Source organism: Astatotilapia calliptera, chromosome 12, assembly GCF_964374335.1.
Source record: "Astatotilapia calliptera chromosome 12, fAstCal68.1, whole genome shotgun sequence".
Taxonomy (NCBI): Eukaryota; Metazoa; Chordata; class Actinopteri; order Cichliformes; family Cichlidae; genus Astatotilapia; species Astatotilapia calliptera.
The window spans coordinates 2,195,136-2,251,299 of NC_137433.1; the positions used below are offsets into that span (position 1 = coordinate 2,195,136).

General features: G+C 41.3%; 3 protein-coding genes across 4 annotated transcripts; 2 read left to right on the top strand and 1 right to left on the bottom strand.

The window, feature by feature from the left end:
* The first annotated feature begins 11,113 nt into the window (after positions 1–11,113).
* LOC113033852 (kelch-like protein 10) lies at positions 11,114–17,478 on the top strand. Of its 2 annotated transcripts, none has more exons than XM_080308900.1 (5): positions 11,114–11,676; positions 13,560–14,046; positions 15,043–15,621; positions 16,747–16,896; positions 17,131–17,478. In XM_080308900.1, the coding sequence occupies exons 2-5, from the start codon at positions 13,630–13,632 to the stop codon at positions 17,428–17,430; spliced, it is 1,446 nt and encodes a 481-aa protein (XP_080165026.1). In that variant the 5' UTR covers positions 11,114–11,676; positions 13,560–13,629; the 3' UTR covers positions 17,431–17,478. The 2 variants fall into 2 exon arrangements, with proteins under 2 accessions (XP_080165026.1, XP_026043790.2); XM_026188005.2 differs by lacking the exon at positions 11,114–11,676 and adding an exon at positions 12,198–12,626.
* Positions 17,479–28,047: 10,569 nt separating this feature from the next.
* On the bottom strand, positions 28,048–42,890 carry LOC113034305 (glutathione hydrolase 5 proenzyme-like). Its single transcript, XM_080309117.1, has 12 exons — positions 42,416–42,890; positions 38,068–38,247; positions 37,886–37,993; positions 36,117–36,294; positions 35,868–36,028; positions 35,496–35,642; positions 35,231–35,361; positions 32,991–33,175; positions 32,795–32,886; positions 31,305–31,411; positions 31,028–31,138; positions 28,048–30,941 (listed from the first exon to the last, which is right to left on the bottom strand). Exons 1-12 carry the CDS (start codon positions 42,735–42,737, stop codon positions 30,804–30,806), a joined length of 1,860 nt encoding a protein of 619 aa, XP_080165243.1. The 5' UTR covers positions 42,738–42,890; the 3' UTR covers positions 28,048–30,803.
* A 7,104-nt stretch (positions 42,891–49,994) lies between these two features.
* Positions 49,995–52,220, top strand: LOC113033669 (ribosomal biogenesis protein LAS1L-like). The gene has a single exon (XM_026187696.2). It carries the CDS (start codon positions 50,304–50,306, stop codon positions 51,924–51,926), a length of 1,623 nt encoding a protein of 540 aa, XP_026043481.2. The 5' UTR covers positions 49,995–50,303; the 3' UTR covers positions 51,927–52,220.
* The last annotated feature ends 3,944 nt before the right edge of the window (positions 52,221–56,164 follow it).

Consider the following 56,164-nt stretch of genomic DNA (forward strand, 5'->3'; position numbering starts at 1 on the left):
TTAAAATGAAACTGATTTACAAGTTTACTCAGCTACCTTAAGGAGCTCAGTTAATTAATAAACTTAAATCAACTTAGCTAACAGATTATGTTAGTTAAGCTAAAATAGATTCCTAAGTTAAAAGAACTACTAAAGTATTTGAATTAACTAAAAAACCCAAGTCAACTGAACTTTGACAAGAGTTTAAACAATAGATTATTTTAATTTATCTGAAAGGGTTTTCCCAAGTAAAAATTACAATTAAAGGAGTTGAACTGACTAACAAATCTCAGTCAACTAAACTAAGACGAAAGTTTAGACAACGTGATTTTTCATTAAGATAACAATTGGTTGTGTTACAAGAACAAACTCTATAATTATTTCTTGACTTAAAATTTTAAGGCAGCCCTTGATATTTTTAAGTTGAAACAACAAGTTATATTTTACAGTGCACTTTTGTCAGGCAGTTAGCAAGCTGCTCTTTGGTAGATGTCCATATGATGTGCTGAATAGTCCCTGTGTGCATAAGTTCTTTGTTGCTACTGATGTTGAGCCACAGCCTCTTCTCAGTTACAGATTTTGTGGACTTGACAGCATCAAGAAGGGAATGGTTGTCTGTTACACAGACGATAGGGAAGATGTTGTGTGTACCATCACCAGTGGTGAGCTCAGAATAGAGTGCAGCCAGAAAAACAGCTGTTAGTTCCCAGTTACCCCTGTACAGGTGGTCTGGACCGGCTCTCCATCCTTCGGGTCAGAGTCCCTTAATCTCTACGGGTACCCTACCTGACAGGTGAAGTTGAGACTAGTTTAAGCCGGCGGCGAGGAGACTTGCCCAGCCTCTAACTGCCTTCGTCTATGGGCTCAAAATGTGGTCATAAATATTTTGTACTTGTAAATCAGTATTTGTATGTGTAAAAAGAATTTGTGTGTGCGTACAAAAGATTAGTGTGTGGACTTAGCCAAAACAAACGTGTGAATCTCTGCAAGTTACAAGTACGAATTTTGACCCTATTTTTCTTCCTTTCATCTGATTGGTCAATGTCATGTGAATCACAAATGTAACAATCCAATCAGAGAACAGATGGGTTTGGCTGTCGGAAGGGAGCTTTTTTGAACTGCAGGTCCTTGAAGGTCCCTCTGACTCTATGATCTCATTGGCAACCTTAATGAAACATATTTGTCAGCCACACTTATTAACCTCTTAAGCCCCAACGCCCCCTGATACGGGGGCAAAAGGCAGGAGATCAGGTAGGCTTGGGGCTTAAGAGGTTACCGGCAGCTCTCTAATGATCTATGGCACTTGCTGAGTAAAATTTAGTGACCTGGACAGTAGGTCCCAAGGATGTGTTATAACGATTTACTAGAATATCCTATTTATCACACTATAAACTCTAACTATTCTGTTGCTAAGTGACTACAACCGTTGTTGAGGTGGGTCTTCTTTTAGGAGGGAAGGAGGATCATCGTGCGCAGTGATAGAATCCAGTTCCCCGCTGTGTTGGCAGAAGTCCAAAGGAAAGATAAAGTGTAGCCCAGTACAAAGCTCCAGGACTTCACCTTCTTGACTCCGATCCTAACTCAGCATACGATGAGTAGGCAGTTCAAAATTCATAATCCAATCAGTCGATCCACGGTGAAGGGTTATGACTTCTCCTCTGTCGTCCCTCGCTCTAAGTCTTTTCACTGCAGATCTTCAGTCTTCTCGCATCCTACTCACTGGCTCAGGACTAGAGTAAAAAAGCCCCTCTCTGCTTCTGCCTCTCATTTTTATACACCTCTACGGACTTATCTAGACATGTCTAGACATCTACCGGTGGAAACAACATCTACGGACATGTCATGTTCCTCTTTAGGCCCACCCTTTTACAGTGGGGCAAAAAAGTATTTAGTCAGCCACCGATTGTGCAAGTTCCCCCACTTAAAATGATGACAGAGGTCAATAATTTGCACCAGAGGTACACTTCAACTGTGAGAGACAGAATGTGAAAAGAAAATCCATGAATTCACATGGTAGGATTTGTAAAGAATTTATCCGTAAATCAGAATCAGAATCAGAAAGGGTTTATTGCCAAATGTTGAGCAGGTTTACAACATTAGGAAATTGCTGCGGTGCTTCAGTGCAAACATACTGTCATAAAAATATAAAATAAGAATAAGAATTAAAAGTGCTAAGTAGATAGATATATACATGAGTGCAGGTGGTGATCAGTGCTAAACATGGAATGATGCAGTGAACACAGCGTAGGGTCATGTGTTAGTGGTGGGAACAGTCGTACGTTTATTGTTCATGTGTCCGACAGCAGAGGGGAAGAAACTGTTCTTATGGCGAGAGGTTCTGGTGCGAATGGACCGGAGCCTCCTGCCTGAGGGGAGCAGGTCAAACAGACTGTGTCCAGGGTGAGAAGGGTCAGCTGAGATCCGAGCTGCACGCCCCAAATCAGGGTGGCAAATAAGTATTTGGTCACCTCAAACATGGAAAATCTCTGGCTCTCACAGACCTGTAACGTCTTCTGTAAGACGCTTTTCTGTCCCCCACTCGTTACCTGTATGAATGGCACCTGTTTGAACTCATCATCTGTATAAAAGACACCTGTCCACAGCCTCAAACAGTCAGACTCCAAACTCCGCCATGGCCAAGACCAAAGAGCTTTCGAAGGACACCAGGAAAAGTATTGTAGACCTGCACCAGACTGGGAAGAGTGAATCTACAATAGGCAAGCAGCTTGGTGTGAAAAAATCAACTGTGGGAGCAATCACCAGAAAATGGAAGACATACAAGACCACTGATAATCTCCCTCGATCTGGGGCTCCACGCAAGATCTCATCCCGTGGGGTCAAAATGATGATGAGAACGGTGAGCAAAGATCCCAGAACCACACGGGGGGACCTGGTGAATGACCTGCAGAGAGCTGGGACCAAAGTAACAAAGGTCACCATCAGTAACACACTAAAACGGCAGGGAATCAAATCCCGCAGTGCCAGACGTGTTCCGCTGCTGAAGCCAGTGCATGTCCAGGCCCGTCTGAAGTTTGCCAGAGAGCACATGGATGATACAGCAGAGGATTGGGAGAATGTCATGTGGTCAGATGAAACCAAAGTAGAACTTTTTGGTATAAACTCAACTCGTCGTGTTTGGAGGACGAAGAATACTGAGTTGCATCCCAAGAACACCATACCTACTGTGAAGCATGGGGGTGGAAACATCATGCTATGGGGCTGTTTTTCTGCCAAGGGGACAGGACGACTGATCCGTGTTAAGGACAGAATGAATGGGGCCATGTATCGTGAGATTTTGAGCCATAACCTCCTTCCATCAGTGAGAACTTTGAAGATGAAACGAGGCTGGGTCTTCCAACATGACAATGATCCAAAACACACCGCCCGAGCAACAAAGGAGTGGCTCCGTAAGAAGCATTTGAAAGTCCTGGAGTGGCCTAGCCAGTCTCCAGACCTCAACCCCATAGAAAATCTGTGGCGGGAGTTGAAAGTCCGTGTTGCTCGGCGACAGCCCCAAAACATCACTGCTCTCGAGAAGATCTGCATGGAGGAATGGGCCAAAATACCAGCTACTGTGTGTGCAAACCTGGTAAAGACCTATAGTAAACGTTTGACCTCTGTTATTGCCAACAAAGGTTATGTTACAAAGTATTGAGTTGTATTTTTGTTATTGACCAAATACTTATTTTCCACCCTGATTTACGAATAAATTCTTTACAAATCCTACCATGTGGATTCATGGATTTTTTTTTCACATTCTGTCTCTCACAGTTGAAGTGTACCTCTGGTGCAAATTACTGACCTCTGTCATCATTTTAGGTGGGGGAACTTGCACAATCGGTGGCTGACTAAATACTTTTTTACCCCACTGTATCTTTAACGCACTGGCATGACTTGCAGTTTTAGTGCATTTCCTTTCTTCCACTCCACCCAACAATGCTGCAGCTCAACTTCCCTAAAAACTCTTAAGTTTCATACAAACAAAAATCACTTCTCCTTTTTCTCATGTCTTAAGGACCGTTTAATTCATGCACACCCATTATGATTTATTATTAATCTTTTATCAATGCAATGCATACATAACTCTTTTTATTTGATTCTGTGCTTTAACAGACACAACAATTCCTTATTTCCATCCCCCCCCTCATTCCATTTGTGACGAACATGCTGGAGATTCTCACACTGTTCTGACATAGCACTGTCGATCCCACCTGCAAGGGCCAAAGTCTCTCCTGCTAGTGTACTCTGTACCACTCTCCTGATCCGTTTCGACTGACAACATATGGGCAAAAACTTTCCACCTTCTCCCATCAACATGATAAAATATCCACCTTGTGTGCCTCCATCTGAGAGGTTTTCCATCAAGAAATGACTAAACACCACTAATTTGACGGATTTGCTTTCACCCAAGAACTGAAACCTGGGATCAATAGGAATAGGCTGTAGGTTCTTTATGTACGTATCTTGTTGTACTTGTATTTCATTCTGAAGAGAATAAACCTCCATCCCGATGTAGTTAAAGGGTTAGGGTTAGGGGTTAGATGTGTCAATTATCCAATGACACATCTGCTTACCTGTATCTTTGGCTCGTTTCTCCTCCTCTTCTTTTCTCATTTTTAAAAATTGAGCACCTAATGGCTTTGAACTTTTCTTGTCCATCTTCCATTGGTTTTAATTTTGCACTCCAGTATGAAAACCCATCCCCCAACTCAGGGATCACCACTACATAACCTAATAGACCTACACCTTAGTTCACAGATTAACTTTGCCTAAGGTGTATTTCTGGGATTTCACACAACCCAGGATTCAAATTATGAATACATAATTTACAACATTATGAATGAAATGTGCTCTATTTGGAAGCAGCCGCCCCCCTCCCCTTTCGACGGCTTGTGTGTGAGACTTTAAATCATCAGACTGTAAATTATAAATTTTCAATTGTTATTGCTCCCTTTACCCCGAGTCCTAAAGCGTATATTTATTTTCTTACTGTTCTTATATTTATTGTTGTTTACTTGCACTGCTGTAACTGGAGCCTCGTCGTCTCGTCGTACTGGACTGTATGTAGCGGAGATGACAATAAAGTTTACTTTGACTTCAGCAGCAAGTAGGCGCACTGAGGGCTCTCGCGCTCACTTTTTGCATATAGAATTTTGAAAAAACATTGGTGCAAATTATAAGTCTGTATTATAATGTCTGGTGTTTTCGTGTTTGTTGTTTTGTTTTTATTTTGCAAGTTGGTTATTAGATGCTGCTCCAGCCAGCCAGAGAATCCCCCGCCGCCCCGCCCTCTCCTCTCTGCGCCGCAAGCAGCAGGCGCACCTCGCAAACAGAGGGCGCCCTTGCTCTCAGCAAATGGGCGATAGAAAACCGATCGGTGCCTGTACCATTCCCAATATGCGCTGGCTGACGTCGGGGCAGCATGACTACGAGCAATTATTATTTTTTTGCCGATGTCCGTGATGCCGCCCCCCACCACGATGCCGCCCCGGGCAACTGCCCGTATCGCCCATATCAAAAACTGCTACTGTACATGACATGCAAGTACCCCGTCACCTTACAAAGATCATCTAGCCAGTAGAAGACAGCTGGATCGACTTTTGACACTGTGCCCCCCAGCTTCTGCACGGTGTATTTCACCTTGGTGTACCAGAATAATGAAGCATCTGCCAGGCCATAAACACATTTATTCAACTTCCATATAGTTCCTTTGCTCTGTGCTTCTTCAGGTGGTCGGATGTACATGTCTCAGGTTAAATCTTTACGTTGTAGAAAAGCTGCTTTAATGTCCATAGAGTTCGGTTTCCATTGATTTTGACATATGACTGCTATGACCATCTTCAGGGACTCGGAAGAACATGTTGGTGAGTCTTTGGAAAGTTCTTGAGTGTTTATTTCTTCAAAGCCTCTTGCAACCAGTCTAGCTTGGGTACAATGCCCCCTGGTGTTTCCTTGAGTGTGCACACACACCTTGTTGATAGAAATTTCTGACTTTTATCTTTCTCCACTTCAAACACATTTTTTCTTTTCCAGTTGTCAGTTGTCAGTTCAGTTTGTTTGGCTTGCGAGAAGATATCTTCCTTTACCACTAATATTTCATCTCTGTTTTTGTCTGTGCATGACTTGGCATCTTCAGACCGTGTCACTTGAAGGTTGTTTACTTGCTCCACATCAATGGAACCCATGGATCCAGCAATTTCCTCTGACCTACTGTATTCCACGTTGTACCACTTTCTGTTTTTCCCAGTGGCTTTTCCTGCTCGACTAATTATTTCCAGTCACTTTCAGTTCAAGCTGCTTAGCATGATCTCACATTTGCCAATTTCTCTATCTCTTTCCCCTCTGTTGTGTGTGTGTGTGTTTGTCCCACATATTGCATACTCTGCTTTTGTCCTCAAATCAGGTAGGAAGTGTCTGTGTGGTTGAGCTGGTCTGGTCTGTCTAGACTTCCACTAGATAGATCAGGCTGCACCCACCTGTGAAACAGGTGGAGGGTCACCAGGACATGCAGAACTCTTGCCTCCTTAGTAGAAAGGGCCACTGCCAGAGGCGGAGGGCAGTGAGGCATCCAACCCCCATCTCATCAATAGGGGGGTATGATCTGAAATAACAATAGATTGATAATTGCAAGTTTCAATAAGTGGAAGAGGACATTTATCAGTGACAAATGAATTTATCCAATAGAACATTTTGTGGACAGGAATATAGTCGGAGCATGCCCTGGATGAGTATCCTTATTAGAGCTTCTTTCTAGGTTAGAGAGCACACAGCTTGTACCTCCGGCTAAAATGAGATTGTGTGTTGTCATATCCAGAATTCACGAGAATTAATAGACAATTAAGGTTTCATCATCCCATTTGGGGGCGTAAATGTTGGCTTAAATCAGTTCATAAAGTTGGCCAACCACAGTAATGACCCATAGGGACCCATAGGATCAGATAAAATGGTTGATACGGGAAATGGGACGTTTTTACCAATAAGGATGGCCACCCCTCTGTCTTAGTGTTAAAGTTGGAATGGACTATTTGGCCAACCGAACCAGTCTTCAATCTATATCGGTCTGCTATACAAAGGTGAGTCCCCTGTGGAAAAGACATATCAGATTTTTTCAGTTGTGTAAGCACCTTTTTGTGCTTAACAGGGTGATTCATAGACTTAATGATCCAACTTACAAAGTTGGCTGCATAACCCGTAAGCTTCGCCTGTATATTGACAGCAGCCATAGAGTTATCTAATCAAAGAGCAACAGTATGAATGTGTGTGTGTGATAGCCACTAACGTCTAATCACATTTATGTGAATTAACTTATATTTCAGCTATTTTACTTTAAATGTAAGTGATATTTTCTTTTGAAAATCCTCTAAATTAACTAGTTTTAACTATAGACCTGGTAACTAGTCTGGGATATTTGTAGCTGATGCTCCATTTTTGTACCAGTAGGTGGCAGTGTGAGACCATGGTTTGGCCTGTTGTTAGTAGTCAGAAGCATGCTCAGCACTGTTTTCTCATAATGTTACATGTACTCCCTGCCTTATCATTTCTTTCCTGCTTGCAGGCTAGTATTGTACCAGAAATAGAAAATAAAAGCAGTCACACCCGATATATTGCATAGATTTAATTGTAATACTTATTACTTGTTATTCTGTTTTCTTTTTATTCTGTTTCTTCGTTACTCTGTTTCTTTCGCTCCGGGACCACGTGCACGTAATTTTCGTTCCACCTCATGTAAACATGTGATGCGAATGACAATAAAGAATCCATGAATTCTTTTGGACCTAATACTGATCTTTGAGGTATGTCACAAGCAAGATCCATCAATTTAGATTCCTACTCATTTATTTGTACATATTGTTGCTTATTCACTACATAGCTTTTTATCAGTCCAAAACCACTCCCCTAAACCCATACTTTCCATTTTTTTTATTAGAATTTCATGATTGACAGTATCGAATAGGGCTGCCACAAACGTTTATTTTGATAGTCGACTAGTCACCCGATTATTTTTGCGATTAGTCCACTAATCAGATCATGCAACACAGAGCTTACTGCACCAGCATGCATCTGCTCTAATATAACTATCATTAGCTTACAGCTTTAAGTGTATGTGCTAACTAAAAAATAAAGACAAGATGATAGTTTATTAAATTTTAATTAAATTTGCAGATTATTTCGGTGAAGTTTAATAAACTCCTTGCTATCTAAAATATAACAGGGCACCGGAGTATATTCTCGAGCATCTCACACTTCTGATGATCAGTTGTCTGCTTGACGTTTATTCAGCTGTGTAAAAACTATAACTTTAATCTCAGCCAAACCGATTTACTCAGGAACAAATAAAATACTGAAAAAACCCAAACAATAACATTTTTAAGTTATCTAAGTGACTTATATATCACGTTTAACCTGAGTAGCGAAAGACGGCGGTGGGTTTGAAAACGATTTGCCAGGAGTCCGGTGTTCTCACGGCTCTAGTGAGCCTTGAACCCCAGCTAGCTATCGAGCTAGTGGGTAACAGACGTCTCCGAAAATGTCGGGGCGCTTTTGAAAATATGTGGTGTCTTGATAAACTGAGCAGATATTTGAAGTTTACACAGCTACATTCTCTCCTGAAATATGTTAAACATTTATTTTGTGACCCAGAAAGAATAATAAGAGTAATATTAAAACTAACTAGCTGCTGCCATTTTTGGAAACTGAGCAGGGCCGCGCTATGAATTCTGGGACACTGCTTCTTCTTCTTCGGGGTTTAACGGCAGCTGGCATCGTTGTACATGCAGTGCTGCCATCTTCTGTTTCAGTCCGTTATTACACTCTCAAATCCTGCTACTTATTCCTGCGTCTTTTGGGATCTTACAAAGCTTCAAACGACGCGTCGACTATTAAATTAGTCTTCGACGATTTTGATAGTTGACGTAATCGTGACTAGTCGACTAATCGTGGCAGCCCTAGTATCGAACAGTTTTTTTAATTTAAAAAAAAACTCCAAGTGTGTACTTCTTATTATGTAGGCCAGGGGTGTCCAAACTTTTTGCAAAGAGGGCCAAATTTTATAAAGTGAAGACGCCTGGGGGCCAATGGTTCCTTTTGACTTTTTTTTTCATAACAAAGTTACATGAAAATACAATGAAGAACAATTTTAATAGTCACAATTACCCGTTATTTTTAAAATAGAAATGTACCTAAATAAAAAGACACTCAGGCAAGCATTTACAACTCTAAAGACACAATTCTGCCTTTCATTTATATCTGGAGAGTCAGACAACATTGAACAAACTGTATAGAATACCCTAAATTTCCATGAGTTTGCAATATCTTTGCCTAATGAACATTTAAACAGGCGTTATAAGTAATGAAAAGTGTTCTGTTATCAATAAAGTTTTTTTTAAAGTGAATTTCGCCCTTTGACTTTTACAAGACCTTTCAGGAAGCCAAAGTTTTTCACATACTGGAAGATTGCACAACTGGAAGTTCACTTGCTGCAAGAAATAAACACATTTGTAAATTTACACAATATGTACACAACACACTCAACTATGAATTAAGAGCATAACATCAACAGTTAAAACCAAATCTAAGATAAGATAAGATAAGATAAGATAGAACTTTATTAATCCCTCGGGTGGGTTCCTCTGGGAAATTCGACTTCCAAAAAAAAAAAAAGCACAGCAACGACCGAAGTTACAGTTACAGAATTGTTATATATATATATATATACACACACACACACACACACACACACACACACACACACACACACACACACACACACACACATATAAATACAGAGACAATATAAATAAAATATACGAAGGGGATAAATAGAATAAATAGGAATAAAAAATAAAAATACAAGTGAATTGCACATTTCAAGTATTGAGTCTATTGCACTGTTGACTATTTACAAAAAGTATTGCACAAGGTATTGTACAGTGAGGTGAAGAGGCACTACAGCTTAGTTGTTCCCCCCTCCTTTGTCCTCCTGTTTCCCCTCCCTCTCCCCTCCAGAGAGGAGTTAAACAGTCTGATGGCGTGTGGGACAAAGGAGTTTTTAAGTCTGTTAGTTCTTGTCTTGGGGAGAAGCAACCTGTCACTGAACAGACTCTTCTGATTGTTTATGGCCGTGTGCAGAGGATGCCCAGCATTGTTCATAATGTCCATCAGTTTCTTTAATGTCCTTTTCTCTGCCACTGTCACCAGAGTGTCCAGCTTCATGCCGACCACAGAGCTAGCCTTCCTGATCAGTTTCTCCAGCCTGGATGAGTCTTAAGAGTTTAACAAAATACGTTTCCTTTTGTGTATTGCATTAGCATGCTTTATGCTTTTTACTGTTCAGAAACACATGAGTAATGCAGGGATGTCACTCCTGGAGGCCTGCTCTTCATTTGATTCAACTGTGCTAAACCAGAAAGAACTAAAACATGCATAGCAGCTCTCCAGTACAGAATTTGGGCATCCCTGGACTAATGAGAGGGGTGATACTGAGATCTAGATTTTAGTAAAGCAATTAGGTCTGCTTTGAGGGCAGTGGTTGAGATGCATAAAATATCACGCAAGTGGGAGTCACTCATCCTTGATCTCAATCGGTTCTTGTTTAAGTTCATGACAGAGAATGTTTGCTCACACAAATATGTGGAACCAAATTGACCCTGTGTACGAGAAAATGCTAAATTCCTGGTTTGAGACCGGATGTGGGGTTGTACATTTCCGGTAGCTTGACTTTGCGGTCAATCGCTACTGCAAAGATATACTCCAAAATCATGTCCAAAACTCAAAAACGGAAAGATCGCGTTAAGTTACAAAGAGCAGAAGGTGGGAACACTCACCGCTGTTGTGTCATAAAAAATCTAATGATCAATTTTTACGTTTAAAGAGTTTAGATCGATCAGTTGTTTACATCACTCAACACAAGCAGAACTGCATTACTGCATGCAGAAGACACATCGTCCACATTCAGAAGCACATCTCTGTATAGTGACTGGTCTCGTGATTTAAACAGGCAGATGTTCAGCATTCAAACTACAGGTGAAGAATAGTCAAACCAGATGTTTCCCCCATTATGTCGAGATCAGCTAGTCAAGTACACACCTACACAGTAGGGCTGCACGATTAATCATTAGAAAATCACAATCTCGATTCATATTTATGTGCGATCTCATTTCCAAATGACAACGATTTAAAAAAAAAAAAAAAGAAAAAAAAAAAGACGACGATTGTACCGCATTTTGATCCGGGACGTAATCTGCATGAAAACAAGCGCTCACTCTTTCTGCTCAACAAATGACAAGGGCGGAGCCTTATACCACGTGATACAGAAGCTGTGCCGTGGGATGCTAAAATTAGCAGGGGAAAAACAACGGAGAGCACGTCAGGGATGACGAGAAAGTGACAGGAGAAAATCCGCCCCGGTCAACCACCCAAACATCAATAACGGGAACCTTATACAGCGCTTCCCTATACACGCTGAACTTCCGCAGGCACAAAGAAATTACGAAGGCTATCACTTATCACCTGACCAAAGATATGGCTCCCATCAACACTGTGCAAAACGAGGGATTTAGGAAAATGATCAACACCCTAGACAAACGCTGTCCCGCAACTATTTTTCTATTGTTGCACTACCTGCTCTATACACGCAGTGTCGAGCAATGGTGGAGACAGAATTTCAAGCAGTACAACATTTTGCGGCAACAACAAAACGTGAGACATTTGTTGTTTTTATGTTTATTTATTGTTTTTATGTTCAGTCTCAACTGTTACGAAGTTGATGTGCAGTTAATAAGTGCAATAAATATTTATACTGGAAAAGAGAATCGTGATCTCAATTCTAAGCCAAAAAATCGTGATTCTCATTTTATGCAAAATCGTGCAGCCCTACTGCAGACGATCTCCTCCGTGACGTCTCTCCTGTACAGTACAGAATCGCTGCATCGATTGCTAGCAGGGTGACTCTGAAGTGCACTACTGGATGTCCACGAAACGTTTTGCAGCGTCAAAAAATAAAATTGGCTACTTGATTTCACCTATCGCTGGTTAGTTTTAGAACATAACACCCGCTGTAAACGAGGGACAGCTGAGAAATATAACATTTGAATCCCTTTTCTCTTTTGCCCTGAGGTGCAGGGAAAAATATTAACAAGTCGATGAACATCATTTACAGATATATTGGGTAAATGCCCAAGACATCTATAGAAATGTAAATCGCTGCTTGATTAATTCATTTGCTTAACTTGTTTTGGACCGTAAACCAGGCGCGAATAGGACACCGGAAACAAAGCTCCCCAAAGGCGTTTCCGCACCGGAAGTAGCATATGCTAACGTGCACACAGTCAATTAACGGAATGATGCACTATGATTTTCAAATATAAACAGAGTAGTGACACTTTCCAGGCAGCATAAGTTAACGTAATCAGTAATTTAGACAAAGTACCTCACAAACTGTAGGCGGCTCTCTAAAGGAAAACACTAAACAGGAGATTTTTTAGAAGTTTAAACATCTTGAGTAACATCTGAATAATGACCAGCGCCCGTAGTACCGTCTTTAGGGAGCTTTTTCTGGATGGACAGGTTTGTGACTCTGTGATCCGAGCTGGAGATGTTGAGTTTAAAATTCACAGGATCATCCTCTGTAACTGCAGTGCATACTTCAGGTGAGCAGGCCTGTGTTGTTTGGCTGTGGTTGGTTCTGCATTTATCCTACTTCAAAGTTTTCATGTAACACAGTGCAGCAGGTATTGGGAGGTTTCAATGTTACACTGTACTTTTTGATCACTAGAAATGTTCTGGAGCAATTTTTAGGGGGGAAAAAAAAATCAGTCCTGTATTTTTATTTAGTTATTTATTTTGGGAGGTTTGTTGGGATACATATATAGTGTAGGTTTGTGTTTGACTCCACAATGAGCCGTTAAGAGGTAGTTTGAAAGATTACAGACGCTATAAACTGGCTTTCTGATTATATTTCATCAGCACGACAACAGCAGCAGCAGTTCTAATAAATTTGTGCACAAACTGGCCTGCACCAAAAGGACCACATCAGTGGTGATATTAGCTGTGCCTTCACCAGTTTAGCTGAAATTGTATGTCTAAATAGGCAGGTAATCAATTTAGGGCCAGACTGAGAGGTGGCCAATGATATGCCATTTCTGTTGCAGTGGGACATGTCCGCTCTTTCCAATTCTGTCTAGTCAGTAAATTTGATAATGTGAAATTCAGTTATTATATTTGCAGCTATTTAATGCCTGCTGTCCCCTGTCGCCCTAACCCTGTTACTGTATAGGAATATTTGCTACAATGCCTAGACAACTCTATATCTTTCTGTCTGTCTAAACATAGCAGCAATGCTGAATGTTTTTCTGCACATGTCTGAATAGATGACCTTAAATAGGAGATTGCCCATTTGAAATCAAGTCATTTTAGATTTTTGTTACTTTAATTTCATATCTCTTTGATCACAGCTTGCTCAAGTAAGCATGCAGCTGAAAAATTATACAAATGCTATTTAACTATGAGCTGCACGACATCAGGTACTTTTTAAGTTCCATGACAGAGAGACAATGTGAAAATGCTGATCTGAATCTGCACAGGGATCTCTTCTGCTACAAACCACTACCATCAAACAAGGTCTACAACTTCCCCACTGTGTCTCCAAAAGCAATGAGCCTCATTTTGGAATATGCCTATACCCAATCTGTTGTGGTGACGGAGGACAATGTACTGGAGCTGTTGGCGGAAGCAGACCACTTTATCGTGACTGGCATCATTCAAGCCTGCTGCGACTTCCTGGAGAGGAAGCTTTGTGTAAATAACTGCGTCAGTATCTACAATCTGGCACACTTACACAACTGTCCTGACCTCAGGGGAAAGGCCTTTCTCTACATCCTCCATCACTTTGAAGAGGTTGGTGCACTCTCCTTGGAGTTCCTTCAGCTCTCTGTGCAGCAACTATCAGATCTTATCGAGAATGATGAGCTCAATGTGAAGCAGGAGAGCACTGTGTTTGAGGCCATTCTCAGATGGATCAACTATTCCCCTGTGGAACGTGGGTGTGACATGCCCGCACTGCTCAAGCAGGTAACTGAAAATGGGATATCAATTTAATTGCTCCTCTAAGTGCATTTATTTTGTTTATTACTCAGTGAGGGGCTGTTGAATGAATGGTACAGTTTGAAAGTATAGAAAGCAACTTCCGCTGTAGCAATTTGAATTGGGAATAAAAAATAAAACATAAGCTTGATGCCTGATGCAAAAAAAAAAGAAGTTTGATTGTACACTATTGTGTTTACAGAGTTGGGTGTCCAGGCCGCCCACCTGCTCGCCCATCAGCCTTTTATGGCTGACGTGTAAAAAGCTAAAATTGCAATGGCAGAATTACTCAAACTTAAGGCTTGGTAATAGAGTTAATGTAGGGGAATCATTCTTCTTCATTCTTAATCACATTGGGGGGTGGTGGGGGGGGGGGGGTGTTTCTAATTCACTTGGGAGTGTGCATCAGAAGGTGCTCATCATTTAGTCCTTAATAAATTGTAAAAGTATTATTTACACTTGCGTCCAGATAAAACTGGCCGTTGATTTGTAGTTTCAGAAGTGCATTATTGATAATGTGTCTGAACTGCACTTTAGCTTTTCTGACAGAAAAGTTGACTATGCCCATCGTGTTCTGCCAGAACTTACTGACTGGACCTTAGGCATTTACAACAGGACAAACCCTCATTGTGGGACTTGTTTCTACAGCAGGAGGTTACTCAGTGCTCAGATAATGGCATTGAAACTTGACTGTGGCACCACTGCTTGTTTGGAGGTAATGCCATGACCTGCCTTTGTTGTTTGGCAGGTGATGCTGTGGCTCTTTACAGGTAATGTTAGGGTCTTTAAGGGCAATGCCACAGCTGATTGGAGGCAATGCCAGGAGCTACCATAGCTATCTGGGTGATTCCATGACATTTTGATTATAGGGATAGTGCTATACTTCACTAATGGGTGGTGGCATGGTGGCTACATCCAACTCTTATATACAGTCTAATGTTGTATTTCTTGCCTTTTCCCCTTATGATTCTTGTTTTCATCCAGGTCCGCCTACTATTAATACCCACTGAGTACTTGGTTGGCACTGTGAGCAGAAATGATGTGGTGAGTAGTAGTCCGGCATGCATGGATATGGTAACCACTGCCATGAAGATGCTAAATGAGTCCATTGTGGAGAGACCTATACCCCAAACACGCCTGCCGTCTGAAGTCTTATTGGCCATTGGTGGTCCTTTACCATTTGACAAGATTGAGATGTACAATGTTCGAGCTGACTACTGGGTGCCGCTGAGCTTGACACCGTGTCTGGGATTCTACGGTTATGCTTACCTCAATGGATGTGTCTATTGCATCGGAGGTTTTGATTTCACAAGCTATTCACGTCATGTGAGAAGGTTCAGCCTCACCAGCCAAACCTGGACAGAGGTGGGGCCGATGCATGAAGAGCGGGGCTTTCTCAGTGTGGCCACACTGAATGGCTGCATATATGCTATGGGCGGGTGCCAAAAGCAAAAGACACTGAAAAATGCAGAACGATATGAGCCTGACACCAACCAGTGGACTATGATTGCATCGATGCACAAGCGCAGGTCAGATGCTGGTGCTGCAACACTACACGGCAAGGTAAGTGGAATTGAGGTAGTGGAAGATCTCTGCCATGTTGGTTTTGTGGAGAAAGTGGTGGACAAAGTTAACTGGTAATGCTAACAACCTTGGTTAACAAGCTGCGTCAATAAAATGTACAGTCAAATAATTCCATTAGAAATGCACCAAAAGATGCCAATGCCTTAATCTGTCAGTAATAATAGATTAATAATAATGGATTGGATTTATATAGCGCTTTTCAAGGCACCCAAAGCACTTTACAATTCCACTATTCATTCACTCTCACATTCACACACTGGTGGAGGCAGCTACAGTTGTAGCCACAGCTGCCCTGGGGCAGACTGACAGAAGCGAGGCTGCCATATCGCGCCATCGGCCCCTCTGGCCATCACCAGTAGGCGGTAGGGTAAAATGTCTTGCCCAAGGACACAACGATCAGGACAGAGAGCCCAGGGATCAAACCAGCGACCTTCCGGTTACAGATACGCTTCCCAACCCCCCTGAGCCAAGGTCGCCCCACAAACGGGGTGACCTTGGCTCAGGGGGGTTGGGAAGTACACTTCCCAAAGCAGTCACAAACCCAAATTTTAGCCAGGACGCTATCCATATGGATTAGGTTTTTTTTGGTCTTTTGTGTCTGGCTGTAAAAATGATTTTTAAGGCTATGTAGTTGGATTTACAACATATGGGGATTTATTATCTTTTGGAGCCAGCCAACCAACGCATTTATGCACTGGAACATGAGCCCACAGTAAAATATTACTTTTCTGTGAGCTTCTGTGCAAAAAACATTTTTTTAATAGTCTTATAAAGCTGGCCAATGGGAGTAATTTTTAAAAAGTGAATATTTTTTTTTAGATTTATGTCTTTCCAAGCTCCTTAGAATACGATGACCTGGATGACTGAGAACCTTCACAGACATTTTTAGTGTTTGTAAGTTTTTTCTGGAAGCTGAAACATTTAATTCTAGTAAGGCAAGGCAAATTTATTTGTATAGCACAATTCAACAACAAGGTGATTCAAAGTGCTTTACAGAGACATTAGAAACAAAAACAGATAAAAGGCATGATTTAAAATTGATTAAAACAAGCAAGCAAACAAACTAACTAGTAATTTTGACTTAAACTTGATTTTAATTTCTAGGTGTACATTTTTGGTGGTGTTACTGAAGATGAACCTCTGTCATGTGCTGAGTCCTACAACCCTGACACCAACCAGTGGACACTGATCACACCCATGGAAACCGGGAGGAATGGGGGAGCCGTGGTCGCCTACAATAACGAAATCTTTGTAGTAAGAAGAGCTTAAAACATAATCTTATTACGGACAGAAATTCAAACATGGAATGTTTACTGTACCTGTATTTGGGAGTCTGTATTATTTTCCAAGTACCATGTACTGGGTTATTGGAATGTGATTTCTATAATTACCCTAGAATCAGATATTTTGGAATCTGGAGACCTATTTACTTTTTTACAACAGAACATTTTTACGTTACAGACTGTAACAAGTCCTTTGTCTGCACAGGTTGGTGGCTTTAACGGTATCACTCAGTTGCGTAGTGTCATCGCATATGACCCAAGAACAAGACGCTGGCGCAACGTTGCTCCCATGTTACACCCTCGTAAAAACTTCGGCATTGCAGTGCTGGAGGACCAGCTGTATGTGGTTGGAGGTTCCGACAATGGCGGCTTATTCTGCAATCTGGAGTGCTATGATGAAAAGACCAACAGGTGGTACATTGTCAGCGACAAAGGGATGACCCAAGGTGTTGTCAGTTGTTGCGTTCTGAAGCGACACCCCGATCTGACTGCTTATCTTCCATAATTATTTCACATAAAGAAATAAAGAAATACATTTTTCATCAATAAAAAACTGGCTGTTTCTCTGCTTAAGATCCTGAGGTCTGACATCCCAGTGAAAAAGTCTCTTTTAGCTGAACAGAGAACTTGAACTTTCTTTTCAACATGATGGGCATTGCAGCTTCCACATTTTATGGCCACAAGGGAGGTTAACAGCTATGATATTAAGATCCCATTGGTAAAAGTCAAATCGTTTCTTCACTAATAGGTGATCCATTCAAGCCGCCATCTTCATCTCTACCACCAGCGTTTAGCCAGCTCAACCATCTTCAATGTAGTTTTCTTGCCTACTTTAATGTCCAATTAAAGTAGATGAAATCCAATTAGAGTCACAAATTAGAGTTACTAAGGCTGACTGTAATCGGATCCACAGTTTATGAAGTGAATGCATCGTGTCACATCAGTAAGACTTGAAACTAGCAATGGGACATAAATTCTTCATAAACTGTTGAATTAGGTTATATATCACTTTACAGAAAGAACTTTTTTCCATGTAAATTTTACACAGATGTCATTTTGAATCTCTGCTGGCCTTAAGATATGAGGAAAGTTAAAGTTACTCCAGCTGTGGCGTCAACTTTCAGACGTCAGGCGTCAATTACCTTTTATCTTTTTTTTTTAAGACACTGTTTGAGAGAAATATTCATCATGTGTTTATTTCGATAGCAGAAACTTTTTTTTTTTTTTTGTAATTACTGGTTGATTCTAAACAACAGGGCAGCTTCCGTATACTCTGTATAATGTGTTTAAATATGATTGAGCTTCTTTTAGTAGTAGAAAGGGATGTCATTCATGCAGAAGTCAGGTTGCAGGCTCTCAAAGGTGCAGTCAGATGTGTCCATGGCACAGCGACCGCAGTGGCAACTCAAAGCCACAGGGTAGGTGACGATCGGGTCTACACCAGGTGGGCAGGCGGGAAGCTCAAATGTTTTATAGTACAGGTCCCGGTATGTGCACACATGCTGGTACACATTGCTGAATGGTATCTTGATGACAGGGTCCTAAAGGGAGGGGAAATGAAAACAGTGTCCTTACAAAAATGTTGTTATAACACTACAGAAGCAACTGTTTTTAAACAAGAAATTCACCTAAAATGTTAAATGAAGTTTCAAAGTCCTGGTTTTAGGCATAAAGTCTTACTGTTAAACTGTTGTGCATCACAGTGAGGGAAAGTTGATGCTTTCAATGAACCATGTGCCAACACAGTGCAGGGGAGCTACCTAAACGCTACTCCCACAGAGGTTGATTATCTTGTTAATAGTGTTACATCTTCAGTGCGTTCAAGTCTGCATACTGTGCTCCTCAAATTTAGAGCTAATGGACTCCCTGGTATAACTCACAAATGTACACCATAAAGTCATCAAATATACTTTTGGTTCTGAGGGATTTTTAAAAGTAGAAAGGGAGGCAGAGCCTTCAGCTTTCGGGGCCCTCTTCTGTGCAACCAGAGTCAGACACACTCTACTGTTAAGGCTTAAACCTTTTGGGGTTTTTTTTCATAAAACATATAGTTGGGCTGGATCAGGTGACTGAATCCTCCCTTAGTTACACTACAATAGGTCTAGCCTGCCGGAGGCTTCCCATGATGTGGTTTTATTGGATTTATTTTCTTATGCTCCACTCTGCTTTTAATCATTATTTATTATTAATCTTTGGCTCTTTTCCACAGTGTGTCTTTTTTCCCGTCTTCCTCCCCTCACCCAAAATGATATGTTCTTGTTTCACTTGAACAATACCACCTATGTTTGCACTTATGTAAGAACAAGTATCACTGCTATGGAGTTTTCATGTTTTGCATGCAGACTCAGGGCTGCTAGTCTCCTCTTGGCATTTTCTTATTTAAACATTGGTGACTTAGAACCTCAAAGTTTAGCAGCACTCTTTAGCAGCACTCTTTTTCCTTTTTCCATCAAACATTTCTTTCAGCCATCTGTTTTTATCAGTTTATATGTGGCTGTAATTAATCTACGGCAGACCCGACCATGTTTCCATGCTTTTCAGCATGCACTTTATTCACGCTTGTCGTTCACACACTGGCTGCAGCTTTCCAGCTTGCAGCCACAAACTCCAACATGAACAAACAGTCAGGACTGAATTCAGACTTTAAGCCAGCGAGGTGTGATTGTCGTCCACATGCGTCCGCCTACCTTGCAGCCGCACCGCAGACCACACCCCACCACAGTGGCTAATATTTATTCAATAACCACAAAGTACAAAAGATAAGATTAGATATTTTATTTTTCAAAGATACATGATTATACATAGAATAAAGAAAGGTTCTATAAAAATTACACATGGTGTAGAAAAACATTATAACATACAAATGAATGTTTTATGAAAATCTGACATGTTTATTCAAAGCATAAGAATAAAAGTTTTATACAGGGAGTGCAGAATTATTAGGCAAGTTGTATTTTTGAGGAATAATTTTATTATTGAACAACAACCATGTTCTCAATGAACCCAAAAAACTCATTAATATCAAAGCTGAATGTTTTTGGAAGTAGTTTTTAGTTTGTTTTTAGTTTTAGCTATTTTAGGGGGATATCTGTGTGTGCAGGTGACTATAACTGTGCATAATTATTAGGCAACTTAACAAAAAACAAATATATACCCATTTCAATTATTTATTTTTACCAGTGACACCAATATAACATCTCCACATTCACAAATATACATTTCTGACATTCAAAAACAAAACAAAAACAAATCAGCGACCAATATAGCCACCTTTCTTTGCAAGGACACTCAAAAGCCTGCCATCCATGGATTCTGTCAGTGTTTGGATCTGTTCACCATCAACATTGCGTGCAGCAGCAACCACAGCCTCCCAGACACTGTTCAGAGAGGTGTACTGTTTTCCCTCCTTGTAAATCTCACATTTGATGATGGACCACAGGTTCTCAATGGGGTTCAGATCAGGTGAACAAGGAGGCCATGTCATTAGTTTTTCTTCTTTTATACCCTTTCAAATTCAAATTTTATTTGTCACGTACACAGTCATACACAGTACGATATGTAGTGAAATGCTTGGACAACTGCTCGTGACCTAAAGAAAACAAAAAAGGAAAAGGCTATGAATAAGACAGGAAATAAATATGAAAAATTAAAAAGGGTAAATTTAACTAGGAAGGAATAAAATATAAATTAAGGTTAAAAATGAAATAACTGTACAACACAAATTAGAATGAAGGGTAAATTTAACTGGGAAAGAATAAGATAAAAAAAAAAAAAAAAATATATATATATATATATATATATATATATATATATATATATATATATATATATATATATATATATATATATATCTCTTGCCAGCCACGCTGTGGAGTACTTGGACGTGTGTGATGGAGCATTGTCCTGCATGAAAATCATGTTTTTCTTGAAGGATGCAGACTTCTTCCTGTACCACTGCTTGAAGAAGGTGTCTTCCAGAAACTGGCAGTAGGACTGGGAGTTGAGCTTGACTCCATCCTCAACCCGAAAAAGCCCCACAAGCTCATCTTTGATGATACCAGCCCAAACCAGTACTCCACCTCCACCTTGCTGGCGTCTGAGTCGGACTGGAGCTCTCTGCCCTTTACCAATCCAGCCACGGGCCCATCCATCTGGCCCATCAAGACTCACTCTCATTTCATCAGTCCATAAAACCTTAGAAAAACCAGTCTTGAGATATTTCTTGGCCCAGTCTTGACGTTTCAGCTTGTGTGTCTTGTTCAGTGGTGGTCGTCTTTCAGCCTTTCTTACCTTGGCCATGTCTCTGAGTATTGCACACCTTGTGCTTTTGGGCACTCCAGTGATGTTGCAGCTCTGAAATATGGCCAAACTGGTGGCAAGTGGCATCTTGGCAGCTGCACGCTTGACTTTTCTCAGTTCATGGGCAGTTATTTTGCACCTTGGTTTTTCCACACGCTTCTTGCGACCCTGTTGACTATTTTGAATGAAACGCTTGATTGTTCGATGATCACGCTTCAGAAGCTTTGCAATTTTGAGACTGCTGCATCCCTCTGCAAGATATCTCACTATTTTTGACTTTTCTGAGCCTGTCAAGTCCTTCTTTTGACCCATTTTGCCAAAGGAAAGGACGTTGCCTAATAATTATGCACACCTGATATAGGGTGTTGATGTCATTAGACCACACCCCTTCTCATTACAGAGATGCACATCACCTAATATGCTTAATTGGTAGTAGGCTTTCGAGCCTATACAGCTTGGAGTAAGACAACATGCATGAAGAGGATGATGTGGACAAAATACTCATTTGCCTAATAATTCTGCACTCCCTGTAAAAATCATGTTCTTTGATGATCATGTCAATAAAATCATGTTTCACATTTTAAAACATACGGTACTTAGAAAAGTGTTCACAAAAATGGTTTTAGAGAACTCACACACATTTTTACTTTTTCCACAGTGCCTGTATGCCTCTTCCAAAACTTTGGGCTTTTCACCCTCACACACAATAATAATATTAAAATAATATTTGTACATAAAAATAAAAATGTTCAAATCTAAATTCTGATTCTAATGAATGAGAATACTTTATCAAATCCTAAGGAAATTATAAGGTTACAGTTGCTCCAAGACAATGAGAACAGTAACAGACTGCATATGTTGTTTTTTAATTTAGTACAAAGTTTACAAAATATAAGAAATAGATGTAATATGTACAAATAGCTCAATTATAAATATCCAGTTTTATGATTATAAGTTTCTGCTGCGCTATATACATATGGACAGTATTTTTTTTTTAAATATCCATGGAGGAGAGAAAAAGAGAACTTATCTCAGACTGAGCTTCTAGTAGGAGATCAGTATGAGAACAGAAAACAAAAAAACCATGTGGTGGGTATGGGGTAAGAGTTTCCCGGTGTAGACAGCAGCATCCAGTCCTGCAGCATCTCTGCGCTGGAGGCAAGTATCTGAGGTGTTTGGAGGGAGGAGGGGGATGAGGGTATGTCTGTGTCTGTATACGTGTGTGTGTGCGCATGTGTATCCTGTGTTCAGCTGAGAGAGTGTCCCTTCACCCGGTTGGGCAGAAGTAAACAGTCCTACAGCCAACCTTTTAGGCTCTCTGCGCCTTGAAGGGTGTAGCGCAGAGAGCCATAACACAGTCTCGTTATAAGGGAGAAGAATTTGTTGTTTTCAGCCACCCTCGGCCTTGAGGTCCTTCTAGCAGTAACTTGGGTAGTTAGATGAGAGAAATGGTGGTTGTTTGGGTTTAGTGCGATCGAGCTGCATCCAATTTTAGAGCAGATCTAAATGTCCGTCAATGATCTGTGTTCAATAAGAACAGTCTGGGTACTCAGAGCCCATCTTTAGGTTTTATAGAACATGACTGAGAGACTCTCTGAGGGTTAAAGTTAGACAAAACTAGACAAGGACATAAGAAACCAAGCAGGAAAGATAAGATGAGGCAACCGCCTCCGTTAGAGCCAAAGAGAAGAAGTCAGTGAACGTGTGAGTTCTGGGTGGTTATAGCTTTTTGGGAAGAAACTATTTTTGAGTCTGTCAGTCTTTGTGCCGATGCACCTGTAGCACTTTCTTGAGGGAAGCAGGTTGAACAGGTCAAAACCAGGGTGGGAGCTGTCCTTGATGTTTGTTGCTCTGTTGAGGCAGCAGAAGGAATAGATGTCCATCAGGGAGGGGAAAGGGCCACAGGTCATCATATGTGTTGCCTTGACTACTCCTCTATCCACCTTAGTGCAACTGTCATAACATGCTGTGATGCAGTATGTCAGCTGGCTCTCAATAGACGAGCAGTAGAAGGTCAGCAGCAGGTTGGAGTCCAGTTTGTGCTTCCTGAGGACCCCTACAATCAATTCTTTGGTCTTTGTCACATTGAGCTGCAAAGGATTCTGCTTGCACCATGTGACAAAGGACTTACTCACAGCCTCACTCTCATCACCCATGTATCCAACCACCACAGAGTCATCAGAAAACTTCTGAAGATGGCAGGTCTCTGTGCAGTGGATGAAGTCTGTGGTGTAGAGGGTAGAGAGCTGGTCCAGATGGGCGTAGACATGATTGAGCAGGTACATGATGGCGTCCTCAGCTCCGAGGCGGGGCTGGTGGGGGAACTGAAGGGGATCCTGTTGTGGCATGACAATAGGCTGGAGCTGGATGAATTTTTCCAGTGTCTTCATGACGTGTAAGTCACAGGCCTGTAATTCTGGGGGCCACTGGGACATGGCGTACCAGTCGGGGGACGAAGGAGGAACTGTATGCATCCTTAACATTAGCATACAGTAGGTCTACAATTCTCTCCCTGTGTGAAAGTTAGCAGTATAGTCAAAGCTGACATGGTTGAAGTCACCCATACATAGCAATGAAGGCACTCGGGTGCTGAGTCTATAACCAGGCTATGGCAGAGTGGATAGAATAGAATAATCCTTTAATTGTCCCACAAGGGGAAATTTGGTGGATAATGTCACAAGCAGCCTCGCCTGTCTAAAGTGTTATGTCCCATGCAGTCCTTGCTATAACTTGTGTCCGTCGTTGGAGCTAACTCTGATAGCTTAGTCAGCTAGCCGCTAACTGGCTTTCTGGGCAGAGATACAATGGCTTGTCCGAGCTGCACTAACCCACCTCTCTTGGATGGACATGGGATGGGTCACAAGTGAGCCCTCAAATATATCTCTGGGTAACATTACTACATTTACTATAATAGCCACACAGGTTTACAGTTGGTTTTGAGCTCGGTCTGCTTTATTTTTTGATCACAGTATGTGAATATACGGTTGTAGTGAGGAAGATATTTTTAATGAGATATTTTTAAGAGTTTGCAGCTCTGTGTGCCACTCTCTCTCTGCTTATACAAGTGCATATATGAGCTCACCCAGCAGTATCTTGCCTTCTCACATCTCTATGCCAGTAATTATTCGAGTAGAATATTTATCTATATAATATTTATTTGATTACACTTTAAATCCAGGTCAGAGAGAGGGTATTGTTTTCTTTTACACATGCACATTTAATAAATTAAAGCGGTACTATCTAAAACAAATCTTTATTACAAATCACTCCGGTTGACAAAAATGTGAATTCTGGCGCCTGGCAGTACCTTGAAGCAGCAGGTACGCCACGTGTTGGAACTGGGGTGAAGTGCACCAAAACTTCAGATTTTGTCACAGTCACATGACCCGTGTGTTTTGAAAGCAATTGTTTTCTATAAGCTTCTGTCTCTTCTGCAGAACATAAAGTTTCTGACTCGTGATTTCCAAAAGGCAGCTTAAATGTAATCCAATAATGAAAACAAGGCAGACATTAAACACTGAAGAAAGGAATTTATTGTACACAAAACTGTCAGTTTGAAAATAAAACATTTTCAGTTCAAGTCCGGGTTATCTATTCCTGTCAATAAAACACATTAAACAGCTATAAAAAGAAAACTGTTGCTTTTCAAACTCCTTTTCTGATTAACTTTAACCCTGAGCACATCAGCAGAATTACCTACACTTTATAACAGCAAAACAATAACAGGATGAACTGTGCAAAAAAATCTTAATATGCAAACTGAAGGAAAAAAAAAACTAATATTGAAAAGCATTTAAATGTGACTTAGAATATTCAGATAAAAAAACTGACATTTCTATTTGGCTCTAACAGTGTGTGAGATCTAGCTTTGTTGATACTGACATGCCAGTAACAGTAACTGCTAGGGATGGGTATCGTTTAGGTTTTATCCGATACCGGTGCCAAATCGGTACTTTTGAAACGGTGCCGGTGCTCAAACGGTGCTCAAACCGGTGCTTAAAGAATGGAGAACACAAAATTGGTCCAAAAACCTCTCATGTTCAGCTGTTTTTTGTAAAAAGATAACAATGTTAGCCTTTTCTGCAGCTATGGGGCATATATGGTATCACTCTTGGCTGGAAGCAGTGCTTAAACAATGGAAAAAACACAAACTTTGTCCAAAAACCTCTCATGTTTAACTGTTTTCCACTTTTTCTTTGGTCATTTTAGCCTTTTTAGCCAGGGTGAAGGGAGCATCTGCCATCAAACAAGAAGACAGCCGCATGTAGCTATGATGATGTTTGCTAGTTTATGGAACGCCAGGACTGCCATAATGAATTAATTAAATACACCATTAAATAATTAATTAAATGTGTCAATAATTAATTAAAATTGGAATTAATTAATTAAATAAATAGTTATGACACATGTAATTAATTAATTATTGACACATTAAATTAATTATTTATGTATTTCACATTTTAATTAATTATTGACACATTTAATTAATTATTGACACATTTAATTAATTATTGACACATTTAATTAATTATTGAATGATATATTTATTTATTTCATTTTGGCAGTCCTGGCGCCTGGCTCTCATCATGAAATAATTTTATCTGTCAGCCTCACCCATCAAACTCAGGGGGCGGGGTTAACGCTGATCGAGTCAAAACCATTGCTTTGGCCTGGTGGCCATTGTTTCTAGCACACAACAACCGGCATGTGGAAGCTAACAGAACTGAGCTTTGAAAAACCCTGTTTGTGTGTCACCAAATACCGTTTTAATATTTTTTAATCTTCATGTGTCTGGTCGGTTTGTCAAGATACAGCCTCTTTGCAAAAGTGCTTCGATGATGTCGGAGATGTCTGCCCAGTCTCACGGCAAAGCGTGGGATAGACCCGCTCGCCTCGCAAGCAATCCCACCGACAAAGCGCAGGCCCCGGTACACAGCTGTAGTAACCCCCGCTGACTTCTTTTACTGAGGTTATATTTATCGGTGGTTTTTTTCCTGAAGTTCTTATGTGTCCTACGTGTTTCAGTCGCCAATTCTGAATTATAACTAACATTAAAAACATGTTTAAGGAGGAGAGAGAGCAAATAAATCTGTTTAACATCTGATCTTTGGGTTTTTGCTCAGTAATCAGCGTGACCTGTGGTGTTTCCGTCATGTAGTAACTGCTGCCTTTAACTGTACAAAGGTTGTTCGACACTATGAAACACATACAGACTTCATGATGTTCGGCTAATATTTTTATTGTGAATATTAATCATGAGGGTAAACGGCCCTGTACACCACGCAGCGAGGTCAGCATATCCACGATATCCTCAGCTCCACAGAGTTTCCCAGCTGACTATCTAACTGCCAACTATTCCAGAGACGTGAAAATATACAGCATAAAGAAAAGTGTAAGAGACTCAGCAGCAGATTAGAATAACAGTTATACATTTAATAAATCACCAAATGAATCCAAGAAACGAGCAAACCTGTTCCGACAATTTGAGTTTGTATTCCCTCAGCTGCAGACTCGCTGCTGTTTAAATGTTTGAAAAGGAAGATTAGATATAAACAAACCTCAAACATAGATTCAGTCTGCCTTCACATTTGATATGAGGCCAGCACGTATAGTGGCTGTGTCCTGTTTTAAGATCATACATGTAAAATTGTCGTCTGACCTCCGTCGATCCAGCCGCTCAGAGTCCGTGGTTACCATGGTTACTGCATAAGCAGCTATAATGTTAACAGCTGGCACTGAGGAAACCTACCGGCAGCATGGGTGTTTATGTTTTTCATTGCAAAAGAACCGTCTGAATGGTTAACTGAAGTTAACTTGGATAAATTATAGTTAAGGAGTATCACAGATAACCCCTATGTGAGCTGTGTGACTGGTCACCACTACACTGAAATCAGCAGGCTATTACTGAAATACACGTGCTATATCATAAACTATGATATAAACAGGGAGGTCCTATTGACATGTTTAGTTTTAAAGGACACCTTCCTGCCTTTAGTCTCATTCATGAGCAGTATTAGTTTTCTTCTAACATCCAGAAGTCTGCACGATGTGTTTCATAGTTTGTAACAAGCCTTTGACAGGTAAACATAACATGACCAAAAAAGAAAAAAAAAAAAAAAAAAGAGAGAGAGAGAGTGTTGACATAAGAAGAGAAAATACTCTCAATTATGGAGACAGACAAATGGTTCATTTATGTTTGATGTGTGTTTATTCCTCCCTAAATATCGTCGGTGAAGTTTGCCATGCACGTCAGATTTTCCTGCGCATTTTTATACCTCTGCCAACAGAGAGAAAAAAAATCACATTCTAACAGACAGCTGGTGCTTAGAATACAGTTGAATAACTATTAAAAAACAGATGATATTTAGATGATAGTTCAGTCTAACACATGTGCCAGTGAACCATTAAACGTCTGTGAAACTATGCAGTTATGAAACGTAACTTTAACCTCAGCCAAACCGATTTGCTCAGTTGTAAATAAAACAGCGAAGTAAACGTGACCCGACAGACAGAACCTGAGTGAATGAAGTCCAGCGTTTAACCACTGAGAGCTAAAACTCAGCTGAGGTTTCAAAGCTGTGTGGCGGTGATTGGACATCAGCCGCTGATGAAGCTGTTCGCCTATAAAGTGCTCTGTATGGAAACAAGCTCCAGCAGCTCTGCGCTCGGGGAAAACACTATATTTACTTATCTTGTGCAGAAAAATGCGCTGACATTGCTTTATATCGAGCACCGGCTGCCCAGTTAAACTGTGACTATCACCAGGTAACGTAGGCGTGTTTCTTGAATTAGCAGCAGGTCTTAAACAGCTGACAGATGAGGAGGAGGATGCATGCAGGTAAACTGAGGGTCTGTTGAGCTGATCGCTGGTTTCGTGAGAAAAATGTCAGCTCGTTCTTTATGTTACAGAAGCACAGAGACACAAGACCAGGCGGAAAGAGACGATCGTTCGGTGAAAATGAGAATCTGCGAATGCAACATGTGGAACACGGAGAGTGGAATATGTAAACAAACCGGTTAACGTAACCCCCTGGGTGCGCTCTGCATGCTAATTGTTAGCAGAGCTAGTGAAATCTCTGAAAACATCTGAGCACTTTTGCAAACATGTTCTATGTTGACAACCTGACCAGACATACGTCGCGACATTCGCGGCTAAAACACTGTTAAAAGTGTAGCTGGTGACAGAAAAACGGGGTATTTTAAAACTACACCACCACCATTGCTGCCTGTGATTTGATCTGCATTCTGGGATACCTGGCTGCCCCAAGTCTACACAAGCAATCGATTATCTAGGATCGACCTGTTTTGACTTACTTTGCACGGCAACCAATCAAATGTTAGAGAAGCTGCATGGGCAGCGTTAACCCCGCCCCCTGAGTTTGATGGGTGAGGCTGACAGATAAAATTATTTCATGATGAGAGCCAGGCGCCAGGACTGCCAAAATGAAATAAATAAATATATCATTAAATAATTAATTAAATGTGTCAATAATTAATTAAAATGTGAAATACATAAATAATTAATTAAATGTGTCAATAATTAATTAATTACATGTGTCATAACAATTTATTTAATTAATTAATTCCAATTTTAATTAATTATTGACAAATTTAATTAATTATTTAATGGTGTATTTAATTATTTCATTATGGCAGTCCTGGCGTTATACTAGTTCACCTTACATGCATTAATGTAATAACGTGGTTAGCCTACTCAACGAAAATTACACACGGACAACATTAAGCTACTCACGCAGAGAAGAACGGCTGCTGCTGCATCATCATCCGTCATCATTTCTGCTACACTGGCAGGGCTAGGGGCCAAGACTCCATTCTTCGGGTTTTTGGGGGATATTGCTCCGGGTCCGATAACAGGCAACCCACCCGCAGTAGATGTGCACGGTGTGAGGTCTCGCAGCAAGCTATCAAATACGGCGCATTTCTCGGCTTTTTAAAAAAACGCTATGCGTCGCCAGGTGTTACCTCCTTTGCACAGTATCACAGTATCAGCTTAAAGCACTTGTTGCAGGCTGCTGAGTTTGCATATTTTGCTGTGAAGTACAGTCAGACTTTTGACCGCTTCGTCTTGGGCATTTTTAATCTGTAGCTCTGCTCTAAAAGAACGTACGTACCTGGCCCCGCCTACCATTCTCGGAAACGTAAAATGATTGGCTAGAATCGAAAAAAAAAAGCACCGAAATAAAGCACCGAAATGTGCGCTGCTTTTCGGTCTGGTTACTACCGTTTATGTCAGACCACCGGACACCGGTACCCATCCCTAGTAACTGCACTTGTGTAGTAGGACTCCTAATGTTTTTGGTTTTGTTTATACTACAAATCAATTGATAGATAACTTAGGGCTGCCATAAAGTGGACCTTACTTTCTCTCACTTCTGGACAATTCAGTGGGCTAAAATTTACAAAGTAAACATAAATTTGATGAGACTTGAAAATATGAATTGTTTACTGGTGGAATGGAACATGAAGTCTGTAGCTCATTTTCCAACAATCTTTTATATAACCAAAGATTTCTGCAGTCAGTCTCTTCCTGCTGGCCTGATGCAGGTTGAAGAAACATCGTCATAGGCTTCACATTTCAACCTGAAAGCTGTGTCCTTGTTTTTTTATATTCTATGATTTATGATGAACAAATATTTAAAACGTCATATTGATCGTATAAAATTGAGGCAGATATATAAATCCCTAACATTTTTCAAAAACATTCTAGTTTACAATGCTGTCTTTGCACTATTTTGCATTAAATTTGGGATTTAAATAATCTGATCATCACATTATGTTTTCAATATTACAAACTTTTTTTTAGACACAAGCAGTGACGTGAATAACGGCGTTAAAAGTACTTTTATCAGTAACTAGTAATCTAATTACTATTCAGTCTTTACAACGCAGTTACCCTTACTAACAAGAAAATGCGGTGCGGACGCGTTACTATTTTTCAACACTCAGACAGTTGAAGCTGTCCTCAGGGCGAAACAATCGCAAAAGTGCTGCTGATTTGCTGAGGAAAAATAGCCACAATAAACCAATCACATGACCAATTTAAGATGCTATAGCAACAACCCAAGACAACCCTGAGTCTTCACTTTTGTGTTAAAAGTGTGTTGATAGGCCATGTAAAACTAGAGTCATGATAAATAAATATATATTTAATGTTTTTTCCTGAATACTATCGTTGTTTATGTTTACTGAGGGAAGAAACAGTAAAAACTTCACCTCTGCTTGTCAGCAAAAATTTAAAAAACAAAAAACAAAACCATCCTTTCCTATTGGTGTTCTGTAAATAGTTTGAAATAGTTATCAGGTCTTTAAGTTTGATGTCATTAACCGTTTCTGGGTCCCACAGTCAAACGATCACTGTGGCATCATTGAGAGTTACAAACTGTCTAAATTTATGAAATTTAACAGAGTTAGAAGTTAGCAGGAAGTTAGCTCGCTAGCTTCCACTTAAACATAATACACCATGTTCTGACTGAGAGATTTCGAAAAAATGAAAACAAACAGCTCTGCTATCATAACCTTAAGACCATACTCTATAACTAACATCACTGATTCTTGGTCTCAGTAACCAGCTGCTTTGCCTTTTTTCCTTTCATCAGACCATGCAGAGATACAGCTGCCCGCCTTTTCCACAGCGTTAACTGTGTTGTAGAATTTTGCTATTTTATGTCCCTTAGCTTCAAGACCATCAACTACATCCTGCAGGGCAAAGAGGAGAGAGACTCAGATGGAACAAGAGAAGTAGAACTTATTAATTTATCATTTAAATACATTGAATAAATTACCTTTTCAAGCTTGGGTTCAGGTTTTACTTCACTTTTAGAGTCTACAAGAACAACCAGAGTATCAATTGCCTCCTTAAGACTCTTTCTAAACCAAAGGTGGTTCATGAGCGCCTTGGAGAGAAAAAATAAATCTATGAGGTGAGAATGTGATGATTACAGGATAAATTAGGTCGAAGAATCTTGTTGCTATGATGCAGCAAAGACGGGCATCAGTCCGTATCAATTTATTTTATTTAATATATAATGGCACCTTTGTGTGTGTACCATGCATACATACCGAGGCCACTGCCGGTGGAATCATTTCAGCACCAGACCCTCCAATCACCAGCGTCTTCGACGGAGACTTCAGCACAGAAGGGGCCATATTGGAGGGAGGCCGCTCCCCTGAGAAATACAACAAAGACCTTGAATAGCAGGACAAAACTACAGTCCAAAATGTCTCCATGAATCTCGGAATGATGAGATCAAGCTAAAGCCATTCTGTTATACCTGTGTGCAAAAAATGCACTGCACCCGAAATATTTCATAGTTCAGCAAAACTGATCAATCTAATAAACATGAACCTACACCATCCTCCCTATTCTGATATGTTAAAAAGTACTTAGCAGCAATTTTAAAGAACCAAACTAATAGGGTTACCAATTCCCAACAAAAAAAAGAAATAAAAATAATAAAAGGGAATCACCCTCCACCTCATGATGCTTAATAGTTACTATATACAATAATGGATTTCTATACATTTTTGCATCAGATGAAAACTTTGGTTGTAAGATTCAGATAATTTTTTTTAAACTAGACATTAGAATAAGAAAGAAAAGTATGTCTTTGTGCCCCCTCTCCCTGTTCATGCCCTACCTGGCCCTGTGGCAAAACTTTGCTCATCCAGACTGCTGATCGGTACTGCACGCTACATCCACTCTATCACGTGACGCATACTGCTCCGATGTGCTACAAGGTTATAAGCTGGGTTACGCTATGTCGCAATTTTTGTGAGGTGCTTTTGTGATATTCAGTGGATTGGATTACATTTTTTATTTCTCTCCGATATCCGATTCAGTAATTTAGGTCAGTATCGGACCGATACGTAATATCAGATCGGCCCATCTCTAAGGTTAACCCACTTCAATGGAGACAAAACCCAACAATAAGATGAGCCCCTATTTGGTGACAGTGGGAAGGAAAAACTCCCTTTTAACAGCAAGAAACCTCCAACAGCAACAGGCTCACAGAGGGGCAGTCATCTGCTGTGACCAGCTGAGGACAGATTTAGAGAGTTTATGTAATTTGTGTTTATAGAAGTTCACTCAGAGCTCAACTGTGCCTGTTCTTAAACATTCAAAACATTTCAGCAGGCTATGACATTAAATGAAAAATGCCATTTTAATTCAAATTTACCTGATGTGCTTTGGTTTGGCAGTTTTGTTGACCATTTTCATGATCAACAAAACATGATGCGCCACAATGAATTATGAAATGACATTTTCTCCGCAAATTTCCTCAGTGGTGCTTTTTTTGGTACTATTAGATTAAAAATTCATGGTGTGCAGTTTCCCCAGGTGTTGTTGTATTTTCTTTCAAATTTCTTATGTTGCGACACGCTAATATGTACAAACATGCATATTTATCAAGTATATGTTATATTAACCACGCTTAACACATTAGTTTAGAAGATGAATTAAAATTGCAAATTAGTACTATCAGAACTCAGAGGTCCAGAATATTTGTTATTAAATATTAAATTTAGAAGGAATCCTGCTGATCCCTTACCATGAAAGATGTTATCAGCTCTACCACAGAAGTCATTTAGGTGGTTGTTGAGGATGATTCCAGTGCTTGAAGAGAGGACATTGGACCCAAATCTGTAAAGAGTAAACATTAAATGAACTAGGTCTAAACCCTGTGACACTGTTGTGGAAAAGTCAGCTGGTTTCTAACAGTGAAACAGAATGATGCAGGTACTGACTCATCGTTGATGCTGCTGGTGACAGACACAGCAGATCCATCTTCAGCCAGCACAGATACATGTGTGGTGCCGATGCTGTCCAGATATGAGTTTTTGCCGTAATACTGGGGATCGTGAGTCTTGTCGCTGCTGATCAAGCTCCGTATGTGGTTGGCAAAGCTATCCTCTGTCAAATTCTTTGCCATCTGTGTGAAATACAGAGCATCGGAATTACACAAAATTAACAATAATCATAATATGAATAATAATACATACTAAAATACTTTGAGACAAATATAAAAGTAATTTAGGTTTATCTGCTTTAAAAACATTTATTTATACTTATAGGTTTTAAAAGTTACATCACTGCTCAGAATTGTGCTGAAATAAAAATGCAGAGTTACTGGGAAAGGCTGAGACACAAAGCATTTTTTCAGAGTACTCTATGCAGTAAAATGCATAGAGTACTCGACCCGCTCCAGTTTGCATACAGAGCTAACAGATCAACTGAAGATGCCATTGCTACAACGCTCCACACCACCATCTCTCACCTGGAAGTGCAGGGCCGTTACGCCAGGCTGCTCTTTGTTGACTTTAGCTCTGCTTTCAATACGATACTCCCGGACAGACTAATAGATAAACTGCTGGAAATTGGACTTCCTTCCACCACCTGCCGCTGGATCAGAGACTTCCTCTCAGACCGTGTACAGAGAGTTAGAGTGGGGCCTCATCTTTCCTCAGCCCTCAGCCTCAACACCGGCTCTCCACAAGGCTGTGTACTGAGTCCCCTACTGTACACTCTGTACACACATGACTGTGTTAGTTCCCACCCAGACAACACAGTCATCAAGTTTGCAGATGATACCACTGTGGTGGGGCTCATCTCAGGGGGAGATGAGACTGCATACAGAGCTGAAGTTCAGAGGCTGTCAGATTGGTGTGCAGACAACAACCTGGACCTCAATACCACCAAAACAAAAGAACTGGTAGTTGACTTCAGAAGGAGGAAGTCCGAGCTGCAGCCTGTCAGCATCAACGGGGAGTGCGTGGAAAGGGTCTCCAGTTTCAAGTTTCTGGGTGTGCACATAGACACAGACCTCCAATGAAGCTCTAACACCTCTGCGGTCTTAAAGAAGGCCCAACAGCGTCTCCACTTTCTGAGAATCCTCAGAAAAATGGACCTGAAGAAGGAGCTGCTGACCGTCTTCTACCGCTGCTCCATTGAAAGTGTGCTGACATATTGCATCGGTGTGTGGTTCTCCAGCTGCACCACAGCACACAGAAAGGCACTCCAGAGGGTCATCAACATGGCCCAAAAAATCATTGGACATCCTCTTCCCTCCCTGAAGGACCTGTACAGCACTCGCTGTCTCAAGAGGGCACGCAGCATCCTACGGGACTGCACACACCCAGGACACCGGGTGTTTAAGCTGCTGCCGTCTGGCAGGAGGTTCAGGCTGCTGAGGTCCCGAACAAATAGACTCAAGGACAGCTTTTACAACAGGGCAATAGCCCTGATCAATGTAAATAGCTGACCTGACTGGATACCTCCCTGGACTTTTTAGGGGGAGGTAACAATGTTTAAAACGATAACAATAATATTTATATTTATAACAAGGTGCAATAATAATTAATGTGCAATAATAACAGTGTGCAATACACATACACTTATTCTTCTTTTTTATACTAAGTTAATATACTGTGTTGTGTTGTTTGTTACGTTGTGATGTGTCATATCGTGTCGTGTTGTGTTATATGTAGTGCCGACGTAGGACAGTTTTTCCAATTTCATTGTACTACTGTACTATGTATAACTGTGCAATGACAATAAAGAGTTATCTTATCTTATCTTATCTTAAAATAATAAGTACATCCTCAGTGCTTCTATAAGAGCTTATAGAAGAGGGTAAGTACCGGTAGTGATATGCAAATGCCCTTGATAAACTGATCATTAACACAAAGTCACAATCTCACTGCAGCAAATTAACCCAAAGTCCGACTGTGCAATGCTCAGAGATATTACAAAAAACAAAACAAAAACAAAAAAACAACACTTCAGACCACAACTCATTATCAGTGTGCATAAACCAACTGTGGTGGGATGTGGTTTGTGGATGAGCTGCAGGCGGGGGTGGAGCAGTGGGTTCAGGCAGAGCAGAGGCTGATGTGGTGTTGCTCCTTTTACCCATTTAGTCACTTAAATATAATCATACTATATGCAATAAAGCAGGTGCAAATCTGTAGGATTTTGAGATACTTACTTTATCTGAGCTGAAGTTTGGATCTCTGATATGTTTCTTTAATCCATTGGCAAATTTTAAAGCTTCAATATAACGGTGATAAAACAAAATCTTTTCATCAGTCGTCTTAGGTTCTGAATTCATTTTGTATCCTGAAAATATAAATAATTGTTATTTATTTCATTTAAAACATCATTTCTTAGTGTATCACATTTGTAAAGATTGTTTCATATAAGAAAATGATCCTTATTAAACACTCTACATGCTAGAAGCAACAATCAGGAACCTTTCATGATGTTGAGGATGAGGCTGAGTATGGCTCCCCCTGCAGGGGGCGGAGGGAAGTACATCCGGTAATCTCCCAGAGAAATATTCCAAGCATCAGTCACATTAGCTTGATACAATGCCAAGTCCTCCAGTGTGAGTTTTCCTCCTGAGCAAAACCAGTGAAACAAATGATTTTGTTGAGCAAAAATGAACACAATGCATTTCATAATCAAGACTTTGAATGGATCCAGACAGATCAGAGTGTAGCACACAGTGATCATGGTAGATTTTTACAGAACGAATCGATTTGTTAATTTGTAATTAGATCATTGTGCCTGGCAAACAGAAAATGTTCAGAAAAGAGAGCAGGATGAATCCCGTCTGATAATACCTGCTTTCTGTATGTCACTGATTAAATTCTTTGCTATTGTTCCGTTGTAAAACACATCTGGTCCCTCGTTTGCGATCGTCTCCAAAGTGTCAGCCAGTTTCTCAAATTTCACAGTATCACCGGTCTTAAGCAGGTTCCCATTTTTATCTAAATATAACTCCCTAAAAGACAAAGACAGTGAAATAAAGCTGAAACATTCATTGTTTGCTCTTTGTATTTTTGAAATCACATTGTGGGTGTTTTTCATACCGTATTGACGTATTATTAATGCGTGGGATGTGTTGACCTTGGTAGTAAGGAATAGGGAATCCTTCTCTGGCTAATTTGATGGTCGGCTGAAAGAGGTCGGCCCACGGCAACTTCCCATAAAGCCGGTGTGCCGCTTCATAACCTCGAATTTCCCCAGGAACCCCAATCCATCTGCTATCTGGTTAGACAGATAATGGATAGTCAGTGCTGGAAAGTCCCACATACATTTGCTCGTGTTTTAAGTAAACTGTAAGGTCCTGACCTTTAAATCTGAGATGATGTCTGTTATAATTTGGTGTAAATAACTAACATATAAACTAACTAACATACATATAAATAACATTTTGCATCCTACACTTACTTTTAGTTTATTTCACTATATTTACACTATTTCTGGCTCAAAGAAGCATTTAGCATATCTTATATTTACTTTTCTTACTGTTTATGCAGCCTGTGTGCAGGAGTGTAGCACAGAACTCTGGGCCCCATAAATAAATGGTGTCTGTAGCCCCCTTTTTTTTCTTGATTCATCTTTCTCACACATATTCTAATGTCTAATTTCTATTTTCTTAATTTTTTTTATGTCTGACACAAGTGAACTGCTCCAACTACTCCCAGTTCTTATTGCTGTCCATCCCATACTCAAATGCTGTCAAAAGACGCTTCTTAACAGAGACTATGCTGATTCTACATATGGATCCACAGCTTCCCTTCAAAGTCAACACACTATAGACAATCAGGGAGTAATGAATGAAGGTCATTTGTACTCTGCTGACAGGAACATATGGGACAGGGACATGTGCATCCACAGCAGCCTGTGTCTCTGGCCCCACTTTAGCATCTCACAACATTTCCAGCTTCACCTCCACAGACAGATAATCTGCCAGGGAACGAGTGGAGATTAGCCAAATTAGAAACAATGACTGATAAAGATGGACTTGTGAGGAGAGTTAAGATTGGTCTTGGGGAGGAATTTACATTAATTGAAGACCAGAAAATGGGAAAGATGGGACAGCATTCTGGCAAGAAAGCTTTAATGTTAGCTTATCACCAGCTGTTGTACTTTAGCTGGTTTGTTGACTGCCTGGAGTTGGAAGCGCTGATTGTCCAGTCTGTTTACAGTAATTAAATAATAATGCTTATGCACTCCTTAGTGTGTTAGAGTCCTGACTTTTGTTCAGTAGATGAGGTTTGAGGTGAGGAGGAGGATGACATTTTAACGAGATACCTGTCATGCTGTCTCTTTCCTTCGCTTCTTTGATGACAAGAACCCTCTCAGGTGATAAAACAAAGGTATGATCCTTCATATCTTGAGTTTGTCTTGCAGACTAAAGTGCTGAATTAAAAAAAAAAAAACCTCTACAGATAACTGACTACAGCTTTAACATTTTTGTGTTACATCTTGTGCATGATTTGGAGAAAGACCTGTTAAGACCTGTTTGGAGAAAGATCTAACTACTCCAATCTCTCTGGCTTTTTCTGAAACTAATTAGCATGTGTTTCATTGTGTTTATGTTCGATTACTCTGACAGATGTCATATAGGAAACTGACTCGCTGTCTTTAATAAATGCCAACGGCCAAACCCTCTGTAGTGGTTTGCTCTCTTTTTTATCATTTCTGTTTTGCTTTCTTGAGGAAAGAGGAATGACTCAGTGTGCATTAGCAGCCACCTGTACAGAATAAATTAACTGTGGCATAAAGGTGAGTCCAAGAGCAGATTAGACTAAAACATTATAAATATTAGCATTATGGCAGAAAAACAGCCCACCTTGTAGCCACTCCGTGGTCTGCTCTGTGGTTTTACGACACAACTTAAGCAGGTCAGAGTTCACATTTCTGGGGACAGTCTCTCTGGAGTTGATGATTTTCACTTTACCTTTGAAAAGATGACATATTATTATGTTATTCCCCAGCAGGGCTGAGCTAAGAGGAGCAAGGGTGTTTTGTTACCAGAGCTGTCCATCACAGTGAATATGACCCCGCCTCCGATCCCTGCGCACTGTGGGTTGATGATGGAGGTGCACAACAGCGCAGCAATGGCAGCATCTACTGCAGAGCCGCCTTTCCGAAGAATGTCCCTGAAACAGTTCATTGTTATCACTTTAGTGTTATTGTTATCATGTGTGCACAATTAAATTTTAATCTTTATTAAAATTATAATGTCCCACAATTAAATTGCCATGACTGAATAACACGACGATGTGTTGTCTTCGTTGATGCATGTGCTAGGGACGCACAGTTCACTGAATTTTAATCTCAATCACGTCCCACAATCAAATTAACCTAATTAACCAACCTATTGCACGCAATGGCAGCGTCATCTTACCCTCCGACCATACATACATTACACAAAACATCAAATGGGAAAGACAGGTCAGAGAGGTATAACAATGGAAAATGCACCACATGAGGAAAGATAAGGAGAAAAAAAATAACTCCCCCCAGACTGAGCTCCAACAGGGAGATCAGTTTGAGAACAGAAAAAAACCACCTCTGCACAAAGATCATGAAACAACCCTTAATACGCCAAAGAAACACATGACAAGCAACAGGAGTGGGTAAAGGGTGAGAGACAGCCGAATTAGACAGTACATCCGAGCCTGCAGCCTGCAGCCTGTGCGCTGGTCTCCTTGATCCCCGTCAGCATCGGAAGGGAATAAGCATCGAAGGCATTTGGAAAGGGAGGGGGGATGAGTGTGTGCATATCAGTGTATATGTATGTGTGTGCGTGTCCAGAGTTCAGCTGAGACAGTGTCCTTCGCCCTGCCAGGCTAAGTAAACAGTCTTCCAGCCAACCCAGGTGGCCTTGCATGGAATGGGAAAGAACAGACTCAAAGGTCGTTATCAGGGTGTTGTTCAGCTCCAGCCTTGAGACCACTGCAGCTGGGGCCAAAGGGGGTATCCGCGTGAAGTGATGGTGGTTTTTACTTTAGTGCAAACAGCTCACATGAATTTCAAAGCAGTTCTACAGTCCAACACTGGTCTCTCAATCTCCCGTTGGAGAGCCGCGAGCTTCACCATACTTGCGTTCTGTGATGTTGCCATTTCTTGTGGTCAAGGAGCCGATTCTGAGAACTCACGGCAGTGAGCCTCCCCGAGATGTCATCCAATTTGCGCCCAGAGATGTTATTCCGAGCTAGCCCTTCCGAGATGTATCCAGTGTGCAGTCAGAGATCTTATTCTGAGTATTCACAGCAGCCGTCAGCCTCTCCAAGATCTTATCCGTGCTGACTCAATGAGCCCATTTTGAGAAACTCACGCCTCTCCCATCGTTCCAATCCCAGCGGGCAGCCTTGTGGGGGTTTGAACAGCCCGTTCCGCTTTCTTAATCCTTCGATAAGTCAGGGCCAAGCCAGCTCCGATCAGCCAGAACCCTGTTATCATGGTTCCGAATAGGTAGATATCTTCAGCACTCAGGCTCACCCGAGCCCAAACATCTTGTTGAGAAAGGGGTGTCAATTGCATTTAGGGACCAGTTGATCAAATCCATAATTCCTCTTTTAGGTTTTAGAGAACAGACTGTGAGAGAGTGTTCCAGGGAAAAGTAATACACGAGACTAGACAAGGACATAAGAGGCTAAGCAGGGAAGCTAAGGGAGAGGAGGAGAGGAGAAAAGTGCGACCGCCTTCGTCAAGAGCAGAAAAAAAAGAAAGTGATGCAAGAATACTACACTGGCCAGCATATGACACAAAATTCACCCCCGCAAAAACTGATAGTAGGTTTAAATATTGGTGAAACTTTGGTATTACCGCATACTGAAAAATATCATCTCAATAAGGTGTCGATACCTTTCAACAAATGTCAGACAGTTACAACCTTCTTTAGATATCTCCAATTAAGACATAATTTTAATACAGATATTGTGTCCAAGGAGAAATAGCCATTAGTGCAAATATTTATAAATGCATGTAAAGGGAAACTGACAAAACAAATCTCTATGACCTACTCAATACTACAGACAGAAAGGAAACTGTCTACCACCTACATTAAACTCAGATGGGAGAAAGAGGCTGGAATAAATCCATCTGAAGAAGATTGGTCTAAAATATGTAAAACCACAGCCACTACTTCAAGCTCCGATCCATGGAGAGAGTTCACCTGGAAACAAAACTCTGAGGTTTTTTTAATCACCCCTAAGATTAAAGAACTCCATAAACTTCAGTAGGCCACTTCCATATTTTTGGAGAATGTCCTAAAATCGCCCCCTACTGGACAGAAGTGGTCTAAAGAACCAAGCAGATAACTGGGTTACATCTTGAGAGGAGTTTCAGTGTCTTTTACTTAGCCAACATCCCAATTGGACTGAAGAAACAAGACAGATACCTGCTACAGGTATTTCAGGTGGTCAGCCAAAAAGCTATAACACACAAGTGGCTGAAAAAGGAACCTCCAACTGTTTCGGACTGGACAGAAATACTACAAGAAATTCACGTTATGGAGCGACTAACCTTCTCCTTGAGACTGTCCTCAGAAAAATGTGAGCAATACTTGAAGAAATGGAAACATTTTCTTTCTGAGAAATTACTCTCTAGTCTTGTGGTATTCCTTTATATTATCTCTGGTAATAATATGTATCCAGGTTGTACATAATTTTCAACTTGTAACCTTGTGTATGTCAAACTTATACCTAAATGGCCTAATCTCCCTGATTTATTTATTTTTGTTTGGTTGGTCCTCCTTTTGTTGTTTATGTTCAAATGTTATTGTCTATAAAAATGGAAGAAAAAAAACACTCGATAAACAAAAAGCTGTTTTTTTTTAATTAACGTGATCATTTCCAGACAAACAGGTGGGTCTTAAATTGTATAAATCCTAAATCCACTTTTTCGGGTGTCTGTGAGGAGCCTAGCATCAGGACTGTGGACAAGCTGGAGACAGGGCAGAGAGGACTGACTGAGACCAGTGTAAAGTCAGTTGCAATCGTCCAAGTGGGAGGAAATAAGAGCATGAATTCCAATTTAACCATCTATCACAGAAAGAAGAGTCCTCATTTCAGTATTTAACCACCAAGTTAAATATGTCAAATATCACACACAAGATTTTTTCCATAGGGTTTGATGCTGGACAGATGAAGCTGACCACAAAGCTCTCTGATGGAACTAAGCACTTTGAGCGCTCAGTTTCAGTAGAAACGCAATTTAAACAGCAGTTTAAAAGTGAAAGGATTTAATCCTGTGTTAGGTTTTGGTAATTGCACTGAACCTGCACTGAATTTAGGTGAATAAGGAGGACCAACTTTATTTTGATCCAAAGACTTATACATTAGTGAGAAAGTTAAAATTTGTATGCAGAAAATGCAGAAAAGACAGTAGCATTGTGTTTGCAGATAAAAAAAAAAGTGGAAGTAAATTATTACATACTGTTTCAAACAAAAAAACTGAGAAAAATATTAAAAGTTGTAGCAAAAAAAGCTTAAATAAGACTGAAGATTACAAGGTTTAAATTAACTGAATTGAACGCTACACGAGAAAAAGCTGAGTAATTAAAAAAAGAAATGACAGAATCAGAAAAATGGTGAATGTAAGCTGATATTCTTTAGGGGACTGGGAAGACTTGATACTAGAATTGTGACCTAAACAAGTTGATACCAAGGGTTATGCTAGTTAGCTGATATGCATTTACATGTAAATGTTTTCGTAATATAGTAAATGGCTTTTCTACTAGCAAAGGGCTTTATACAACTTGTTCATTCACCCAGGTTTTCAGTGCTACCTAACTACCATCCAAACCATTCACACTCCGATGGATGCATGGGAGAGCAACCTGGGGTTAGTATCTCGCCCAAGGATATTTGGCATGCAGACTGGGATCGAACCAACAACCGGTTAAGAGGTGACCCGCTCTACTACCTAAGCTACAGCCACCCCATATGCCACTAATCATTCGAATAAGATACACTCCAGATACATTCCAGTGTTTAACTGACTGAATAGTATGCATTGTTCTTCACAATCTGCAGCAAAAAAATCTTTAAAAATTTCTTTTCATGTTGGCTTGAAATAAAATATCACTGTTGGTACTGCAGCTTACTGCAACACAAGTATGCGTTTAAATTAGGAGAGGCAAAGTGTGATATCCACATGTTGGACCAGCATGTCTACACGCTTTACCCTGATATTGTACTGATATTATTCCCTATATGCCTCTATGTTGTCAGTACAGACGATGTCAGTAACAATACTGATTTTTCAGTTGGGAACAAAACAGGTCTTAGATCCGGGTCTTTGAAGTTAATGATGGGATCTGATCACACACACACACACACACACACACACACACACACACACACACACACACGTAAACAACAGTGGGTGCAATCAGCACTGGGTTCCTTGACACACTCACTTTTACCCTTCAAATAAAGGATAAAAGCTGGTAGACCAACTACTAGAGCACCTACAATTAGACAAACTGCACCTACAACTAATAGGGGGTGAACTTTGGGCGGGCAAGTACAAGTCGTTTTTGCGCTCTCAACATCCTCGTCCTTAACGTCCTCGTTGGGGGGACACATAGGAGTCGTATTTGCCCCCCCAACGTCCTCGTCCTCAGTGTCCTCGTTGAGGGGGGAAATGGGAGACATATTTCCTCCCTCAACGTGCTCGGTTGATTCAGGCATCGCTGCTTTCTTCTCTGCATAAACGTCGGTAATTCACTTCCTCTGACAGTTAACCGCCTGATTTCCCAGAACCACGTATTGCGCACATATATCCGCTGTGTGAGTACTGACAGGTACAACGTGGCAGAGAAGTGTGTTTGTGGTAAGCAGAGGTAGCTGCTACGACGTTTGATTGATTGATTGATTGATTGAATCTTTATTTTGAACATGTTGAAAAAGTACAAACACATAGAATTAAAAAGAGACAAACAAACAAAGCAAAACAAAAGGAAAACGAGCAACCACATCTACAAATAACTGTCATGTTCAAAAAGGAGCAGGAAGAAGCATAAGCTTATTTAATCCCACCCCTTATCTAGTAATCAATAGACTACAGAAATACCTCCTTGCAATTATATTATATGTTATGTGTGTTTGTGTTTTGTTTTATATATATATATATATATATATATATATATATATAGATATATATATATATATATATAGATATATATAGATATAATCCATCAACACTACAATGAGCGGGTGGAGGGAGGTTTGGAGTCTTCTCTCACCCCCATTCTCTGCGACCTGCTGGAGCGGGGGGGGCTAGGAGGAGGAGTTGGCCGTCCGACTGCGGTCTGGGGTGTGGGGCCTCCCTGCTGCTGCGGAGTCGGGGCGGTCTGCCTCCCCCCACCGCAGGGAAAAGGGTAATACCACCTGGGTCTGGGTGCAGTTCCCCCTCCAGGGGCAAGGGTACCTAGACCCGGTTTGTAGGGTACGCTTGGGGAGTGTGATCGTGTGTACAGCGTCTCTTTATGTCTGTCTCCACGTTGGTTGAGTGTGGAGTAAGTGCATATGAGAGCATGAGGGTGGGAATGGATGTTTGTATATGTGTGTGCCTGTATTTCTGTGTCTATATGTCAGGTTGGGTGTCAGGCGCCACCTCTCTGGGGACATCTCAGGCCCTCCAAGGTTTGGAGGCCTATCTCCCCCTACCACCACTCGGTCACTCAGGCACGGCTGGCTGCCGGCGGAGCTCACGGGCGCGTCACTGCAACTCCCCCTGGCTTCTGCTCCGCGGCTGCTGAGTGAGCCCTCATCTGGGACTCTCCTCAGCTCTTTCTGGGACAGTGGCGCGGCTGCCCCTCTGTTGGTCTTCCTTGGTCTCTTGTGTTCTGGGGGCCTCTGGATGTCTGGAGTTTTGATCTCCTCCATACCTGCTTCATGCCCTGGAGGACGGGGCTGTGGCCCCCCCACACCCTCTAGCAGATCATTACATGAAGGAACCTTTTTAAAAAAAACAAGCGCATCCATGCTCACAGGTGTACACATGGGTGATCACACCCACAAACTACACCCTTTTTGGCTCCTACCTCAAAGCACACTGTGTTCTGTTGATCTTATGTGCTGCACAATAATGTTTAATATTTAGTATTTACTGTCATATTCCCATATATCATTGTGATGCTGTTTATTCTATTACTCTTGTTCTCTTCTGCTTGTTTTCTTTTTTCTTTCTCAGCAGGTGATCCAGGTGATCGATATATGCATTTTTTATTTCTTTTTTTTTTTCTGCTCATTCTGTTGGTTTTTGTTTTTTGCCCTTCTCCCCCGTCCCTCTTCTCAGCTGTTTCTCTTTCCCTCTTTCTTTCTCCCCTTCTTTCCCCCAGTCAAGTCTGTCCCGTATTCAGCAAGTGAAAATAAAATAAACAATAAAAGGTGAATCAAATGGACCATTACGGCAAGGCTGGGATGGTCAATTTGGTAAAGTAAATCCGTTGGGCATCTTTCTTTGCCTTTAGACAACAATTCTGATGGCAAAAGAGCCAAACGGGACAGGCAAAAAAAAAAGAAAAAAAGAAAAAAAGAAGTGGCTTTAGATCTGACTCTTACAGACAGGCATGCATGTCTCAGGGTGATTACACACTAACACATTGTGATTAATCACACACATTTGTATACATTTTATTAACAAGATTAAAAAAAAACACTATACAAAATGTGTTTTTGTGACAGGCCGCTAGTAACAAAGTGCTTAAAGATTTCAAATTGGTTCTTTCCCAAGTTTTCTGTTATGTGTACACATATTCCTTGAATTAGGTGCTTTTTAATTCTCCAATAATGGTCAGTGCAAAGTGTTTACACAAACAAACAAACAAACAAACAAACAAACAAACAAACAAACAAACAAACAAACAAACAAACAAGTGTTTACACAAACAAACAAACAAAAAACATTACTCAGAAAATGGTCAGGTACAAGAACTGGATTAAAAAGGATTGGAAAAAACAGATAATGTCCAATGAAATACTTCAGCGTGTGGCTCATGACTTTTGCACAGTACTGTAAATGTTATTAATAATGAAAGATATAAAGATGTAGCTTTCCCATTTTTAAAAAATTCCCATACACATTATTCTTTTCTTCTAGTGAAGGTGCCTCCTCCTTCAGACCTTAGGATAACTAATTTCTCAGACAGTGACATCACGGTGCGCTGGGAAGCTGCAGATGATGATGATGTTTCTTACCTCATTAAGTGGATCTCCCTAAGTGGAGGCGACCTGAGGCAGGTGGGGAAGAACTATTGAGTTGTTGGAGTACATATTATGAAATAAAAAATACAATATCTCAATAAACTGTTGTCCTGTGTCTTAAGGAGTATCAGATATCACTGTCTGCACTCTATGGAGATGGAGCTCAGAGTGAAGCTGTGGCCGTACGCTATAGCACCTGTGAGTCACACATTTTAACTATATCAGCTGCTGGTGGGAGCAGGCTCTCATGGATCTTTCTGGATATTTGCAGCGGGGACATGCTGGGGTCATTTTGGAGCAGGTTAATTTGTGTGCGCCACGTGTCATAATCAGTTTTGTTGTTAGGTCTGGGAACCTTACCGGAGAAGGTACGGAGTCTAACCTGGGACTGGATGTGTTTGACATCTTGCCTTCGTACGATATGCTCTACCACGACCTTCTGAATGTCAGGTGGATTCAAATCACTTACTGAAAGGGACGCACAGGCTTAAGCAGACAAAGAAGGAAATCGGGTAAACCTGAGGACAAATCTAAGAGAACAGAAAAAGGAAAGGAAACTTAGCTTAGAACCATGCAGCGCTACAGGAGACGGCAGCACTGCAGAGGTGAGGACCGGCACCTGTTTGAAAGAGACAAATGCACACAAACACACACAACAACGAACGAGAAACAAACACAGAGAGAGGAAAAAGTGGTTATACAGAACTTGAGGACATTACCTACATGTAACTATCTAAATAATTATAAGTTTGTTGTGTTTTCTTTAACAATGTCAGAAGGAGAGAGGCACTGAGGCACCGTCTTCCGCCCCCCGACGCTCCTGCTGCGCCGCCTCCTTCTGACAGGAACTGCCTACAGAACAAGCATGAATGATGCCTGAGTGGACACACACAACTCACAAGTTCCTGGCTCTGTCAGCTCCTCTGCAGAGGGTTTCCCTAAGAAGGTGGACCTAGCAGGGTCACCGGGGTACGGGGAGCTGTGCCTCACGGCCCTCACTTCGTCGGAGAAACCCTCATGCAGAGTTCAGAAACTTCTGTGTTGAGTATGTCGCTGTGAGCCTCCACCATTTACTGGTGGGTGCAGCCTGAACTGTCTAGAGACAGACCAGACCAGCTGCACAACACAGACACTTCAAACCTGAGGACAAATCTAGGAGAACAGAAAAAGGAAAGGAAACTTAGCTTAGAACCATGCAGCGCTACAGGAGACGGCAGCACTGCAGAGGTGAGGACCGGCACCTGTTTGAAAGAGACAAGTACACACAAACACACACAACAACAGACGAGAAACAAACACAGAGAGAGGAAAAAGTGGTTATACAGAACTGGAGGACATTACCTACATGTAAATATATAAATAATTATGAATGTACAAGAACAAGAGAAATAAGAAAGAAAACTTTGCTTCAAACCATGCAGGGCAGCTGTCTACAGGTGAGCTTGTGTGATTCTTATTCTGTCAGTGAACAACCTAAAAACAGAAAAAAAGAAAGAAAACTTACCTTAGAAATCTGTAAGGTTGTTTCCTCTGAGACATGTTGGAATCTGTAAACAGCTACTCCAAAAAGGATCCAGGTGTTTCAAAATACCTCTTTGGTGAACGTTTCAATTCTGCTAACATAAATGCTGCAATTAATTAACTAAAAGTCATTGCTCTTCACCCCTATTTATAGACTTTTGTGGATCAACGGATTAAAGCATCATAGGACCAAGTTTGTTGTAAGATTCTAAATATATGTGACGTCATCATCCTGTAAGCCGAATAGGGCTTTTGACCTTGATGTCACAGGAGGCGGGCCACGCCCCCCGCCGCCATGACAGTAGGCCAGACAAAGGATACAGCTTCAGCTATGGTTCGTACGTGTTTTGTAGTTGGTTGCAAGGTTAGATCTCACCATCGTGAAGTCAAGAACCTGGATAATGGGTTATCTTTTCATCGTTTTCCATCCTGGCGGCAACGTGTATCCAATATCACCAAACAAAGACGCCAGGCATGGATTGCAGCGGTGAGACGAGCAGATATCGAGTTCCGTGCAATCCCCAGCTTTTTGTTGATTTGCTCGCGGCATTTTCTCTCCGGTGAGTTCTAAATTAATTCATATCACTATCCGGTTGTTCAGTCTGACGTCACTAGCCGTGTCTGGACCTAAACTCCGCTGCAGGTCCATATATCAAACGATCACTATGGCATTACTGAGAGTTGAAAAACTGTCTAAAGTCTTTCATCTTTAATAAAATGATCAGCGTTCTGCTCTACCAGGTGTAACAATTGAGTTTAACATCCAGGCATCCATGAAAACGGAATTTATGACATTTAACGGAGTTAGAAGTTAGCAGGGAGTGAATTTATAGAGTATGTAAATAAACTGTGATCATCACCATAGCCAGTGGCGTGTCTAGAAAATTTTTGTTGGGGGGGCCAGGTAGGGGCACAGATTTGGAGAAGGGTGGCAGATTTAATTGGCAGATAATGTTTAAAAAAAAAATTCTACCAACCCTTAACCATAATTCAATAATCCTATAAACCTAATAACCAAATGCACTTTTAACTCTTATTAGAATGAGATTTTAACCACTACGGTGCAAAGTTTTTAGATACTGCGTTGATAAAGGACAAGAGATACAATCAGTGCTTTGTCAGTGTTTACTCAGCATTCAAGGACAGCAATATTTGCATAGTATTTTTACTGACATGTAGTGCACATATGTTTTGGGCAAAAACATTTTTGAATATTAAAATATGAACATTTGTAGCAAACAATTGACAAATTAGCCATTCCAATGCAAAACTTTCTCTGCCTGTTAAAAAAAGAAGATAATCTTCTCACAAACTGGTGTTTGATTTTGAAACAGGAAAAAAGTGGAGAAACAACTGAAAAGACTAATATTTGAATAAAACCTGAAAGCAAGTAAATACTTTCTATGCTGCCTTATGGTAAACTTTGGTAATATTGATAAAGAACAACACTGGCTGATGATGAAATACATTCAGCTGGCATGGTGACACTGCCAGTATAACCTGCAGGGCTGGACTGGGACAGAAAATCGGGCATTTTGACTACAGACCGACCCACCAGGTATTAAAGCCATTTGAATGAAAACAAACCCTGTTGTGACAGTGATGTACAGTCTTTTTGGTATATGTATGATTTCTATACATTTTACGTCAGATAAAAACTTTGGTTGTAAGATTTAGATAATTATTTAATAAAAGCTAGATATTTTAAATGAGAATAGGAAAGAAAAGTATTTCTTTGTGCCCCCTTTCCCTGTTAATGCCCTACCTGGCCCCCTGGCAAAACTTTGCTAGACCCGCCCCTGCACAGTTACCAGCTGTCAGCTACATAAAAAAGGATCCTGGTGGGTGGTCTTCACGTTTCCCTCTCACCAGATATCCAAACCGACATCATGACCAGCAGCTTTACAGCTGTGGCTCCAGCAAACATCAGCTGATACTAGAAATTAATATTAAATAAATTCTAACAACAGCCGATCAAGCTTAAACGTGCTGCTGTTGTTTAGCGCGACATCTGCTGGTTTCGTCTTTCTGGCGCAAAGTGGGCGATAAACAAACAAGAGAGAAAAGCCGATCAGCTGATCATCGATCAGTTTCATGATTGAAGTAGCAACAGGAGAGGGAGGATGAGAGAAGAGGCAGCTGTGCAGCGTAAAGACAGAATAAATCCAGCTTTGTGTCTTTTTCCATTCTAGCTGAAGTTCGGGACAAACTGCGTCTCTTCTCAGCTCAATACGAAACGTGTAATATTTTCTCTGATTGAGGGACCATTCCATTTTTTTAAGGAGCCGTTGGCAACTCTACTAACTAACCTTATGAATAAAATAAAGTTCACTATCAGTAACATCATAGCAACCGAACAGCTGTATAAAAACTCCAAGCTGGCTAGAACGCAGTATGAGTTATTGCAACTGACAGTAAAAAGTCAGCACAACGAAAATAAACTCCACCTAAACTTAGTTCATATCTGACCCAGATAGACTGCAGGTCATAACTTCTTACCTGAAGTTCAGTTCACCTGACACTCGGACTGGCGGCTGCCTCGGGGCTCTCCTCCTGCCTCCCCTTCCCTCATCCACCTGCTGCCTCTGTGGAAGCCCCGCCATAGCCACCACCAAACAACGGAGTTATTTCTACACATCGACCTGCATCTGGCCAATCCACCACCTCTCATTGTTCATGCCCTTACAAAAAAAATAAAAAATAAGTCAAATAAGCCCGATGGCCAGTCCAGCTATGTTAACCTGCAACCAAATCTGCAGCTCCATACAGCAATGTTACGACTTAGATTACATCTTATAACTCATAACTCTTATGTTAGCTCCCCTCTGTAGCATACTGTCAGAAATATTCGAGGGCTGCAGTAATTCTTTAAGTGTTATTTTTTCCTTGGGATTCTAATTTCACCGAAGTTTACTAAACTCAACAAACTTAATATTACTTACCGGGACATTTATTCTGTCCTCATTTTCTTTCACCGAAAAATTGTTTCCTGCAGTGCCATCTTTCGTGCTTGGCTCTCCTACCTTTGCTAACGTGATGCACATAGCGCAGAAGGATGCTGCATTCACTTACACTCGGATATCTGAGCGTCACCGTGAAAACATAATCGGACATTTGATATTTGATTGAATTTTATTGTTTTGCCTTTGGGGTGGCACCTGGGGTGGCCAGTCTGGTTGGGGGGGTGGCCTGTGCCCCCCCCAGGCCACCCCGCTGGACACGCCATTGACCATAGCCAAAGAAAGCTCGTTTATGACCAGCATCATGTAAATAAGCGCTCTGTAGAACCATCGCTCCATCCTCCAATCCAGCAGGTGGCGTCAGCGTGCCCGCAGGGTGAACGTCAGCCACAAACGAAGCCGAAGAAAACGTTAGCGTCATTTCCTGGTTGCTGTGCGACAAGCAACTGTAAAACTCGAAGCTCTGAACGCGGTCCTCTGTCATATAAATCTGCGAGTGGTCTCTGCGTGAGGCGAGCGGCTTTTCCCGGTGAGTGAGAGATTGAGCGTGAGGTCCGGAGCGCGCACAATGAATAAAAAGGGCTCTGAGAAAACACGCCATGTGGTAGCCTGGCTTAACAAAGCGGAGTGGGATCAGGTTCGGGACTACCTTTACTCGATGGACTCCTCTCTGCAGAGGTTTGCGTTAGAGAGGATATCGGCTTGGAGGGCCAGGTGCGCTGATAGTTTGCCCGTGGCCGTGGACTGCACAGCAGACCTCGTGCGCTGCCAGGTGCGGGACCGGTCCGGACAGCTTACCGGAGATGACTTGACCCTGATGTACGGGACGGCCCTGATAAGATTTATTAATCTTTTCACGGACCGCCAGCCGGGGAGAAAGGCCTGGTCGCGGAGGCAACTGGCTGGAAACTTGAACATCCCCGAGTGGATGGTGGATCTGAGGCACGAAATCACGCATGGGACTCTTCCTTCTTTGAAATGGTGCCGAAAGGGATGTAAGGTGGCCCTGGAGTGGCTCCAGCAGGAGTTTTGGTCCAGACAGCTGGGAGGAGGCCCCGATGAGCAGCTCGTTGCCAGGCAGAAAGAAGTGGATGCCTGCAGAAACGCTCGGGAGCTGCTGATCTCTTTTCAGAAGGACCAGTACCAAGCTTTTGATGATGGGTCTCCTGAAGACAAGGGGAAGAGCTTGTGGCAGGCCCCCTTAGCAGACATGAGTTCGTTGCTGGGTGAGATCAAGCAGTTTGCACTGGGGTCCAGGGAGCTGTTGATTGATGTGCTGCTGGAAGACGGTTTTCTTGTTCCTACCATGGAGCAGCTGGAAGCATTAGGCTGTGCAACATCTGACAGTGCCAGTCCCACTGAGCCCAGAGTCCCACAAACCTTCCTGCGCTTTTGGCTGCCCCTGCTAAAGATGCTTAACTCTTCGTCTTTCATTCACCTCTTCCTGGAGAAGCTCTTTGTGGAACTGAAGCTGCTCAGCAAAGAGCCCAACGGTCACAGGTGTTTCTATATTTCTGCATGGATTTCAGAAGTCTTCCTCTGCAACAACAACAAAATTGAATATCATTTTGAGACAAGGTTGCAGAAGAAAGCCAGAATGAAGGACAGGATTTTCATCGACCGCATCAAGCTGAGGTGGCAGCAGCTTCTCTCTGCATGTCTGGATGCCCCCTGCATCAGCACACCTCACCTGATCCAGCTAGTCCTGGATGACATGGAGCATCCCCCCCCTCAGGAAACCAGAGAGAAGCTGTTCCAGCTCTGCTCCATCTACACACAGACAGAGCGCTCAGAGGCCAGCACACCTCTGCAGCAGCAGCAGCCCATATATACTGTGAGTATGCTGCTGGACCAGATGCAACACTCCTCACCGATGGACTCGGAGAGAAGTGAGGACCGCGAATGGGCAGACGTGCAGGCTGAAAGAGCACTTGCCCTCAGAGGTTCTCCGTGGCAGGTGTGCACTGATAATGTCACATGGAAGAACTATGCCCTTGGTAAAGTTCCTGGACAGTCGGACGACCCGTCGTGCCTCATGGTGGACAATTATTCGATAATGACTGTGTTTGACCAGCCATTGGAGCTGGAGAGCAGCATCCCCGGGGCCTCGCCTCCAGCCCGGCCAGCTGAGGGCCTCCTCTGGAGCAACAGCGAGCTCAACAAACTGAAATGTGGACTGAAGCTTTTTTAAGTTACTTGTGTTATTTTTGTTACTTGTGTTATTTTTTGTTTTATGTTAAGCACAAGATTGTTGTTGTTGTTGTCATTCCAGCCTCCGCTGACTCTTGTTGTGCTAGAAGCAGTTTTGAAGCAAAAATACAATATTCAGAAGACAAAATGTTGTGGAATTTTAACCATGAGCACAGTGCAGGTTCAGCAGTTGTGATTGTTTCTGTCCAGTCGAGCTCGTTAACTAAACATGTTGGCAGAAGCAGAAATAAAACTTTCAGAAGACAAAATGTTCTGATTTAAAGAAGGACCAAAGGAAGGAAAGCATAGGTTTTGATTAAGTCTGATAAACTAGAATTATAATTTATTGTTACATTAAAAGGAGCAAAATGAAATAAAAAGGCTATATCAAAAACAGGTTATAACATAGGAAATGTGAGGTTTTAAAATGAAGTTAGTGTCAGCGTTTTAAGAGAGTGGTAAAATGATGAGTAACGTTGAAGAATATATATAAATACAAGTCTATAAGTCAAGAACATAATTAGGATAAGGCTTTTGATTAAAGAGTCCCAACTATGATAAGTTAGGGAGATGCAGGAAAAGGTGTTTTGTTTCCTTTGCAGAAGATCTCGGCGACCACAGGGGGTGAGGATCCTGGAGGCCCGAGGCCGGATGGACCACAAGAGAGGGTCAGAGCGAGGACACAATGTATTGCGACCTCTGGTGTACCAGAGGTCGAGAGAGGGAGTGTGGAGCAGGGAAATTATTTTACTGCTATTGTTAAATAATCGTCATCGTCACCATTGCATTAATAATATAATCTGCAGCATTGATATTGCATTCAGAGGTTTAAACAGTGTGTGTCTTTCAGAAAGACTAAGTTGCAGAAAGTTTGCATTAATGAAAGCAGAGTCTAAGTTATTCTGAGGAGCAGGTTAGACGAGGCTATTTGATGAGCCTCTGGTCTGGTGGAAGGTCAGAAGTGCAACGGGTGAGATGAGAGAGCATTTGAGGACGACATATACACACACACACTTAGTTAGAGAGAATCATTTATAGGTGAGAGGTTAGTTATGTTTACTCGCAACTGTGAAAGAGGAACAGTTTCTTGTTGTCTCGGCAAGAAAGAGGAAATACCTGGTGTGAATACGTATGAATGGACGGTGACTGGACGGACGAACTGAACTAAGGTTGGACCAACTGGACACTGAGGTAAAGACTGGACTAAGGCTAAGCACATGACTGATGACTGTTCTGTTTTAAGTTCATTTTCATGACATAGATTGGATCATGAGTGGGGAAAACTGAGCATTTTTAGTTTTGTACATTATTTTGACACATGAAATGTGTCAAAATAAAGGGGGGATTTAAGGTTTAAGTTGAAATGGGTTTAGGATCATTTTAGGACTTTTGGGGTGTTTGATGATTTAGATATGGTAAAACTGAGGCAGACATTGTTATTTTCATGTTTAAGTTGAAGGATTAAAATGAACTGAATCCTGGTTAGAAGATAAACTCTTTACACACATAAAGAGCATTTAGATTAGGGCTGAACGATATATCGCATTTGCGATAATATCGCGACATGATCAAGTGCAATTTTCTAACCGCAAAGGCTGCGATTATACTGCGATTATATTATACAATTCATGGGCTGCATCCTCCTGAGGCCGCATTTGTAGACCGATTACGTCACAGCGACGCGCCGAAGGCTGTCCAAATTACTACCATATCCCAGAATTCATAGCGCGGCCCAGCCAAACTCCAGTTTCCAGCAATGGCGGCCGCTACTAAGTTTTAAAATTACTCATACTAATCTTTCTGGGTCACAAAATAAACTTTTAACATATTTTCAGGCGAGAAAGTAGTTGTGTAAACATCAAATATCTGCTCGGTTTATCAAGATATCCCATATTTGCAAAAGTGCTTCGACGTTTTCAGAGGCGTCTGCTACCCACCAGCTCGACAGCTAGCCGGGAGCTCGAGGGTTACTGATGCGGCCGAGAACGGCACAACTCCCGGCACATCATTTTCAGATCACCGCGGAGTTTCGCTGCTCGGGTTAAACGTAATATATAAGTCACTTAGACAACCTAAAAATGTTATTGTTGGGCTTTTTTCAGTGTTTTGTTTGTTCGTGAGTAAATCGGTTTGGCTGAGATTAAAGTTATTAGATTAGATAAAATAAAACTTTATTAATCCCCCGGGTGGGTTCCTCCTTGGTTTTCACACAGCTGACTAAACGTCAAACAGAAAACTTATTAAACAGAAGTATGAGACAGTCGAGAATTTACACCAGTGTCTGGTTATATTTTAGATAGCAAGAAGCAGACGGCCGAGTTTATTAAACTCCACCGAGACAGCGGTGACGCTAATCAGAACTAGACCGTCCAATTTCACGCCTTTAAACTTTAAAGGCGTGTTTGTGTGTGTGTTTATACAATTGCTATTATGTTTGCACTTTATGTGTAATGTTACTGACTGCAGAGATCAGTAAGATGTGTGTATTTTTTATTTATTAGTTTTATTTATTTAATATTATTTTTTAATTGAATGACTGTCTAGTTCACAGATGTCGAAAAACTGAGTGTGGTAAAGCCACTGATTTTTTTTATGTATATTTCTGCAATCTGCACATTGTACTGACTTTCATTTTAATGTTTACACCAGGGTTCCTTGTCAGCACTTTATGCTCAGATGTTTGTAAGCTAAAAATAAACTATTGTGTATGTTCAAATATACTGTTGTGATTGAAGAAGTTAAATAAAAATGTCAGTCATCAATTCATGCATCACCTCATGTCATCATAACAGAGGTCTGTCTTCCAGGAAAGAACAGTTTAAAATTAATGTAATATAGTATTGGCCATACTATATGATGTATTGCTTGTCTTTGTTTAATAATACAGAAGACAAAGACCTTAAAAAATAATCGCATATCGCATCGCAATATTGGGGCAAAAAATCGCAATTAGATTATTTTCCATAATCGTTCAGCCCTAATTTAGATTAAGTAAAGTTAATATAAAGGATAGAGCCCAGAACATGATATCTTGAACCAACTTTGAATAATTAAGGGAACATTAGATGAACACAGTAGATTAGTGAGGTGTACCAGAGAGAGGCTTTTTGTTTTCTATCCTTTACAGGAGAACATTCCAGTAACACAGCGACCACAGGGGTGGCAAGAATCTCCAGTTTCGCAAACAGGTCACATCTGGATTACACGCTGTGGACAGGGCGACCCCGGAGGCAAAGGTGGTGTGGCTGAAGGTGCTCAAACGCAAGTGGAAGGAGCCACGCTGGACTGGTCCATACGAGGTCGTTGCCAGGACAACTACAGCAGTCCAACTGAAAGGGAAGGGCGACACCTGGTATCACTGGTCGCAGTGTGCACCAGCACATGAGAGCTTGGTTGAGGAAGAGGCTTCAACCAACACAGGTGTCAACAAACAGAGGCAGAATAAACCCTCTCACCTGTGCAACAGGCCATTCAGTAGTCCACCTGGAAGGCTGAAGAAAGAAGAGCAGCAGCGGAGAAGGTCGTCACGCCATCAGAAAGGGGCAGTGATAAGTTAAAGGCTCCACAAAGAGGGGAGTTTCAGTCCAGAATCTAAAATCTATATAACAAGTCTAGAATACAAAGTTTATATAACATGATGCAAACAACCGAATCAGAGACACGTAATGGGAAGAAACGTATTAAAATGTTCCTTACAACTACATGTGTATTATATGCGATAATAGTAACCATGGCTCTGTTGTCTTTTGTCTGTATTTTGCAAGGCACTCCGGACCCCTTGTCTGAACACGGAGGCCAGTCCAGCCCAGCAGTTCCTGAGACTGTAGGTCCTAAAACAGGATCGCTAGAAAGACAAAAGCGCGAGGGGTCAGGTAAAGGTGATGAATGTCTCAGCAGAAATAATGGCATAGAGTTGAACTATGTTAAAGGGTCTACCAGCTCATTCATGTTAGATTTGTGTGACGTCATTAAATGTACAGGAGCCAGTAGTAGATGGAAAGTGTCAGACAACAGTGGGACCATTTATGCCAAAACAAGATAACTATGCATGTTTTAAGTTCTCTACTGATAATGAAAAGTACAAGGTGGGAGAGATCGATCCAACTTGGTGTGCCGTCACACTTCAGGGACGAACCACCAACAATGTAAGCGGCCCTAGCACGGTAATTGGAACCTGGGCAGGAAGTGGGCTCTATTATTATTGTGGGGAAAATACTCTGTTGGTTCATGTTCCTATAG

Excerpts from the sequence above, each read along its gene's own strand:
- LOC113033852 (XM_026188005.2), top strand. The coding sequence starts at position 12,493 with ATGACCAGCGCCCGTAGTACCGTCTTTAGGGAGCTTTTTCTGGATGGA. Across the intron at positions 12,627-13,559 it reads AACTGCAGTGCATACTTCAG|GGATCTCTTCTGCTACAAAC; the intron begins GTGAGCAGGCCT and ends GAATCTGCACAG. Across the intron at positions 16,897-17,130 it reads ACAATAACGAAATCTTTGTA|GTTGGTGGCTTTAACGGTAT; the intron begins GTAAGAAGAGCT and ends TTGTCTGCACAG.
- LOC113034305 (XM_080309117.1), bottom strand. The coding sequence starts at position 42,737 with ATGCCTGAATCAACCGAGCACGTTGAGGGAGGAAATATGTCTCCCATT. Across the intron at positions 36,029-36,116 it reads ATTAATAATACGTCAATACG|GGAGTTATATTTAGATAAAA; the intron begins GTATGAAAAACA and ends TTTGTCTTTTAG. Across the intron at positions 31,139-31,304 it reads TTCCACCGGCAGTGGCCTCG|GCGCTCATGAACCACCTTTG; the intron begins GTATGTATGCAT and ends TTTCTCTCCAAG.
- LOC113033669 (XM_026187696.2), top strand. The coding sequence starts at position 50,304 with ATGAATAAAAAGGGCTCTGAGAAAACACGCCATGTGGTAGCCTGGCTT.